We start from the raw sequence: 72089 nt of genomic DNA, 5'->3' as shown, positions 1-72089 counted from the left end.
AATAGTTTCCTGCCGAGGGGAACCATAAATTTGCTATTTCCCGAGTTTCCATTCCATAACTGTTTTATTATACCGAAACAATCATAGACGATTCAATTTTTCCACCAGACATTCCGACATTTAAAAAAAAACAATGTAGAGGCAAAATCACAAATACATGCGGTTTAACACATTGTTATAAGTAATGCATCGTGTCCTAAAACAATTAAATGATTTTTAAAAAGTATTTTCACTGACATTTCGAAGAATTAGCGTTGCCTTCATTTCGCTAGAATCCAAGTATGATTTTGACATCGCATGTCGAAATGTTTTGACGTCATAGTTACATTGCTAATAACATGACGTCACAGACTCGAGATTTCTTAAACGCTCCGCCCACTGAACACTTTGATTGGTTAAAATTACTAATAAATATTCATGAGGGAGTAGTCCCAGGGAGTAGCTCTGATTTTCCAGGGAGTAGTCCTCAGATGAGGGAAATAGTCTCTTCTCGTGGAAATAGACAGTTTTATGGTATTAATTTTATATAGAGTAATTACAGTAGAGGTATAATAATAAGTCATAAAAACCGTATTTTTCTAATACATTAGAATGTATTGTGAATCCTTTAGAAAAAAATGTCTTAATTAAACAAAGAACTAACAGAGTTGTAATTTTAGTCGTAAGATTCTTGTGAAAAGGGCTACAGTTCTATATACAAAGCTAGCTGATTTTTTTTCCAAATTATCTATTAGGCGTATTTAGCCGCTGAATTCTATGAGAAATTTATCGATTGGTTGATTGTATGTCCTTTAACGTCCCTTTCGAACATTTTTCACTCAGATAGAAACGTCACCGTATGCCGATGAAGCGCTTCAAATTTAGACCCATACTCAGCACTCGGGGCCATTGAGCAGTGAGGGTTCTTCATCGTGCCAACACCTACCGTGACACGGGGCTTGTGTTTTTAAGGTCTCATCCAAAAGGCCAGTGACTTTCACTTCTCATGCCGGGCGCTTTGCGAAGGAACAGCCACTACCTATATTTATGTCTTAAATTTGACGTGGCGAGGACGAGAATCGAACCTAGGCCTCCCGATCACGAAGCGAACACCATAGAAATTTATCGAAAAGAGGAGTGAGAATGTGTCAAATCTAGAAAGAAATTGACTTTAATATCCAACATTTACGAAAGGGGCTTTATCCCCTGGTAGATATGAACTGGAGGTGGATGCAAGTCGACCCCCGAATTCCCTGCCGTTGGAACACCGGCTATGTCTATGGCATATAGTTAGGAGTATTCTTTACTCGTGTGTTTTATTTTACCTGTCGTGATATTTACATGTACCTTATGAACATAATTTCTTCATCTTGTAAAGCCTTTAAATTAATAGGGCCAAAACTATTCACAATTGTCTTTTATTATAAAGATTATTTAGATTTATTATAAAGATTATTTAGATTTGAATTTCTTTTAAAATTGTTTTCATATTGTAAAATTTGTTACACATGATTCTTATATTTTGATTAGTACAAATTTATATTTTTAAAACCTTTTACTCCACTACAGATAATATTGGTTTTAAAAGTATTAAAAACCTAATTTCAGTCCAAGTTGAATTTTTTTTAGTCTGGTGTTTCATATTGTAATAGTATATTATCTAATTGTAATGAAAAATAAGTTATCTGGGACATCATAATAAAATCAAAAGTTAACTGAGAGGTTATCTCGTACAAGTTTATATGCATTTAAAAATCGGCTGTCAGATCCATATACAGTATATATATATATATATATATATATATATATATATATATATATATATATATATATATATATATATATATATATATGTATATATATATATATATATATATATATATATATATATATATATATATATATATATATATATATATATATATATATATATATATATATATATATTACATTTTCAACAGTGAAATACTGTGATTTATTTATTGAATAAAAGTGATATTCCCTCACAGTGTGAAAGGATACCAAAATGATATTCTCTCACAGTGTGAAAGGATATCAAAGTAAGTAAAATATAATTTCTGGAGTGTCATTAGATAGAGATAGTAACTAACCATCTTGATAGAGCTAAAACTGCAAATTTCTTCCCAAATATGTTGCAAAAAGCCATGCTATGTAATGTTACCAGTCTCACCACTGCTAAGCTATGATGTCTCAACCGCTCAACTATGACGTCAAACCTATGACACTATGTTAAGGTGTAAAGAAAAGACAGAGGCAAAGGGAAAATCAAAGAAAATGTAATAAACAGAAAATTCAATGTTTTGTAGATGAATATGGAATTTATTTCACTCGTGAGACAGGATTTTTTGATATTTTCACTCGTGCTTCGCACTCGTGAAAATATCAAAAATCCTGTCCCACTCGTGAAATAAATTCCATATTCATCTACAAAACATTGAATATCCTCTCTCTCTCTCTCTCTATATATATATATATAACCATAACTCTATAGTTCTGCAGCTATCCTTACTTGTGCTATTCATATAATTATGTGAATTACTATTCGTGCTACTATGTTTATCTCAGTTTTTTTTCTATGTTTGTGCTGTACTGTGCTTACTTCTTAGCCTTTAAATGTTTATTTTATGGTTTAATTTCATGTTTCTTTTACAATGTATATTTTTACCAACTTTTATTCATTGTGTAAAGGAGATGGGCGAAGAAGGCACGCAGAATGCCTAAATATCTTCAGATAAATAAAAATCATAATCAGTTTGTGAATTTAGTATTTAGAGTTCTCATCATTGAAATTTATGAAATTATGATAAACAAGACTTTTCTAAGGAAAATTATCTTGGCAAAAATATTCTGTTATTTAAAAAAAATAATGTGGTATTCGTGGGGTTCGAACCCTAGCAATAAAAATCCTGAGCAACATTTTTCCTATGAGACTAACGCTCTAACCACTACGCTACAGCTTCTGATGAATATTGGTATTTAAATCATGTTTGTGACATGACCCTTAACTAGATGGACTTCCAAATATTTTTTCTCGGAAAGATGCGAATGTTTTGTCATAAAAGTGTATTTCCAAGGAAAAGTGGGTCTTTGCTCCATGTTTTTGTCAATCAAAAAATGTATATTTTAACGCAAACTTTGAGGATAAACTTTCAAAAAGAAAGAAAAAAAAGCGAAGACCCATTCATATCGAAAAATTGTATAGCATGAGAAAATGGTCCTTTTAGCCTTCTTTAGTATGTGCATGCTATTTCAAAGGCAAATAATATCAATCTTTGTGAGATTTTTGCAAATTTTTGAGATTTTCAATAAAGTACACTTTAATGTTAGATGAAATATTAAAGGAAAATTTCTTATAGTTGAGATTTAATTTTTTCACCTTCACGTTTGTAGCACTATAGGCATTTCGCTCCCTTGTTCGCCCATCTTCTTTGTATATACTTGCCGACTAGAAATAAAATTTACTTGACTTGATTTGAAAGAAAGGAATGTATTCTGAATTTTAAAATGAGAAAATTTTTCTTAATAAGGTTTGCAGTTTGGGACTCTAGGATTGTCTGATTCTGCTCTACATGATGGAATTACCCAACAAAACAAGGGTCAATTTGTGGAAAATTAAACAATGTGAAAAACAGATGTCGACGAAGTAATTCCATATGTGAAAATAAAGAAATTCACGATGCTGACACCTTACCACTACACTCAAAGTCACTGTTAAATTGAGTGTTTTCCTCACTTTTTTACGGTAATATGATGCAAGAAAGAGTATTCCTTTTTTTACTATAACTGGATGGTGCCAAATCATAGAGATTTCCTGTGATAATAAATTGGCATCCTCCAGTTATAAAAGGCTTGATAATGAACCACGCATTTTATGGGGAACAAGTTCTACCGTGGCACCAGAGCCCGGGTCTGGTGTTGCATAATAGTGTCTTCTAATATCCAAATCATATCTTTTAAAAAAATAACACTATTTACACCGAAATATCGAATTTAAAACGAGGTGATGTTTTATTGCACCAAAGGGGTGATTCCAACTCTACAAGCAGACGATATTTCAACCTCAACAGCAGACGATATGATCATCTCCCAGCATCCTTTGGGACTCCGTCAATCCAAGGAGTTGTTTGTGGTATTTTAACGACTCGTATTTCAATCTTAATTTTCTTTTAATCCAGAATTTATTCTTTGTTGAAATAGCCATTTTCGACAGATAAACTCCCCATGAATTATTTACTCTCTGAAAACAGTGATTCATTAATAGTATAGTGTTTTTTGTATATTCATACAAAACACGACACCCAAATATAATAGAGAATGGTGTCAATCCATATTAATTCCACCGTAATTCACAAATTAACACATATCCCATTGTCAAAATCCTCGGATTTGTTTATAAAGCAATACTTGCGTTTCCAAGGATAATATCCAAAAAGGATTGAAATCAATCATTTTAATGAGTTTCGCCAATTACTATAATCGTTTGGGTTGGTGTTTTTATGTTGGTGAATAATAGTCTCAGATTATATTTCGCTGGACAAAGTCTCTGTATTAGTGCCGTAACGTAGCTTAAAATATATAAACGCTTACTTAGAAAATTCTTTTCGAAGATGGGAGGGTCCCTGCATTTCCGCAAATTTTTTTTAAAGATATGTCTACATTTCTGCTTATTTTTAATAAAGTTGATAACATTACATTCAAAAGATTTTATTATGATTTACCTAAATCTAAACACTTTTAACATCAAATCAACATATACTTAGCAAATTTTTGTGTTCTGTACTTCTTTATTTATTGTTTTATTTTTTTCCCTTTGAAGATCGGTCATTATTCTTGAAATAAAAATATGAATTAGAATTTACTTCTCGGTCTGAATTGAATTCTAGTATTAAATGGACATTCTAAAAATGACTTAAGTATTTTTTTGTTTTGATTTAATTCATGCCTTTTCAAGAAAATAAAAAGGTAGTCTTTTTTAACCTTTCAAGTTTATTGACTCCTTTCATTTATTTATTTATATTTTGGTAGATAATCACATATCAAATTATGTCAATCAAATATGAAATATGCATTTTTTTTAAAAAAAATAAAATCCCTGACTAATGTGAATTCGAGTGACCTACCTTGAAATACCCATACCTAAATGATCTGCAGCGGTTACTTACTGACTGCAAATATGACTAACCTTGTTGATTTCCACATCTAAAAATTCGTTACTTTTTGTATCATTTGTCGAATTACAGCAATATTTATTCGATATTGAAATTGACAAGGAAAAAATATAATATTCGATGCATAATTTATAATTGAACGAGAGAATTAATTTTGACCAATGGATGGCATATTGAATGAACCTCCAAGTGCATAAAGTATGCTTAAAGTGCATACTTTTAATTTTTTCAAAAAGTATTTTCGGTTTCTCAAACCAGAGAAACGATACCAATTTAGGTCTTAATTATCATTGCCCGTTATGAAACCTGAAGCGTTAATGGCATAACTATATAATATATATTCAGGGGCGTAGCTTCCATTGTGGCAATGAGGCAACTGCCTCACTAGATTTTTCACCACCACCACCCCTTCCCATAATCAAAAATACATTGCAGATAATAAGTAAAATTAATGGCAATTCTTTTAACATTTTAAGCAGTTCTATAATGTTGAATTGAAGTTTTAAAGAAATGAAAGCAAAGTTTAATAAGATGAGCTTTCACCTTTAAATGTTTCAGAACTTTTAATAAACATATTTATTAACACTTTTACATTCTTTTACAATATGTAGAATCATGCTGAAGTCTTAAAGAAACCAGTACAGTAAATGAAATTTCATTGCATTTTAAAACCCTCAACTCCATTTTCTGTCGGAGTACCCCCCCCCCCCATGACACCACCCGGAACCTGCTGGGGGCTTAAGGCGGCCCCAGACCTCTTGCTGCTACATGTATGGTTTTGCCTCACTAGAATTTAAAGTCAAGCTACGCCCCTGATATTCAAGATAAGCTATCAGTGTGAAATATTTGGAATAATAGCAACCAAACTCGTTTTCGGAGAATGGAAGTTTTACCGTGCAAGTTTAATATTTTTATTCTCCCCGTCTTTTGGGAGCAAAAAATAATATTATTTACATTAGTATTGCCAGTTAAAAAAATAATTCTGACAAAATTGCATTATGATACTAGTTCCAACAGTAAATATTCACTAGATAGCAATGTTCAGATACTCATCCATGCAGGGTAATTAAAAATTAGATTATAAATATTTTTGTTACTGTAATAAAAGTGAGAGACATGCGCGATATTTGAAAAGACTTCTTTCTTTTATTACATTTTGATATAGGATAAAAGAAATAGGATATAGGAAAATTTGGCTGACATTAAATTCTATTTATTTATTGGTACATGTGTACTAAGAGTGCTCTTAATTTTCACAATTTTAGAGAATTAAGTTGTCTGCATAGATCACAGTAAACAATTTAAAAAAAAAACTTCATATGCAAAAGTATTCAATTTTTAATTCCTAATTAAGAAGAAAAAAAACTGTATATGAGCTACAAAAATGTATATAATATATCAAGGAATGGTACAGTATATGTAAGTCTAGTGTTTCAGTAAAAATGTACATGTTCTTTTGCATAATACATTTAATATTACTTTTATTTAATAATGCGCATATATATATATATATATATATATATATATATATATATATATATATATATATATATATATATATATATATATATATATATATATATATATATATATATTCTGAAAGACGGGGGACTAGCAAATAAGAAGTGAAAAATTTAATCTCATTCATAAAAAAAATTTTCTTTCAAATTTCAGTTAACATTAATGTATACTTATTTAAAATCTTAACAATTTTCTTCACTCTCACTAGTATTGATATTATTGGTCTATGAAATAGCCTGTACACACCAAAGAGGGCAAAAATGATCATATTTTTATACTATAACACAATTTTTCCATATGAGTGGGTTATCGCTACATTTTTTAAAGTACATCTTCAAAGTATGGTAAACATTTTTGGATAACAAATACATGGAGCAATTTTAAGGAATGGAGCGCTACTCGTACATTAACCCTTAAATAACGTTTATGGACCAACCTTTGTATCTTTCTTAGACATATCTGGACCTCAGTTTTTCAAAGGTCATATCACAAACAAGATTTAAATGACACTACCAGTTATGAGTTGTGTGGTTCTAATGGTTAACGTGTCATTTTCGAAGAAAAACTGATACTCAGGATTTTTATTACATGTGATTGGGTTCAAAACCTAAGAAACTGCAAGTTCTTTTACCATAGAATCATACTTGCTGAAAGAATTTCCGCGGAAAAGTTTTGTTTGTCATTATTTCATGCCTTTCAATAATCAATAATTTGCTCTGTAGCTATATGCTTAGTTCACAAACTAAATTTGATTTTTATACACTTGAAGGCAGCTATAGGTATTTCCTATGCTCTGTTCGCCGTTGTTCTATATTTACAATGTACATAACACCATCATCCCGTTTCAATTTCGAATGAGTTTCAAATTGGTACAGCTAAATTTTTGTCAATGCCATCCTCGGTGCCACTTACATTGGAATTACATGAGGAAGTGAAAGTCTTAGGTCTTTAAAACAAAGACATCGTGTCATGGTAGGTGTTCATACCTAAGTACACTCATAAAAATCCTCACAAACAGAAAAACATTGTTGCAGACCCAGTAAATGATCTACCAAGCCTCACAAAATATTAACTGCCGTGAAGGATGAACTTTAGACGTACTATGGATATATTCAAGAAGTGGTGTAAATCAAATGTGGATTCTCAAATTTCAAAGACCTTTTAGAAGATTTGAAATCAAAAAAGTTTTTCAAAATCAATGGCATCAAAATGGAAGATTCTTCAACGCTTTATTCAACCATTACTCTGGATAAATAAAGGACCAGAAATTTTTGTACTATAGACAACTGCTTCTATAACTAAACAAGAGGCCCATGGGCCACATCGCTCACCTGAGCACAATGGCTAGGAAAAAGCACAAATCAATTCAGTACTGAAAAGTTTACGTGGGGGGGGGGGGGGGGGGACTTGAATTTCAAACTACCTGAGGATGCTTCCATATTATTATAACAAATGGCTTTGCTGTTCTTGAGCAGATTTTTAAAGATTTTTCCCTATATATTCCTTTGTAAAAAATTTGATACCCCATTGTGGCCCCTCCCTACCCCCAGGGGTAATCATTTGAACAAACTTTAATCTACACTACCCAAGGATGCTTACATATCAATATGACTAAACATGGCTTTGCTGTTCTTGAGACAAAGATTTTTTCCTATATATTCTATGTAAAACTTTGATCCCCCATTTTGACCCTACCCTACCCCCGGGGTTCATGATTATTTGAACAAACTTGAATCAACAATACCTGACAATGCTTCCATATCAATATGACTAAACATGGTTTTGTTGTTCTTGAGAAGAAGATTTTTAAAGTTTTTTTCCTATGTAAAACCTTGATCCCCCCTTGTAGCCCCACCCTACCCCCAGGGGTCATGATTTGAGCAAATCTGAATCTATACTACCTGGGGATGCTTACATATCAATATGACAAATCATGGCTTTGCTGTTCTTGAGAAGAAGTTTTTTTAAAAGATTTTTTCCTATATATTTCTATGTAAGACTTTGATCCACCATTGTGACCCCACCCTACCCCCAGGGGTCATGATTTGAACAAATTTGAATGTACAATAACTGAGGATGCTTACATATCAATTTGACTAAACAAGGCTTTGCTGTTCTTGAGAAGAAGATTTTTAAAGATTTTTTTCCTTTATACTACTATGTAAAACTTTGATCCCCCATTGTGGCCCCACCCTAACCCCAGGGGTCATGATTTGAACAAATCTGAATCCACACTATATAACAAAGGTTTCCTATAAGTTTGAACTTTTTTGGACCATTGGTTCTTGAGAAGTTTTTTAAAATATGCCACCAAATTTTCACTATTTTTGAATTATCTCCCCTTGAATGAGGGTGTGGCCCTTCATTTGAACAAACTTGAATCCCCTTTACCCAAGAATGCTTTGTGGCAAGTTTGGTTGAAATTGGCCCAGTGGTTCTGGAGAAGTCAAAAATGTGAAAAGTTTACAAACGGACGGACGGACAGACAGACGGACTACAGACAAAATGTGATCAGAAAAGCTCACTTGAGCTTTCAGCTCAGGTGAGATAAAAAAGAACTCAGAGTTTTCATAGCTTGAGATTGGTCATCAACAAAATTACTTAGTAATAAATTCTGATCTACACACAAGTACTACACAAAAGATGCTGAGTTCCTCATTGATAATATTTATCAACTATGTATCCTTAGAGACCCTAACTGGAGGTCTTCAGCAATCTGTTGGATTTCAATTTGAACAAAGTGTGCCCTTTTATAAACCGACCTGTTTTTATATTGGTATGAAGCAGAATGTATATTAAAAAAAACCAACCTCTTGATGTTGTCTTCTTTTAAATATTTCGCTTCGTGATCGGAAGGCCCGAGTTCGATTCTCGTTCGCCGCGCCGCGTCAAACCTAAGACGTAAATATAGGTAGTGACTGTTCCTTCGCCACGCGCCTAGCACTAGAAGTGAAAGTCACGGGTCTTTTGGAGGAGACCTTAAAAACCGAGGTCCCGTGTCACGGTAGGCGTTGGCACGATAAAGAACCCTCACTGCTCAAGGGCATTGAGTGCCGAGTATAGGTCTAACATACAACCAACTTTTCAATATTTACTTTATTTAGCTATATCGATCATTTTCATTCATTTGTTAACTCGATGTATTTCAATTAACTCCAAATAAAAGACACCACAAAGTATGCAACATCAGTTTCATATTTGAATGTTTTACTCACTAAAGACGTTAATGTTTAACTATATGACAAACGGGATGACATCTGCTTTTCCATCGTCATTTTTTTTAATTTATGTACTAATACTCTGCTATCACCTGCATGTGTTTAAGTCTTCCAACTCAGTGGTTAGAGCGTTTGCTCTAGAGTCGCAGAGTAAAGAGTTGATCCTTACGTCCCGGGTTCGAATCCCACTGTGTGACGTGGAGACCGGTCCTTCGGATGAGACCGTATAAACCGAGGTACCGTGACGCAGTAGGTGCTGGCACGAAAAAGATCCCTCGCTGCTCAATGACCCTGAGTGCCGAGTATACGTCTAAATTTGAAGCTCTTCACCGGCAAGTGGTGGCGTCTCCATATGAGTGAAAAATTCTCGAGAGGGACGTTTAAACAACAATAAACAAACAAACAAACAAACAAAGTCCTCCAACTGAATTGGAACACAAGGGCATGTTATGAGTAAGAGCAATTTAACCAGAGGCAGGATTCTGACAAAGAAGATGATGTTACAGGGCTTTTAACGAAAGGTCTTGTCTAAAATCAGGTTCGCAAATTCTATGGTCGGTACATTAACCTTTTTTGCATATACAGCCTATCGCTGGGTTGAATGTTGACTGACATGTGTGTGTTTCATACCAATTGTTAGGCCATTTTATTTATACTAATGTGTCTATTGATTACTCATTTTATCTGATCAGTACCGAGGGCTCCAGATGTGACCGGTCAACACTTCTCCTATAGTCACCTGATCCATCTATGGTGTTTTCCAGGGTCCGTATTAGTACTGTATAAGCAAAAGTTATAAGATTGATCGCTTTTTTGTAATCTTCCCTTTTTTCAATACTTGACTGAAGTCCATACTACATGTATCAACACCTAGAACAGATGTCTAAATAGCATTGAAATTTACTCGATCTGAGTGGGACGTACATGTTAAACTAAATGCATTCACTATGATCTGAATAGGAAGGCAACAAGGATAGCACTCATTCACAGATTTTCAAACGTTCAAAGAGCAGATATTTACAACATTTAATTTCTGGATATTAATTGAAAAGGTACCCAAATCGATTCCTTATTAAACGTAAGATATAATTATTAGAAAATTTCAGTATTTTTTATGATTTACATTGTATACATAGGTCGTGATCAGGGGCGGATTCAGGAATTTCAGTTGAGGGGGGGGGGGAATGCTTTTAGGGGCCGTGGGTCTGGGACTCGCCTTCTGGCTTAGAAGGTCCAGGGTAAAGCCCTGGTGAGGTTCCAGGGAGGGGGGGGGGGCCCGGAAGCTCCGAAATTTTTGGAGATTTTATGAGTAAAATATAACCTTAAAATCGGCCTCCATAGCAAATAATTTCAGCTAATTTTAGCAGAAAAAAATTACATGTACAAAAGATTATCGAGTCTGAAATACTTTGTTGTGCAAATGTAGACGATACACAATTAAAATGCGCAGTTTTGACTAAGTCTCATTTCTCTAATTTCCTTAAACAGCCTTTCAAAGTATTCTATCCCCCCCCCCCAAAAAAAAAACAATACAAAACAAACAAACAAACAAACAAAAACATTTTACTTCTTAATTGCCTTCATCAGCCTCGGAGCCTTCAGTGTATAAATTTAAAATCTTGACGCTCGACTCTCGACTATCGCCATTTCTAACCTGTAAGTATCAAAAATTTAAAAAAAAATAGTATCGAGTAGCCGTTGGAAGGTTTGTATTGTGGCAATCGCCAATAAAAGATACCATTTCTCCCGTGATAGCCGTCACGGTAGCTCAGTCGGTAGAGCGCTCGCTCCGTGATCGGGAGGTCGTGAGTTCGAATCACTGCCGCGACTGACCCAAGTCGATAAAAAATGGGTAGCAACTCTTCCTTCGCCATGCGCTCGGCACTTTGAAGTGAAAGTTGCGGGTCCTTCGGATGAGACCTTAAAAACCGAGGCCCCGTGTCACGGCAGGCGTTGGCACGATAAAGATCCCTCACTGCTCAATGGCCCTGAGTGCCGAGTAAAGGTCAAAATTTGAAGCCCCTCACCGGTATATGGTGACGTCTCTATATGAGTGAAAAATTCTCGAATGGGACGTAAAACAACATACAATCAATCCAAAAGCTAGGGTGACAAGGCTCCCTATTATTTGAAAATCTAAGAAATGAACATAGTTTTATATATATAAAAATATAAAAGATTGTAGAAAACTTTAAATAAAAGAGATAAAAACAGATGAAATGCTTCAAAAACAAATGCAACATACTGTAAATTAGTGATTTTCGACTCTTTTGTGCACTTTGTTTATACTGTCAGCTGTGAATCCAACATTCATTTTGAATCAGGGATAATTTTCATTGACGACTATTGCATTAATTGTTTTAAGAAACATACCCTCCTCACAAATGAAAAAAGAACACTGAAATTAAATACCTCCTGCTTTTGTACTTATTAAAATTGCCGTCATTTTCCTTCTGTTTGCATTTCAGATAGGTATCAAAATGAATATGTCCATTGCTATAAAAAAAAAAAGAAAAAAAAAAGAGAATAAAACATAAGGATATAATATTCAATTCTTTTCAACCCATGATCCATGAGAATATATAAAATAGATATTTTTAGGCAATAGAGTTTGTAAGATAAGGTTTCAATATATTCAACAATTAGTATCGGTGAAATCAGTTGTTTTAATGTAAAATTTTGTCAAAACCTATATTCTTAACGGCTCAACTTTCAAAAATTGTTTCATTAAACTACAAACAGGGTGGACCACAAAATTCAATATAGTTAAGAGATTGTGGTTTACTTCATATTCAAAAAAGACAAAATTGTATTGACTGTTACAGATAATGTAAACCTAAGGTCGGGTTACTGTACTGATTGGAACAAAACGAGAAGAAATTAATTAGAACTTCTTTTTCTGAACATCGGGAAAGACGATGGGATTGCAAATGTTCGGTAATTTTACTGTTTATATAGGTCTTTCTCTCCGCGACAATTAGCTATTTGGAGAGCCTCCGGCATTCCCTTACAAAGGTAAAAACAGCCAGGATTGGGTTCGACTTACTGCAAACACGAGACGTATTTTTCTCAACGGTGTTATTAAGGTAGTATAGGAAGAAAAAACAAATTATACGGAAATAATGTTCGTCCGAGTGTTTATGTGGCTAATTTGTCTTAACAATAAAAGATATCAGCGAGTATCCTACAGCATCCTCGACTTATTGTTCAGGGCTCCTATTTCTAATTGCCAACTCGATGCCTTGTGCACAAGCAATTTTTCCTACTCTTGGTAAAACGATGCTTCCAAGGTATTATTTACGTAATAAGCAAAAGAAGAAACGAATGGTTTGCAAATGTCTTTTTTTTTCTTCTACTGAAAATGCAAGCACTTTAAGATTGGGTACATGCCGGAGATTAATTTCTTTTATCGTTTCTTGAGGGAAATCATTTTTGGCAATTTAAAGCACAATTATTCTTGGGTGTCTTTGTAAATATAAATACACATGCACATGCATGTATACGTAAAGAATTCTTACAGTGGATTTGCAACTCAAATGCCCGTCAGTTAATCTTGTGTTTCTTCTTTCTACAGTACAATGAATAAGTGTATACATACAGTTTTACTTTATTACCTGGGCGAAAATGTCAAATATTAAGCAAAACAGATCTGAGATCTTAGCAAGACTCATACTGCTAATCAGAATAGTCAGTTAAGAGTAAGCTACTGACTGTATATTCTCTAGAATACTGTGAAATAAATACATTGTAACCGTAGCGATTTGTGGATTCAAATCATGAGTGGCATCCAACAATTCCTAAAAGTATGAAATACATTTTCATGTCGTAGAAAAGAAAAAATTAACAAATTCTGTAAGCTGGAACATCCCATCAACTACTAGTCATAGCAGAGACAGTCTATCTTTATACTTCATCAATTAAGAAATTGATTCAATCAATATATCTTCATAATAATGTTTACTGTCAATGAAAAGGATCTAAAAAGAATTGTGTAACATATGTGATAACATTAAAGGAAAATACCTGTACATGTATGTTAAAAAACAACGTATAGCGTACCACAGAAAAAGACTCTGTGCTTGGTCCATTAAAATAGGCTAAATATTGTAAAATGTTAAAGAACCTGATAAAAAATAAATTTTTGATTTACATTTTGTAAAATGTAGTATTCCATGAAACAATCCTTAAAGAAGAGGTGTCATAGATATGAATATAAAACCAGCCATGTCATCAAAATTCTGCTGTACCTTGTACCTGTGGAGAGGGCATATATAGGCTATGCCTGCTGCCCAATCTATTTATGTTTCTACATAATAAAATACATGTATGTTCAAATCAAAATTCTGCTGTTGTAAAGAAAATTTAGTGCAACAAATCTTTTAACCTGAAATGAAAAAAAAAATATGTTCAACTACATAGCTATTTTAACACTAAATGTTGAGCTGCGTACGTTCATTGGTGTTCATTATACATGTATACAAAGTTTGAATGATTAAAAATTCTAGATTTGATAATTTTTTTCTTGTAAGCTGAATTAGATGTAAGCATATCCTTCTTTATTTCTTTGATTCTTCTGCAGAAGTTAACTTCAGCAAAAAGAAACACATTGAACGGTGTATTAATCTCAAGAACATTGGGGAACAAGGCGTGCAAAATGCCTATAGCTCAAATGTATAAAGTCATATTCAGTTTGTGAATTTCGTATTTAAAGTAAAGTTCTTTTCATTGAAAGGTATGAAATTATGACAAACAAAACATTTTCTGCGGAAAATTCTTCCGGTAAAAATCATTCTATGATTTTTTTTTTAATAAAAAGTGGTTCGAACCCAAGCAATAAAAATCCTGAGTGTCAATTTTCCCTTCGAAACTAACATGCAAACCACTACGCTTTACCTCTTATATATGATATGACCCTTGACTAAATGGACTTCAAATATTTCTCGGACAGATACGAAAGTTGTGCCATAAAAGTGTACCTTTGTGTCTTTGTTCCATGTTTTTGTATAATCTTTCAAAAAAAAAAAAAAAAAAAAAAAAAAAAAAAAAAAAATTGGAGCGAAGACCCACTCGTATGGAAAAATTGTGTTTTAGTATGAAGAATTGATCATTTTTGCCCTCTTTGGTGTATGTATGCTATTTCAAAAATGAATAATTTCAATCTTTGTGAGATTATTGCGATTTGTGGAGATTTTACATAAAGTACATGTATATGCAAATGTTAAATAGAATATCAAAGAAAATTTGTCATAATTGAGATTTAATTTTTTACTTTTTTATTTGCTCGCCTTGTTCGCCCATCTTCTTTCTTTATTTCAGTAACAAATTCTTTAGTATAATTCAGCAACTATATTTGGTGTTTGAAATTCGTCAAGGAAGCTTGTCGCTCTTTAAGATAAAATTAATTGCGATGTTCAGCATTGTAATGAAATAAACGCATTCAGGAAGAACTGATGATATGTGCTTTTCTTATGTTAATATGAATGATCCGAGTTCGGAACAAAAAAGATGGAAACATCTGTGACACACTTCATAGATAAAATCTATTTTTATGTAGAAATTACAAAACAATATTTTCCCGCTTGGGTCATCCTTTCCCGTAATCAGATAACCTTTGAAACAGATACATCCTGCTTCCTTGGAGTGTAATTTACAATGTATACAAAAAAATTAACATTATAGGGAAATTTCATTTAATTTCTCATTAAAGTTTGATGCTTTCTTATATAACTTGTTGTGTTGTGTTATCGTATTAGAAAACGATTCGTGTCCCTCTGTAGTGTACGTCTGCTTTCTGTGCTTAACGTCTGCTGTTCATCGTGTTATTTAAGAAGATAATTATAAGTTATTGTGTTTTCTTTCCGAGTTTGTCTTTTACTTTCAAAGATGTCTTTTGAAAGTTTCAAAAAATAAATACAGTTGTGGTATTCACCTGTTTGTTTTATTATTAATGACTTTTGACTAACCAAGAAAAACATAATTACACATCGGAGAATGTGCTTTTTTCCGTACTTTTCTAACATCAAGTAACAATTAAATCTTTCAGAAATTACTTTCTTACCGATAGGTTATACATGAAAGATTGTTTATTTTATTTTTGTTTGCATCTTTTATCGTCTTTAGCTTTTTTAGGGGTTGGGTTGGGGGTTATATCATAACGATTGAACACGCCTACAATCTGATTTGTCTTATTTACATTCGAAAAACAGTACCCTCCTCTACTGAAAAAATGATTATGACACTTTAATTTAAAACAGTTTAAGAAACTGTGTTTAAAAAAAAAATAGTAATACGATTTTGTCAAGTTATGTTGAATTTTAATTCAAGATTTCTTCAAACTAGCATGAATGCATTTGGGCCTATATGTTGACAACCTTAGTACACATGTATAAGTACATGTAGTATTCAACTCATGCAAACTAATAAAACAGGAGACATCCAACCTACTGTTTTACTGTTCAGGTAATTGTTTTCTCTCTCTCTCTCTCTCTCTCTCTCTTAATATCAAAAGTTTTCATCAAATATAATTCTAATTAATTCAACAATTATAAAGATTTTCTTTAAAGGAGTTTTTTTGGTGGCGTGGGTTGTAGGCCTATTTAAGACAGATATAATACACGGAAAATTAAAATCTATTTCACTTAATCTTCAAGCTGTCAACACCTGGAAATTTATGAATTGTTGTCAGAATTGTGAAAAAATACTTCAATACATTATATTGCATTGAATTTTTATCTGCTGAATCATGATGACATATTCTTTTTATCTATATGGCTTTTAAAAATATTGAAATTTACATTAATATAGTGGTCAATAAAATGTTATTAAAAGTCGAAAAACTATCAATCACGATTTTAATTATTTCCAGCTTTAATTAAGGATAAGTAACACATTGTGGCTCCGTGACCTACTGCTTGTTCAAATTTCAAAGAGTTTTGTGGGCTTTATGTAGTATACGGGACAATTAATATGATAAATGAATAAGAAGTAACTGGTACAATTTATAGTGTACGTGTATATTTAAAGGGTTTGTTCTTAAAATTGATTTGAGGAGGCCGTTTCTTTGATCTTGTTTGTTTGTTTTTTACTACACAGGACCCTGGTTTATACGGTCTTATCCGAACGGCCAGTCTCCATGTCCCGCAGTGCATTCGAACACGCGATCATTTTCTTTTATATCAAGAACTATCCGATGGGTAAGGAATCTTACAAGATACATGTAAGGAGATCATTAAAGTTAAAGAAAATATCATGAGGTGGGGGGGGGGGGCATAACAATCGGGTGAACAAATGACGTTTTGAAACACAGTAAATACAGGACACACCATTGGGATGTCATTGTCTTAGCAGTACGCTAAGGGTGATTATATTTATATTACTAGTATATCATAATTAAAAATGTGTATAATTTATTAATGAACAAAGGAAATGAGCTCAATCTAAGAGTTCATATAATCTTGTCTTTCATTTTTTCAGTTGGGAAGGGGGAGGGCGACTACCAAGCAAAAATTCCTTGACAAGCAAAAACAAAAGGGTGGCATCAGACGTAATTATTGAAGGGGCACATTCATCAAGTACTAAGTAGCTTTTTTCTATAATTTACTATATATCAGCAAAACTATTGGGGGCACGGCCCCCGGTTCCTACGGCCATGAATCCTTTTTAATGTAGTGGATACTAAAAGAACTTGAATTCTTGCAACTTAGCTGTGGACCATCTCATCATATCACACATTGAGCTAGTTTCAATGAGCTCCCCTCAAGAACAAAATCTTCGTCGACTTTATGGTTTGTTATCAATTATCAACGTGGTAGTCATGGAATTCTAGGAATTTAAACACAACAATTTTCTTTGGAAAATGTGCAAATTTCAGTTTGGATTTCTTTGCCCTTACTCCTTACATGTTAAGTCATAAATATAGACATTGCCAAGCGAGCAGCGCTCGCTATTGGGATTTTGCATTGCCTAACGTGTACAGGAATGTAAGAAATTCGAACTGAAAATTATACATTTTGTCAAGCAAAAATTATTTTTCAAGTTCCCAGAATTCCACATACTGCTTGCAAACGTCGATAATGGCGGATTTACGTCGATAATGGCGGATTTAATATTTAGGCAGTCAAGATTTAGTTCTTGCCGAGAGCTCAGATGAAGAAGATAATTTCATATTCTATTTAAGACATACACTGTACATATGACTATCATAAGAAACGCAACACAAAATAAGTCATTTTCTTGCATACAATTTTACCCCCCCCCTCCAAATATCTATTCACTTGAAATATCTTTAGTATCCACAAAGTTGGAACATATATATATATATATATATATATATATATATATATATATATATATATATATATATATATATATATATATATATATATATATATATAATAAGAAGTTTAAAAGGTAGGATTTTGAAAGTTACAAAGCTACAGAAACGGTTGATGTTCAAAAACAGACTACTTGTTTGTGCGATCTGATATAAGGTGCAATAACTTTCTTCACTACGGATTTCTGAAATTCTAAAAGGAAAATCAGAAAACATCCGGAGAACTGTTTCACGCAGCTTAAAATTGTAACCTCCGGACCATGAACAGGGATACCAGTGAGATTTGTTGCAGACTCATTTTATTGCCACCACCTCACCATGTGCGTTCCAGACAATTAACGATTTTTTAACCACAAACAGCATTTGATCATCGTAGACCGGGTGTAGGAGGAGTAGCCTTTTAAAACAATTTTACAGAAATTTGGATTTAAGTAACCATGGCGACATCATTCAACAAAAACAAAAGAACTTAAAAAGACAATTATGTATCTCAGTTTAGTCTACTTGTATGCCAAGTTATACTGAATTCAGACAAAAAGTGTAGGAGTAGTGTTTTGAAAGTATTTCACAGAAATTTCTATTTTTAATAACCATGGCAACACTGTTCATCGAAATCCAAAACAACTAGTAAAGAGAATTATGTATCTAAGTGTAGTCTACTTATGTGCCAAGTTATACTGAAATAAGACAAAAGCTGTAAGAGGAGTAGCATTTTGAATGTATTTCCAAGAAATCTCTATTTTTTGTAACCATGGCAACATCGTTCATCGAAATCAAAAACCGATATAAAGAATTATGTATCTTATTATAGTCTACTTGTATGCCAAGTTATACTGAAATCGAACCAAAGCTGTAGGAGGAGTAGCGTTTTGAAAGTATTTCACAGAATTTCTATATTTAGTAACCATGGTAACACCGTCCATTGAAATCAAAAACCAATATACAGAATTATGCATCTTAGTGTAGTCTACTTATGTGCAAAGTTATATTGAAATCAGATCAAAACTGTAGGAAGAGTAGCGTTTTGAAAGTTTTTCAGAGAAATTTCTATTTTTAGTAACCATGGCAACACCGTTCATTCAAATCAAAAACCGATTTATATCCAGTGATCAGAATGATGTATCTTACATGTAATATAGTCTACTTGTGTGCCAAGATATCTTGAAATCAGACCAAAACTGTAGGAGGAGTAACATTTTGAAAGTATTTCCCAGATTTCTCTTTTTTGTAACCATGGCAACACCGTTCATTGAAATCAAAATCCGACAAACAGAATTATGTATCTTAGTGTAGTCTACTTATGTGCTAAGTTATATTGAAATCAGACCAAAACTGTAGGAGTAGCGTTTTGAAAAATTGTTTACAGACAGACAGACGGATGGACGACGGACACCTTACTATCGCATAAGCTCTTCTGGTCTCCGACCAGTAGAGCTAAAAATTTTACAGACGGACAGACAGAAGGACGAAAGGACGAACAACGGACATTTCACTATTGCATACGTTTTTTTTCTGCATGGTCTCTGACCAGTAGAGCTAAAAACTAGGTTTTATGCTATCATAGACACTTCAAAAACACTTATGCATCTATTTGATTGAATAAGATGAAAAAGTTGGAATCGAATTTAACGCACCATTATTCAATAAATCAAACACTGGGCACTTTGATATCACAGACACTTCATTAAAAACGGAACTTGAAAATTTTCATATCTTGTGATTGGTCATCTCCAAAATTACTTTCTTAAATCACTCTGAAGTTGATATTAACAGGATGCTGGAGTTCCTCATTGACAACATCTTTGTAGTCTTTGGAGACCAGGTCTTCCAACAAACTGTTGGAATTTCGATGGGAACTAATTGTACTCATTTATTAACCGACCTGTTTTCATAATCCCATGAAGATGAATTTATTCAAAAACTTCTATATGAGGAGGAGAAAACACCTACTGTGGCCTTAAACTCGACATTCAGATATATAATTACTTTCATTCATATATCGACTCGATTTATCCCCAGTGAACTCGATATAAAAGACACCATGTAGAGTCTGTCAAATTTGTTTCATATTTGGATGTTTTAATGACTATAGACGATAAGGGCCAACTAACAACTAAACTATATGACAAACGAGATGACTTTAGCTTTTACATCGTCTACTTTCCTTGTTTATGTAGCAATATTCCGCTATCACTTGCATATGGGTTACGTTTACTTAATCGATACCCGAGAACATGCTCTGAGCACGATCAATTTTAAATTGAAATTTGCTGTAAAAATTTGAATTTATCAATCCTCCAATCCGGAATATATGAATTGCTATAATTTTAATACATTTTTCATTTTTAGACCGATTTAACAGATATAATTGAAATCTGATGTATTTTTCCTTTCTTCTTAAAGCGCGCAAATATATTTTCAAAGCTAAAAATATCGATTTACTGTTTCTTTGATAATCTAAAAATAATTGTCAGATAATTAACTACAAAATCTATTGTAATCCTATTTTTCATCTGTATCGGGTAACCCCCTCTCCAAAATTGATAAATTACTTTGCTTTACCTCCGAGAATGTTGCTAACACCTTGCTTTTGTGTTCAGTAAACAGTTTGACACATATTTTATAAGTTGATTCTGTCCTCCCTGATTATACAGTGATAGGACCGGGTTCTTCAGTAACACACCCGCTCAGCTGACATTTTAAAAGACAATTGTCGGGATCGGATTTCAGTTATATCTGTTAAACCGGTCTCAAAATGAAAAATGTATTAAAATTATGGCAATATATCCCGGATTGGAGGATTGATAAATTGAAATTTTTACAGCAAATTTCAATACCCGATCGTATCAGGTTTCCTTATCACGAAATATCACAGCTTTAGCCGGCCATTTTGTTTTTATTATTCTGTGAATTATGGTCGATACTCAAGCGACAAATTATTTTTCAAATTTGAAATTGTTTTTCCTCGATGAAAACTTGGAATTTTATGAGAGAATTAATGACACAGGTACACAATATTAGAATGAATTTTGTCGCCTCAGATGAGATTTATAGTGATAAAGTAAGGGGCATCCATCATATATGCAAATGAGTATGAGACACAACAAATATTGTTCTCCTCTAAAATTTGACCAGATGTAATTTTGATGTAGACAATACAAATAGATAAGACTATACCAATGCTTTTTTTTTAAAGAAAAAACAAATGGGTGCATATGGTTTATATTTTCAGGGATGTAATACGTGTTACAATATCTATTTATTTATTTTCATCTTTTTATTCCACTCTGTACATGAATTAAAATAACTAGTATATAATAAAAAAAAGTATAATACAAGTTCTACATGTATCGTCAAGATACGATCTGGGACAGTCGACTCTCCTTCTAAAGACGCCCTTTTCTTGTGAGCGATTCCTGCCTATGGCATACGGTACTTTGAAACATCTTCAAATATTTTCTTAATAAATATTGTTTTAAAAGGAATAAAAAAAACCTATAACGGAAAACTTTGTTAATTTCATTTAAGCATTGCACCTACACAGTCTTCCTAACAGTTTGACACAATTATTTATGCATACGATGTCAACATTAAGTCGAATCCCTAGGGTAAAATTCGGGAAAGTAAGAAAGACAGATGGGAACAAATCTTAATGAGTACCCCAAACAAAGAAGACATACTGGTATTTATTTATATAGCACAAATTAAGATATATCTAGTTTCATTACAAGCAGTTATAATTCATGAAATGATCAATGTTCTCTGTGTGTTTAACTGCAATTAATTCATGCAATAGTTTGAATCTTCTACTCTACAATTAAATATTTATTATATTTATTACATACGTACATGAAACTGCAGAACAGAAACTATACATTTTGGAACATTGGTCTTTACTAGTTGGAAATGATTACATGACAATATATTTTCTCTTAGTCATTTCCAACTTTAAATTGGAAATTTGTATAAAGACATATTTTTCTGCAAGTCGAAGGTCCACAGCTACATTACTTAAAAAGAGGCACAACTTTTCTTATCGCCTATTAGTTACGCTAATTTGGTGAATGTTGGAAATTTCTGAATGTAATTTTGTTTCAGATTTATCAATAATTATATAAAAATTGCTTGAATTTGAATTCACTAGAAATACTGACAGAGATGGAAATTCTGTTATAGCATCGTCCTACTGGAGTTTGTGTAACAGAGATCATGATAAAAATCTTGCGGCGAGTGCAGACGACATTTGGCAAACCGCGTCTTCTACGCTGAAGGTCATCTTTTTCAATGCGCAGAGGTCGGTCCATCTGCCTTTAGTCGTCATAATGACGCAATGAATATTTTATCACCTCAGACCGTGTATGATTACAAGATTAAGGATGTCTAACGACGAGTGCCAAAGCCAAAAAACCCCGACATCAATAAGGGTAATTGCCAAGGATAGCTAATCATACAAAAATGAATATGATTATTTTTTTCTTTCTAGGAATTGATAGGGGGAAAAAAAGAAGAATTTTGAGTAGTTTTAATGTTTTGCTCAGTTATAAATCTTCAAACACGAAATGGCTATTAGTAAGTATTTAAGTATAGAAAACTGGGGTGCAATATTGTGTAAAATTTAAACCTTACACATGGGAACTCGGTTAAAAGTTTCAAATACCATCGGATATTTTTTAAAGATCTAGTAATTAAAATAAAAGATTATTCATCCCTAGATAAAAATAGATGGGCGAACATAGCGTGCGAGAGCCTATACAGCTTCAGATATACAAAAAACTATGCTCAATTTGTGAATTTAGTATTTGGAGTGAAGTTCTCATTATTGAAATTTATGAAATTATGATAAACAAAACTTTTTGAAGAAAACTTTCTCAGCAAAAATTAGTATTTTATTGAAAAATAATTTGGTATTAGTGGGGTTCGAACCCTAGCGATAAAAAATACTAAGTATTTTTTTTTTGAGACTAGCACGCTAACCACTAGACTAACAAGTCCTGATGAATAATGACTTTTAAATCATGTTTGTGATATGACCCTTGACCTTATGGACTTCAAGTATTTCTCGAAAAGATGCGAATGTTATGTCATAAAAGTATATTTATAAGGTATAGTGGGTCTTTGCTCCATATTTTTGTTAACCAGAAAATGTATATTTATATGCAAACTTTGAGGATTAACTTTCTAAAAAAAATGGAGCGAAGACCCACTCATATCAAAAAATAGTGTTATAGTATGAGAAAGTGACCCTTTTTGCTTTCTTTAGTGTGTGTATAATATTACATAGGCAACTAATTTAAATCTTTGTGAGATATTTTTGCAAATTGTAGAGATTTTACATAAGTATATTTTAATGTTAGATGAAAAATATCAAGGAAAATTTTTATATAATTAAGATTTAATTTTTCACCTTTATATTTGTCGCACTATAGGCTTTTCGTTTGTCATGTTCACCCATCTTCTTTATAACTATTGAAATGAGAGTGTCCCTAAACAAAAGTCCGAGTTATACACTTTAGAAACGAAAATATCTGCATGTAGACAAAAATTGAGATATTTCTTTTGAAATCCGGTGTTCATTGACAATACAGTATATTTTAAATAACTTTGGATACAATTACAGAGATAATAGTTTCTGTAATAACTTTAGAAACGAGGATGTCCCTAGATACAAGTTTTGAGTTTTAAATCTGATTACGAGTGGTCTCTAAATGAAAGTCTGTGCTATAACTTTAGATACAAGGTTGTCCCTAAGCAAAATTTAATTTGGCGTTATAACTTTGGTCCCTAGACAAAAGTTCGAGATGTAATTTCAGAAACGAAGGCAAACAAATGTGGACAAAAGTTTAAATTATAACTTTTGGCATAGACCTAAAGCATATTTGCTTCAGGTCTATGCTTTTAGGTACTATATGGTGTCCACGAAAAGACAAATGTGAGGGTTACAATTTTGGATACTACGGGGTCTCTTGATATGCTTGTTTTTACTTTGGATACGAGGGGCCTCTAGAGAAAAATTTGTGTTATAATTTTGGATTCAAGCATCAACTTTACCCAATGTTACTGTGTTTACTTTTAATTCATTGCAGTTTATTTAGGAGTTTTCAGACAATATTATTGAGGGGTGCAAGCATAAATAGCATTATTCATGAACTGCCATTAATTAAATAATTTATACGTTATTTTTTGAAAAAAAAAAGGTACCAGTAAATCTATAAATAGAGTACGTTGTTCAATTTTTATTTGGACAGTAACAACGTGTTTACTTTTTTACATACGCAATTATATTCATTTTTTGAGTTGCCTCTTTGCACGAGGATTTTTCTTCGCAAAACACACAGAGACGTCACGTCTTTGAAGTGCTATTGTGACATAATTACGTTTATGTCACGAAGTTCCCTTTTCTCTTGACGCAACTCATTTCTAACACGAAGCAGGCTACTGACAAATACGTTGAGGATACAAGGATATCAACAATTTCGATAAAAGTCAACATTTCGCAAATTCTATAGTCGATACAAAGACCTTGTTTGCAAATACAATCTATCGTTAGGTCGAATATTGGCTAACGTCTTTCACACAAATTTTTAGGCCATTATTTTCACATATTTGTCTATGGATTATTCTGTTTACCCGAACATGACATGGGGCACATGGAGGTGTAAGTGGTCAACAGGGATGCCCACTCCTCTATGCCACCCTATCCCACCTCTGTTTTCAGAGGTCCATGTTTGCTCTGCTCATAATTTGTATTGTTTAATTGGACTTTTGAGCATGAATACTGTTCGTTATCTTCATATTTCACTCATTTCCTGTATCACTGTCAGCCATTCTCAGAATCCTACTAACAAGCAAGCAAGCTTAAAGTGCTGCCCTACCGCATGGCCCTACTATTTACACCCTATAGTCACTTGACTTTTACAAAAGATCTATTCCAACACACCATGTACGATGTGTACACACTACTATGCTGCACATGATTCTTATCAACAACCTAATAAAAATAAATTATTTATTTGATTTATTTTGGAAAAACCAAAAAACAGCAAACATCATTCCAACTGGTTTGTTAATACTTTCATCCATTACAAAGGTCATGACCTCTGATTTAGGAATTTCAATAACGTCAATCATCTCTCCTTCTTCTACTACACCACCACCCTTTCCAGTTCGCATTTCCTCGGTTACTTCAGCATAAAAGAAATACTGCTTAGATCCTGTGGTCCCCACACCACTCCTGAAGAAGAATTTAGAAAATATGTTTCAATGCCTCGACCACTATGAAGATTAGGTAAAACAAATATATACATACAAGAAATTTCATTTAAAAAAAGGCAAACACAAGCCTACAACCAATCAGCAGATAACATTAATTGAGAAAAAGGGAAAGTCCCTGGCTCAATGAAAAAGATGACTTCTATAAGGAAGACAACTTTCTGTGATCAGAGAGTGGCGATAAACAAATGAAATTCAACCCAGTTTGATACACCATACAGGTCAAAATTCAAGACAGATCTATGACAATGTAGTCTAATATCTTACAACAGTCTTTTTTCAAATAAGACAAAGTCCTATTTCCCCCTCTTTTGACATTAAAATAAAAACACATAAAAAATATTGTGACACTTACAGTGCTTGCATATAAAAAATTCTTACTTATTTTGTTCATTGAATTCTTTTCTATCAAACATAAAAGCTTGTTTGTACCACATACAATACAAGAGGCCCAAGGGCCTTAACAGTCACCTGAGTATAAAACAACAATCCATAGAGGATCCATAGAGTATAAATTGAAAGCTGCAAAAACAAACCCAGGTTATACAATATATATTAATTTTTTCATCCAATCAAATAATGCATTACAACCAAAATTAACTTATATTAAAATGACTTATCATGGTTTTGTTGTTTTTGAGAAGATTTTTAATTGATCTTTCCTATATATTCCTAACTAAAACTTTGATCACCTGTTGTGCCACCTCCCTACCCCAGGGGGTCAAGATTTGAACAAATATGAATTAACATTACCCAAAGATGCTTCCATATAAATAAGACAAATCATGGCTTTGCTATTCTTGAGAAGAAGATTGTAAAAGATTTTTCATATGTATTCATGTGTAAATCTTTCATTGAATACAAAAAAAAAAAAAAAAAAAAAAAAAAAAGATTTCAAATATCGAGTAAGTACTAAATAAGAAAAATAATAAAATTTTCATTTTTTTTTTCAATAAAAAAAATTTAAATGTGCAAATTGTGGGGTTAATCTTTATGGCAGTTTTCTAGCTAGTACATGCAGTATCAATTTTCTGAAACTTTTGAGACCCTGAATGCAGCAATTTCCCTTTTTTATTGCAGCAACTTTTTGATATAATACTGGAGCTGGACTTATTGCAGCTGCTGGCACAGTACCAGACTTATCCTCCAATGGATCTTCACTATAAAAGGATTTAGTGTTCTCATTTACAAAAAGTAAACTTCAATCAAATGTGCAAATTCCAATTCTATAAACTCAGATTTTTCTTGATATATTGATATGAACCCATCTTCTCCATTTCCCTCAAAATTTTCTTCTCCTCCCCTTCATAATTTTTTTCATATGTACCGGTAACTCCTGTTTTTCTTTGCTATTACAACTGTTGATGAAATGCATTGTACTTCTTTGTTTAGAATTAATTTAAAGACTTTTTATGTTCATTCTTTGAGACCTTGTATATAGTTAGCATGGAAAGAGATGATATTGCCCTCTGCTGAATCATTTCATACCTACTATTATGTTACTGGTATATTAATCAGGGGTTAAAATACTGATGACATATGATTTATGTAAAATAAAGATAGATTGTAGGCTTATCCTCTATGCACATCTTTATATAATCTGAAAAATTAAAGACTGCTCATTATAAAAAATTCAATCTGCTTGTCATTTTGGAATTTTTATCTTAATTTTTGGGAAAAAGAGTCAATTTTCAAGGACAGAGCCCTTTTACCATACCTCCATGCCCAAATTATTATAAATGTATTATAGCATACAATATTTGGTGGAAATTCATTTTTGAACAAATTTGCTTAGATTTGATTTGGAGCATTTCTTAATAATCTTATTTATGTACAGTATATGTGCAAGACGTTTAGCATTGTACTTGAATTAGCTGAAATTGCTTTTTGCCAAAGGCTCTAATAAAAAATACAGCCAAATGTAATATGTTTACAGTAAATTGATCAACTGAAAATGTGCTAAATTGCAGTGAATTTCAATACTGCTTTGTATTAGACAACTGCAGATTAAACTCACAAAAGGAACTGATGAAGATTATTATTTCTGTCAACATATTTGTAACTGTTTATAAACTGGAAAGGAAACAACAAGTATGTACTACATGAAAAAAAGTTAGCATTTAACATTTCCTACATGTAATAGGGCTATAAAAGTAGCAAACCTGCTGCTGTATGCACTCTTATGTAAAAAGGAGCATTGTATGAGGAATGGCTGGAGCTAGTATTTCATTTCTGGAATCCATTTGTTATCTATAGAAACACCTACTATGAGACAGTTTTATAACATTTAAATATTTACTGTCAACAGACTTTCTATTTTTTTTCTTTTTGAGTAAAACTGTTGTAAAGAAATTAATTTGGAATGAAATTTTAGGAAATGTGAAGCATCAACTGCATTCAAACTCACTAAATATCAATTTTCAAAATGTATTGTCAAATGTTTAAATATAATCCTGAGAATTAAGGAAAAGTTTTATTCACATAAAGGAATTAAATAAGTGCCAAGAAATGATAGCATTTGTAAAAATGCAAAAAACAGCACAGAGAACCACAAATTTCATTTAATTTATTCAACCAAATTATTAATATAAATAACACCTCAATTTCAGACATACGTCTGTGAATGTGTTCATACAAAACTGTAAGGGTACTTAACCTTTGTAAACTTTTAATTATTTAGGTAGCATAATTTCATGCTCAACAAAATATTACTGCCTGCATATAAATATGCAGTAAGAAATTAACATTTTATCATTTGAAATCTAGATCCTGCAGGTCTATTAAAAATGTCCTGAAGCTGACGTTTAATTTATCTATGTCACCTTTTTCCCACAATTCATTTACATCTTGAGAACCTAGGATTGCATAGTTCGATCTGTCAAATGATTGTCTAATAAGAGTTGAGTCTGTATAGTCTCTTTTAACATAAATGACCTACACAATGTGTTTCATCATTTTCCTGCAAATCCTGCTAGATCGAGTTATATTTATTGTTAAAACCTGATATTCTACACTTCTTTAGTGTTCAACACAAATGGACATGGATATTAATTCTAGACATATTGTGTTTGATGCACAATGTTCTCTTCTTTATTATTGTAATGTACCCTCAGAACATGCATTTTAAATCCTATTTTATGTTAATGAATTGTATATTCAACAATTTCTCTTTGTAACACATGCATTTTCATTCAGACGCTGACACAAGAAACTGCAAGATCTTAACAATGCATAACACATAATTCATGAACTGAATTCATCGGTAGTTAGAAACAGAATACATGTATTGTCATCTGCTTTTGGATCCTGTATGTTTGGATTTAAGCAAGTGCATCTTCAGACAATGTCTATTATATAATCTCTTTAAAAATAATTTCTCTGTAATCATGGTAATGTACGAAGCTGGAAAGAGAGAGAGAGAGAGAGAGAGAGAGAGAGAGAGAGAGAGAGAAAGGCAGAGTTGAATATACCTATATATATTCATGAATTTTGGGTGTCTCGGATATCTAACACACTAATAATAAACACTTGTTTATTATTTAGCTTAAAACTGTCATTTTTCGTTGCACCTATTCAGTTACCAAAACGTCTCATTTACATCATCAACTAGCACAGCTTTCCATTCTCTCAAAACCTTTGAGAAATTTTACCAATTGTATTGAACAGATTAAAAAAACCTGTCCTCTCCCTCCTTTGACATTTTTGTGGTTTATCCTTCAGTCAGCTTACCTGTAGGAAGTCACATGTTCTATTGATTCTAAAGGGACATCAAATCCACATTCTTCTAGGATCTCCATTTTGGCAATTTCTGCTGGACTGACATCTTTGTCTATCAAACCTGCACAGAGTTCATAAGTTATCCCAAGTGAACCTGGAAATTTGTCTGAATCGATTGATACTTTGTTGTTTTTCTGTTCCGTTTCACAGTTATTCAAGTAAATAGCTGAAAAAAAGATAAATGGTTTGTAAATGGAAATATTCTGAGATTTTCATTTCTATTTGATTAGCTTCATTGTATGCAAAACTGGAATTTGTACGAAAAAAAATTAAATCCTAAAAAGTGTTTTTCTTACCTGGTCTAAATTGTTTAACAAAGATAAAGGAGTCATTAGATTTGTTGTACAAGAGAACAGCAATGCTGAAAATAAAATATAAGCTCTAAACAATGCACATTGAAGATGTTAAAGACATTCTATACATTAGTGATAATTAAATAATTTTTGGAAATTAAGAAAATTTTATTGCATAAATGTGAAAAGATTGAGTTTATCTATTTCATTTTAAACATAGGGACCTGCCATTTATCCCCAGGAAAATGTTAAAAGACAACAGATATTGATGAACAGAAATCACTGTTGCTTAATCAAAAGGGGAAAATACATGCAAATTAACTGTTCAATTAATGTATCTTGGTCTAATAAAATGTTAAGAATGTCTGAATTGATTGCAAATTGAATCAATTTATTTCATTTTAGATCTAGGGGCAGATAACTCTTTCTGCAAAAAATGCCATGGAATTGGATCTCTTCATTGTGCAGTGCTAGAGGGTCCTTAATGCCAAGGTAGTTTTATGCAGTTAGTGTTCTGCTCTTTGGTGTAAAATGGAATAAATGGAGAATTACAGTAAATGACACAATAAAAAATAAATTAAAGTATTCTTATCATTATATTACACCAAGATAAAGTAATTGAAACCATTATTTGCATGTACATTCCCAATATAAGTAAACAACAGTGATTTCTGATTATTAACACTTCATTTTCTTTGAACAACATTTTTTTTTCCTGGAGAAATATGGTAAGTACCCTATGTTGAAAATGAACTAGATATAAATTTCAATATGTACAACTTTATATGATACAATTTTCTCAAAGTCAAAAAAACATTTTAAAATTTCATAATAGTGTTTATAGACTTCAGAGCTTCCTTAAGAAATGCAACTATTCAATAAAAAGAGAATCTGAAACAATACTAGAATTAATAAATTGCAAAACTTATTTTTCTTCAAAAACATTCCATGTCCTAAGTCAAATATCATGCAATCAACCAACTGTTAACTAGAGCATAGAGCACCCTAACATTTAATACCCTTCTCTTGAAGTTGGTATACGTACTTGAGTTATCTCTCTTTGTTCATATAGTTTTCTCCAAAATGCAGATAGATATATAGAAGAAAAAATTCAGAGAATTTCCAGCATTTGGATCTTTTACTGGATTTAAATCAAAATCTCATTGATTATACCTTCTCCTAAGTATACACTGTCACAATTATCATTGAAATTTATAAACTTGTTCACAATATTTGTGGAATTTGCTAACAATTAAACACCAGCTAATATAAACTTGATCTCCTTCCAATGTAACTTCATTTGCATACTAGGAACTATTAGGTGTACACATTGTGCCTATCCCAAGACTTAAACTGATAAATCACAGACTAGAGAAAGTACTGTGAGACCATTTAAATTCAAATAAAAATATTTACTCAAACTTTTTTCTTGATCATATATAAATATACAAAGTGATTAACAGATGTTCTGAATAAAGTTTGCCATTTTCACAGATGTTTATATAATTTTCTTAACAAGAAAAAAATAAACCCCTATCTAGTAAATAACAAATGATTTTTTAGGTGGGGATTCCTATTTTTTGTTATAAGAAAAATATTTAACAACAAGCACCTGTGGCCATTTGTGGCAGTTTGAATGATTTACTTGAAAAAAAAAAAAAAACAAGTCAAAGAAAGACAATTCAAGGGAGAGTTGAGCATGTGAGAAATTTTGATAAAATTAATAAGATACATAGAAGTTTATAATGTATAAGATTATCATTTTTGGTATAAAAAAGGTCAATTTTCTGACATCTTTAATTATCTGAAAACTTCAGGATCAGACTAGTTTGTAATATATTTCTGAGTTAACATACCTATTATGAACTTGCATTGCATCCCAAATTTTGTCTGATCCATTCTGAAGAAAACAATAAAGTTCCTGAATCAATTAGTTTGTTGTACATGTGTGTTTAATTAAATTGATATACATGTAGCAATGATATGATTACTTTACCTATTTACATCAAACCAAATTTCAAATGTAACATTTTTGATACCCACCAGACATATAACTCCGTGAGGTGGGGGTTGAGGTAGGGTCAATGTCTTGTTCAGTACAATATTTTTTAGGAATGACTCTAATTCTTGGCCAAATTATTCGAGTATAACCTGGTTTGGGTCAGTTTATGCTTTATAATCTGCGAAGCGGATTATAAAACAGCGTAAACTGACCCAAACCAGGTTATACTCGAATAATTTGGCCAAGAATTAGAGTCATTCCTTATAATTTAATCTTAAAATCATTAAATAAGTAAGGGCATAAAATTTCGTTGCTTTTTATTAGTTCAAATTTGCCGCTCAATAATACAACCGTAGTAACGGAAGTAACGGAAGTAATGGGAAGCGAGGGGAGGTAAAAACTGATGCATAGGCCTAGCGGCAGCCTTGTTGTTTGTTTACATGTGGTAAGATCGAATTATTGTTAAGTTAAAGGTACCTTTATTAAATCTGAAATTTTCCATGAATCCCGAGGACTGGAAATGAGAGGATTGTATGGATACAGATGATTCAGCTGGTTGTCAGGGGGGTGTGTCCCCATACCAAACCAGGTTATACAGAAATAATTTGTGTTCCTTTTTGGATATTAACCAATCAGAGGATAGAATACAAACAAAATTAAATTATTTAACAATAAGCCATTTTAAATGTTTTTTATGCCCCTGTAATCGAAGATTCTGGAGCATATAGTTTTGCCCTGTCCACCTGTCTGTCTATAAAAATTTTAACCTTGCCCACAACATTTGACTGGTTGGAGCTATGGCTTTCATATTTCATGTGTGTATTTCTTGTGACAAAACCTTTGTCTGGGTACCTTCATATTTGACCTCTTGACTTTGGCATTGGAGTTTGACCCACTTTGCAAAATTTCACCAAACTTTAACCTTGGTCATAATTTTTAAACTATTCTGACATACTAGGACTTTCATACTACACATGTGTATCCCTTGAGAGAAGTTTCCTTGGGTACAAATATTTTTGACCCACTTTTAAAAAACTTTAACCTTGGCCTGAGTTTTATTTGCATTTAAGAAACTTTCACTTTCTCCATGAGGTGCCATATGGGGGCATCAGTGTTTCACAAACACATCTTGTTATAATAAAATGAGGTCTAGAGGCTTTTGCTTAAAGTGTTTAAAATAATTTAAAGCATTTAAAACAAACTCAATGATTTTTTTTACATTTGGAAATACACAATTGATCATCCTATCTACCATTAATACAATAAGATGAAAGTTGCAAATTTGAGTCATGCTAAAAAATAATAAACATACTGTAACCATAGTAACAGTACCAATACAAGCACATGAAAATGAATGGAAAACTTCACAAGAGGAATAATTTAAAACATTTGGGAAATTGCAATTTGCACAGTGTGATTTCTTTTTCACCAAACAGAGAGATTGGTGGACCCAAATGCGAGTCACCCTAGCTTTCACAGATTTTCTATCCTCTTTAACTTTATTCACCCTTCTTAGCATTGTTGCTTTAATTGTCTCCATACACTTTATCTAATTTTGTATCTGTTGTAAAGCAAACAAATTACTGAAAATTTTGTGAAGAACAAAATCCCCATAATCAATCACTGTCATACTCAGTATACCAACAGTACACCAGGATAATTTTAGCAGTCATATAAAGTATCTCATAAAAAAATGATGTCACAATCCATTCTTAATTTTGCAGGACGTTTCATATGTCCCTATAGTAGTATTCAGGGAACTTACTCATCATGTTCTTTTATGAGGTCCCAACATTTATCTTCTCTATTCTAAAGAAAAAATAAAACTTCAGATGTAGTTTTCACAGTCATACATTGATGTAATAAAGGTAGAATTACTGTTATCTATGTAATAAAATAAGGTTCTCTATTTGCCAACTCTCATGAGCTTATGGGGGCTTCATCCCCCTCCGGCTCCCCATCAAAAACTCCTTTACCCTGGAGACCTCACCATCTAATAGTGCCCCTCTAATGCAAAATCTTAGTCCCATGCCTGATTAATATAAGGATTGAAGCTTGGACTAAATAATTATTTCTCTAACTCTTCATCATACCACACACAAAATAATCACTTGCATTTGTAATATTTTCTTTTTCTTTCAATGTGAGGAAGTAAAATAACTTGAGACCTTCCATCATATTTTTATCAATGGAGAAGTATATAATGTTATGTGTGGATTTAAGGGGAAGAAGGACCTTTAGCTGAAAAAATACTTGTCATTCAATTTTTTTCATATTTTGTATATTTCTAATTAAGTATGTCCCACATATCTTAAAGCAGTTATATCATTAGGTTTCTGACCTTATTTTAGAGATATTGATTGACAAATATGATGCCCTACAGTATCTTAGTGGAGTTTTAATTCTCCATGTTTCCAGGCTCATTACTCTGTCCATAATTGTATTTTTAAAGCATATATAAAAAATATGTAAGTGAACATGTATCTTTTAAAATATTTCAGAGTATGAATTGGGTTTAAAATTCGAAAAGGCAAGTTCATCTATCACACTGCATCTGGATAGGGAAAATTACGAACTTTTTAAGACAACTTAAACAACAAAAAACGTAATTTACAAAAAATCCTATCATTCAATATTTTTAAATTTACGTTCAAATGCAAGTCCTTCAAATTATTGATTAACTGTAAAAATTTCGAATGGTGAAGCTGACCTTAATATTGCACAGGACATCGTTAAAGACGACATAAGCAGGACAAACACTTGTCATGTTTACATTTCTCGAGTACGGGAAAAACCAACTATGACGTCACACGTAAGCTAAATAAGCCAATTAAGATATACCTACATAAGATTTCCGTCATCAGCCATGCAAAAATAATTTTTGTGTTCCCCGTTTCTCAAAATACTTCATTCTATACTGATTATGACCTGTTTTTACATAATAACACCGCCCTTGTATTCACCGAGTATGATCTTGCTGTACTAGCAGATCGTGTATGACGTCACCGACTTGTGGGACGCGCAGTGTAAAGAAACAGAGGAGTGGATCAATCTTTTTTCATAATTTGTTAATGTTTACAAGAATGTTAAACTTTTTATTTTTTTAATATAAGATGGTAATTAAAGAAAAAAAAATTGTCAAAAATTTATACAAGAACTGGTGCTTTACACGTTTTGCACTTATATAAATGGAGACTATGACGTAGTTTAACAAAGTCATGTGACCATGTGTCCTTCATCCCCTTAAGATGTCAACTAACTCCTTTCTGCTTACATTGTCTGTCTACTTCAATTTGATTGATGCTTCTCAATGAGAGAAGCAAGCCTGAAAAAAAAAACGAATGAAATTCGTCAGGGGTCCCACTACCGATGCATGATTTTATCGGTACATGTACATGATGTATATCGGGATTTTAGATTATGCAATATGTATATAGTGATATGGAGACTAAAATACCTGTATAAAGTATATAATAATAAATGCTGGAATAATTAATTTTCTTGTTTAAACTTTTGCATTACAATTACCAGAAGTGTAAAACAGATGTTGTTAAATAGTAAAACAACGGCATCCTAGCATTCAAATGTAATGGGAGAGGAGAAAAAATGCACCAGGATTTGAACCTGGGCCCCCTGAATTTCCAGTCAGGTGCTCTACCGACTGAGCCATCTGGACACTGATGATCAAATCTGTCTGACCGCCATATTCCTCCCTCCTTAAAGTTCTCGGCCCCCCAAAAACACCAACCCAGGCTCTTCCCAGGCAGGTCTTTCACCTTTCACTTCCAGGTCATGGCATGTACGGCACTAAATGTAACAGCTAGGAGAGGAGAAAAATGCGACGTACCAGACAAAGATTCAAACCCCGGGCCTCCTGAATCTCCAGTCAGGTGCTCTACCAACTGAGCTACCTGGACACCAGCAATCCAACCTGTCTGACCGCCCACAAACATACCATAACAATTTACAAATACAGAAAGGTGAAGTTATGTTTTCACACCTTATTTATGAGAAGAATTGTACAAATTCATTTAAAATCATAGTAAAAATTGCATTCAAACATATCATGATATCACTGTGATATTTCTGAAAAAAAATTGTGATATATATTGTGATACAAAAATTTTTGGCGATACCCATCCCTAGGTCCCACGGCAATCATAGTTGACACAGAACCCCTGACATTAAGAGAATGACTTTGATGGTGCGATAGTGAACTACATGGCTCTATCCTGTGTGGCAGTATGGCAGGTTCAATCGGGGGTGGTCAGATACATCAGTTGGTAAAACAACTGACTAGTGATTCAGGGCTAGGGATGCGAATCCTGGTCTAGCCGATTGCATTTTTCTCCTCGCTGGTTACACCTGATCCCATAGAGATTTGATTTTTCTTTAAAAACTTATGTAGTTTTTTCATAATTTTATTAGGACAGTGATAATTTTTTCACAAAGAGTTTTTTTTTGGGTAAAATATAGCTTCATATCATACTTTACAGAGTCTGCATTGCTGGACCTAATAAAAAGAACAATAATCATAAAAATTGGATATTACTTTACCTGTTTGTACCTTAAACGCAGTGGCTTTATATATCGGGATTTTGTACATTCTTCAACGTAGACGTCAGTAACTTTTTCCATGGCTTTATAGTTACCATCAACCAAATCATAAAGTTGTTTCCGTTTCGTTTCTATTGTATTTTTGTGGTCGGGTTCGATGTGCAATATGGTCAGGGGATTTGAAACGCTTGTAAACAAAGAGCGTTACGTTGCGGAAAAGAAGGTGATACGCATATTTGGTAAAATAACCAAAATTATGGAAAATGGCTATGAGAAATGTATTTTCGACGCCTGAGTATAGACAAGACAGATTGTTGGAGGTATAGTTTTAGCTCCATACTTCTGCAATTTTGGAAAGGAGTTTTGACATATTTATTTTCATCGCATTCACCTAGATGTTTGTGTAATAATCGTCGATCTCAAATTGCGACATAGTAACACGATCAAATTAAATTATTTTATTGTTATTTAATGATTAAAATATGGTTTACTTCCAACCAAAAAAATACATGGCCAGGAAACTACTCAGTTTCCACAAATAAATAGCTACTCTTGAAACTTTTGCTTTACAGCTGTTATATAAACAGTTAAAGATGCACTAAAAAGTAATGAAGTATTTAGTGATGCTAATGATATTTCTGCTTTTATCAAGCAAATTATGGTAGAGCAACATACAGTAAAAAATATTTTTGTATTATAAGGGTAAGTTATCAGCAACAGATAGCAGGTTTGTGATTTTGATCAGTTGATGTTCCAGAATGTTTGAAAGAAAAAAAGGTCTCGTGTTTGTCATCACCTTTGAAGAAAACAAAGTGCAAAATATCATGAAATTTCATGAACTATGTAATTCGTGCAGTGCATGGTTCAACACTGTTCATCAGATATAATGCCAAGATGATTATGAAAATTTAATGGTTAAACATATTTTAATTTAAAATAAACTTAAAAAACATTAAATAGATCACCAACACATCATGAGAATGCGAGTGTGACTAAAATGGGTAGTAAAACCCAGGCCGGGCTGGGAATTTGGAAACTGAAAACAGGGTTTTTGCTAATAACTGAACAAATACTTAATTATTTGTCATGAAACCTACAGATATAATTAAATACAACACAATATGCCTTCGCTGAGAGTTTCAACTCCAAATATTATTTTTTTCAATGATTATCGACGATTGTCATTTTCCCGGTGACTAAAATGGGTAGTAAACCCGGTTAACATATTTTGGTGTTTTGTACTTAATATTATTGAAATAATTGCAGTTGTTTGTATTGGATAGATCGAAATTACCTTAAACTGCCAAAAAAATATTACCGTTTTATAAATTTTTACCGATTGAAGAAAATGCATTTTTTGAATAACCGGGACCGACCAAAACTGGACACGTTTACCCGGGACGAACCTTAAATTTCCGAGATAATGATGAGAGTAGTAAATATTCCTGAAGCAAGCCAACTGCGTAGATTTTATTTAATTTACTGGCAATATCTTCATGATCTTAATTTAACATGTTCCAAGCAAGGAAGCTAGCTCTGCAAACCTATACATGTAATTTCAGGGAAATGATTAACTGAATACGAATCTAGCTGTAGCCTACAGTCTTTCTCTTGTCAAATCATTAAGATACATAACTCCATTAGTATTTTTTTGTCTATATTTCATATATTTTCTCCATTTGTTGATTTATTTTATTATGGGGGGGGGGGGGAGGTTACTTTTTAAATAAATTCTACGTTATTCTCTGCACCCGGTTATCTGATGGCAATTTTTCGGAATATTCCAGTTTGTCCCGGGCAAATGCGTCCGGTTTTGGACTGTCCTGGGTATCAAAAATCCGCGATTAGTTTAATTATCCACATTAATTTTTGCAATTGTCGTATTATTTAAGTTCTTAAAGTTAATAAACAACGATAAAACACAAAGAAATCCCATTTTTTGAGTGTAAGTAGCTTTGAATCATCAAAATAAATAAACCGGGCTTACTACCCATTTTAGTCACCGGGAAAATGACAATCGTTAATAATAATTGAAAAACATAATATTTGGTGTTAAAACTCTCAGCGAAGACACATTTTGTTGTATTTAATTACATCTGTAACTTTCATGATGAAGAATTCAGTATTTTTTCAGTAATTAGCGAAAACCCGGTTTTCAGTTTCAAAATTCCCTGCCCAGCCCAGGTTTTACTACCCATTTTAGTCACACTCTGAGAATGCACAGGTAGATTTATGTTTGTTAACTGGTTTGGACTAGGGATGGTCTGTATGTATAGTATATCTTTCCCTTTATTCAACATATGATTTTCATGACTTCTGTAGATTTGAGAGGGATAAACAGAGCTTTTAAGGATGAATGAATTATTATATAGGTTTAAGTTGTGGTGCAATTATATAGGCCTTTCAACTGCCGCTAGGGTTGGATGAAAAGAACTTGTTTAGAGCGGGTCCGAGGAAGCTAATTGTTTTTAAGGATGTCAAGTTTTAGCATTTCCCAAGTGTTCCTTCACTGACAGGGAAATCCAGTAGTTTTAAAATTTAGTTCAAATGTTCAACTCAATTATCATGTAGTTATAGACACTGTACAATAATATATAAGTGAAATTTTTAATAAAAATATAAAGTGAAATCCATCCCTCTTCTTAATTTTGATCTGATTAAATTTTTATACTTGATCGTTCTTCTTCGTGCTTAGTGAAAAGAATAAGATAATTTATTGTTGCATTTAATTGTAGAAATATTTATCTTTATAGATGAAGCACAACAATGCACAAACAAAAAACATAGCATTATATTTTCTTCTTCATAACAACTGTTAGGGAGAGTTAAAAATCTTTAATATAGTCCGTTCCCCATTCATTGATCCCGTTATTCCAGGTATATAGTGAAGGCATTCTCCTTGTTTTGGTCAACCCTTTTGTGTACCAAAGAATATAAGGAACCCTTTTGTGTACATAACATTACCAATTGAAGCAGCCTATATGTCATTCCTATAAACGATAACTCAAAAATCGGCACTTTGTTGGTCATGTTTTACATTTGAGTTACCTGTCCTTAAAACACCACATCGTACAAATCAAATATTAATAATTAATTTTTTTTATGATTTAATCAAAGGTATGTATAGGTTATAATCTTTTTTAAGAATTTCATGTACCTACAAATATATCTATCAATTGTTTTTTACCATATGTATAACTTGAAAAATTAGTTGAAAGGCCTAAATTATATCAGACTCATGTTTATTTTTTAAAGGAATGGTTGACTAGCTGTAAACAGGGAAACCTTCTATCTGCTTTGAAGAAACATTGGAAAACATTTGTTCTCTGTGTCTATGGTAACAGCCATGATGCAGCTAAAGAAGAACGCCTGGGGAAAAAGTTCTTGTTTCGACCAATGGAATATTTTCTTTGTCAAAAAGATCCAGAGGTTGTATTTGAGGAACTCCAGGCCAAGAATATGCCATCACAGCTCTGTGGAAAGGTCTTTAAAACAGGAGAACCAACCTATTCATGCAGGTATTCATTGCTGAGATTATCAAGAAAGAAAGGTTTAATAACATGAAAGGAACACAGTGTTTCATCAACATTTTTCCTAAATATGTTAGATAAAAAAAATTGTAATTCACATGTAAACTATTTAATATCATTTTTTCAGAGACTGTGCAAATGATCCCACATGTGTTCTCTGTATAGACTGCTTCCAGAATGGTGCACACAAAAACCACAGATACAAGGTAAACATGATTTCAATAAATGAATGACATTTTGTTCAATGATCTTCAAGATCAGTGAAACAAAATAAGGTTAATTATGAACATTTGATTCTCAGTTATTAGAATTTAATGGTTTCTTTTCATATTGAATAGGAGTGATTTTGTTTAGTCATTACACTGATTTTATTTGTAGATGAATACCTCTGGGGGTGGTGGGTACTGTGATTGTGGGGATCAAGAAGCCTGGACTTCACACCCCTTCTGTGACCTACATTCTCCAAAGGAGGCCAGCCAAGATGAGAGGAATGCTATAGAGACACTTCCTGTGGACCTGACGGACAGGGCCAGTGCTCTGTTCATGGCCACCCTGAGGTACATTGTGGAGTTGCTGACGTGGAGCCAGTGTGATAATCTGCCATCTGATCTACAGCCAGAAGGAGAACTCAGTGATACCTACATCACTATGTTGTTCAATGATGAGGTTCACACATACGATCAGGTAGGTATTGTATACAATAATAGTAAAATGGCATTGTATAACTATATTGCACAAACTACTGGTAAATTGTTTCCAAAGAAATGTACCAGTACAGTCTGCATACAATTCAGAATTCCACGAAAATTTAGAATTTTAAATTTGAGAGGGATCAGACAAGTGTAAAATTACTAAATTTGGTTCTCACAAATATTCAGATCTGATAGATTCCCACTCCCCCATGTATTATAAGAATATAAATTTTCAGCACAGTAATAATCACATGAATTAACTGGAAAGACCTAAAACCTGAGACATGCAGATTATTTCCATGAAGCTTACAAGTAAATACTAAAGTACATGTATATAATAAGAAAACTGTAACTTACTTCAACACTGTGAAATTATTCTTGCATTGTTAAGTAGCTTCCATGTATGGATTAAACCAGCATTGTCACATTTCAATACATGTATCTAGAATTTGGTAGGACTATTGTAGAAAACTTTGAATTATGCAAGGGTTTGAAATACTGAAGGTTTTATCATGTTCATGATAATGTATGTTTAACTGTTAATTGAAGTGACATATCCCTGGTGTTTTAGATATGGAAGGTCAAATATATTTTAGTTTCATTATTTTATATGGTGTTTTATTATGTATACATGTACATCTAGATGTGGTTCTGTAAGTTTAAAAATAGTTCTCAATTGAAATTTTTTTGTTTAGGTAATAAAAACACTACAAAGAGCTGTCAAAAACTGTACTGCACAACAGGCTCGGGAGTTTGCTACACTTGTTGATAGAGAGGTAAACAGGAGAAATTTCAAATGATACTGACTGTTAGATCTGATGTTTTGAAAATGATTCAGAAATGCATATACCTGTAATTCTGAATACTGCTCCAGGTTTCTTTGTATTTACTCTCTTTTTTCTTGTCCTTCAGGGCCGAGCCACTGTGTATTCTGGATGTTTTGCCTCCTGTGAACAGTGTAGAACTATAATAGATGTAAGTGCCATAAAAGTGTGCTTAGTAGTATTCAGAGTGTTTCATCCATCATCAAATTGTTCCTCAATAAGATTTATACAAGTTCATTGTAAAACTAACATTCTCAAAAACAACAAGGCAACACTTTTGCCAAATTATGCAGTCATCCTTACATAGTATTGAGTCAAGTTTTTCCAAACAAAGTTGTTTAGTTTTGGCAGTTTGGGTCCGAAAAGGAGCTGTCAGAACATATTACAAAAGAGTTACAGTTTGTCATATATAGATATGCAATATGATAGGCATACAAAGGAAATTTAGCTTTTAAACAAGATATCTCCAGGACAATATTACACTAAGAATCGTGATGTCAAGTGATTGATGTATGTTGCCTTTCATTTTTGGAATTCATGGCTAAGTATGCATTAAACACAGAATGATTTCATGCCCTTGAATTTATTAAATGTACATTGTTTAGAAGTTGATCACTTTTTATGCTTTGTTATCAACTGACTGAGGAACACAGGAGAACAGAAATTCCACACATCATGGATGGATTTACTTGACCCTATCTCTGAACACTCTGTACACAAGAGCATGTATCATCAAAAATGCTTCCCATTTCTTCTGTAAAGGATTTCTTGTAAAGCTGACTGATTTCATTTAGAAAACCAAGGCAGTAATTCAAACAAAATGAGGCTTAATTTTTCTGTTTTGCAGCAAAGCACCTCCAGGCATGGAAGCAAACCTTTGAAGGTCCAAGTGATGCACACAGTTGTAGTGGCACACCAGACTTTCTGCCTTAAACTCATGGTGTGGCTCCAGAAAATGATTGAAAAATCAGGTATGATATCAAGCTTTAAACCATGAAATGATCAGAGTACATTATATTGTGTAGAGAAATTTAACTTGACTGTTAGCCTTTTTTGAACAGACTATGTTTTTTATTCACAATAGTAAGATTACACCATCCCTAGAAGTTGGAGATAATTTTCATACTGTAACTGCCATTGTTTTGTAGATGGACTACGTAGATTGTTTTGTCTCCTGAGTATGAAGCCCCAGGAGGATGGCCAGTCTTTGATGGAGAAACTGCTGCTCCATGACACACAACTATGGAAAGGTATTTAAGGCACACACAAAGCTGTCAAACTACCGGTACATATGTACCGGTAACTTCCCAATTTAAGGGAAAGGGTTACAAGACAAGACAAAGTGTTTTTGTAAAGAGATGTTCATTTTCCCTAGAAAACATTTACTTTTCCATCTTAATAAAAAATAATCTCTCAAATGGCAAATACAAAACAGCAATGATTTTTTTTCCTGAAAGTAAAGGAACTCTTATTTATATATTTTTCAGTGGCAAGAATATTGAGTCACCAGCTTCTGATGGCTGGGTAAGTGTTATTGTACAGTTGTAAATATTTATTACTGACACAATAAATCTTTCGATAATTGATGTAAGAATGTTGCCTTTTTTTTCAAAGACATGAAAATTTTTCATGAAATGGACATTCATAACTTTCTATTTTCCTCATGATTTTCAGAGTTTTAATGGATCAAGAATGCAAGAAACAGTTTGCTGTTATTTTCACAAAGGTAGGGTTGAATACAAGAATTTTACCTACTTGATAAGTAGCAATCCAACTAGTATAAACATTTTTTTTTTTCACTAGGAAGGAAAAAAACTTGAAATTTTGATTGCAAATTCTGATTTGTTTGATTATAATTTCTACATTTTAACAGGTTGATCATGTGATTAGAACCATGTAAATATTAGTAAAATTGACATACAGTATAATTTTAAAAATCATGAAATTTATATAAGCTTTATCAAATTTTTATCTATTCTTGTATATTGCTTTAAAGCTCAAATTAAAAATAAGATTAAAGGGTACCAGCAGTTTAATTCTGAAAAGATGTTCACCTGAAATGGAAATCAAACAACATGGTCAGAAGATGAACTTCAAGGACTGAGTAATATGATTTGTAATTATCGTTAACAGTGGTATCCAAACGTGATGCATGACTTTGCTCGTGATGACCACGATCACGACGTGTGTGTTGCCTCTCTCTCTGTACAAATTTACACGGTTCCTAGTCTGGTACGTTTATTGCTCGGATCTCTCAGCATTTCTACTCTTTGCTTATAACACTGTCTGACTGTAGAGATACTTCATCCCTGAGGAAACTTTTAGCTGAATGAATCTTTATATTGCAAAATTAAGCATGCACAACTGTTGAATGATGCAGATTTTGCAATATTTTAGAAACAACTGTAACACCTCTAGATTCAGTGTAGTGTCTTCTGACATGGCTCCTACAAACAGCAGTGTTAAAGGAAAAAAGTAGAAGTGCTCAGGGAAGGAAGGGGAGAGGTGTGGTGTTGGGGAGTGTAGGACACCCTACAAATCCACACATCCCCCCTCTCCTACGATAACTCTATTTCTATGTTTGATGGTATGTTTTGTTCTTGTAGCATTATTCCATGCTAATGTCGGAGTTTTTGCTGGACACCCATTATCGCCCAGTCTCGATTACCTCTCTCTCTGTTCAAATTTTTGCCGTAGGAACAGTGGTAGGTCTCAGAAGTTTGTACCCCAGCTCTGTATGACCTTCATATGTCTTCTCTGGAGAACAATCTCTAAGTCAAAATTTGTTACTGTTATTAATGAATTGAGAGAAAAGTTTAGATGGTTTAGAGGTTGTGACTCAAGCTGTATCTATGTGGAGTTCTCACTTTTTTTCCTCTTAAGGATATTTCAAAACTCTGTTAGTTTCCCTAACTCATGATTTACATGTAGAACTAAATCCTCCCAATAATTGTTAACTCAGTTCTACTTTATTTAGCAGACACAGTCAGTGGAGATATTTGCACTTTAGCAGGTTGCACATACTAGAGAAAGTAGACATCATTGCTTTTTTTAGTACAAACATTTATGAACATTTTTAGTTTCATGTGAACATTTTTATTTTCAAAAACATTTTTGCACATTTTTATTTTCATATACACATTTATGAACATTTTTATTTTCAAATACAGTATGAAAAGCATGCTATCAAGTCATAGACCTTTTTGAAATGCATATGTGCATGTACATAAAAATATTTTATTTTCCTTTTTGTAACTCAGCATTTCATTGAATGCAGTATGAAGTTTACATGTTCATTAATTCATTTAAAAAATGCATTTGCTTTACTTTGTAATTTTCATGAGGGCTCCACATATTTACATTCATTCAATACATATGCATCAGTCATGCTGCTGCATAATCATTGCGAATGGGTACAGGGTAGTGCAAAAAAAAGCTGCTATACAAATAATCGCAAAATTATTTTAATCAGTGAAGACAGTAGTAACATATTTAATAATATTTAGTAACAAAGGCAGGGTTGATTGGATTTGTACATGCATAGCTGCATTTTCAATATGCCTCCACTTACATGTATATTGTCCTGACATTTTTCTGTTTATCCCCTAGTTCTGGTTTTAATGTTGTACACAAAGATGAGATATACTGTAAATGACTGGGAGATCCAGCAGAATAAATGTTGTTTAGTAAATAGATAAATTCTACATTTTAGCATATTCTGTAAATGATATCTGTAAGAAGATTGTCAGAAACCCAATATGAAATAATGTTTCTGATGTATTGAGAGATTTTTTAATGCTGTCCTTGGCAAGTTATGCTGATGTGTACATGTATATCCCTGATATGTAGAAGAAAATTCAACTTTCACACATTGTTTTCAAACTCACTATTGTGACAATATGGTAAAGAATTTGTAGTAAAAACTGTCCTGTTGTGTACATTAACATGAAAATTTATATTTCTTTAAAGCTACATGTATGTGTATGTCATTTTGCTAGTTACCCTGTAAACAGTATACACATATTTCGTACTTTTTAAACATGTTTAACCAGAAGTGCTTATGTGCAAGGTGTGTAACTCATGTAAACATACAACCTTGTCATCTGTCTTTAAATATGAAGAACTTATAAAGTAATTTATTTCCATTGTCCAGGCTCGGATGCTGGTAACAGATCACGATTTGTTGAATGTTATTCTTGTCCCATTCCTGGAGGCATGCCAGGAAAAGAGAAATGGTAAGATTTGATTTCTTTTTCTTTTCTTTTTTTGAATTTTGAGTCTTTGAAGAGGTCATTTTCACTGTCCACTCACCCTTACATGGCCTCCATAGCTTTAGGTTAACATTTGATGATAGATTATTTATTTGGAGGGATCTTAGCTTAATAATCATATTTAAACTTAGATACTTATTCTGAATGCTTATTAGTGGAAAGTCTGGGAAAATTTATTGAAATTGATGAAAACAAAAATTTTTTTGTTTTTGGAAATATGAACATTCAGATTAAGTTTGAAGGCAAAAAAAAAAGCATGTTTATGCATTTTGCATGTTTATCTGAAGTGAAATTGCTTTTGCATGCTATAAAAAAAATATAGCAGTACATGTAATGGTTTATTGAATGTTATATTTCAGCTCATGGTGTCCTGTCCTTGAATAAAGCTGAACGGAACCCTTCATTCAAACGAGCTTGCTTTATGTTGTACGATCTCAAGTAAGTATTGAAAACTATCAATTTATTGAGATATGTAATGTAAATCTTGACAACATATACAGTAAAATGATGATGGTACCTTGGATTGAATGCACAACTTTGAACTGGTTAGGAATCATTGATGCTTAATTTCACAGTAAGGAAATTCAAATTCATGTACATGTATCTTGGCATAAAAGGCACCTTCAGAATTGTATTGTGCCAAGTAATTGACCATATACTGATTTTTGAAAAAAGAAATACCTTCAAAAAGCTGGGACCCAAGTTCTTTTAGGGATTGAAGGCAAATCAGAAAGAAAAAAAACTATTGATATGTACATTTTTATGGGGTTAATCTTTTACAAAAAGTTCAAGTATATGAATAGTGTAATTGGATATATATTGGTGGTAAAAGCACTAATAGTAAGGAATTCTATTGCATGGTTGATGAATACACGTATACTATTTAAATGATAGTTTTTCTTGTAGATTTTCCCTGATCAATAAATAATCTAATAGTTGTTTGTTTTGTTATGTAGGTATGCCCTGATCTGTAAACCTGGGCCAGATGAGTGGAATGACAAACTAAGGGACAGTTTTCTCAGGGGACATGAGTCTTTTCTAAGACTTCTGAAAATTATGCAGGCAAGTTATTCTAACACTTAAACAAAAAGAACAAACACCAACTAGTATGCTAATATAAAAAAATATACATGTACCTGATATGAAGAACAAACTCCATCTAGGATGCTAGAATAAAACATACCTGATACAAAGAACAAACACCAATTAGGATGCTAGAATAAAAAAAAATGTTTTGAAAATCAGAGAAAGAATACTGATTTGCACTTTATCAAAGAACATGTATGAAACATGTGATATTTCTGTGATGATTATAAAATTGTAATATCTGTGAACAGGGTATGGATGAAGTCAAGCGGCAGACAGGAATGCACCTGGAGTATGAACCAGAGTGGGAGGGAGCCTTTAACCTTCAGATGAGGGTTGATGATGTCATTGCCTCATTTACAGAATGGTGCAGCACTGATGTAAGGGACATCAATAATTAAAATTACTTCTAAATCTTTGTGTCTCTTGATCACACTTTGTAAAGTGGTTGTGCACACTCAGTTTTATTGCTGAAAAAATTCCAGTCATCTGCCTGTGTTTTGTAATAGATGTTTTGCTATTACAATATTATATCAAAAGATCAGGACATCCAGGCTAGCAATATTCTGGTCAAAGTCTTCCTGTTTGTTCTAAACACAAAATTGGCTCAATCTGCATACATTTATTTTGTAAGCAATCTTTTCATTGGCCTTAAGTAAAAATCCCTATAGTTATCTTTTCATTGGCCTAATGTAAAAATCCCAATAGTCATTCACTTGGTCCCTTAAGCAGTATATAGAAAACTTTAAATTAATTAAATGTAATGCAAGCAGAAAAGAAGATCAATGCAAAACTTTAGTAGAAACTTTCAAAAGATAAACGATTGAAATTATTTTTCAGAGGACTGTATTTATTGAAGCATACAAGAAAGCTGCCCAGATGTTATTAGAGTGTAGAGACACGACTCAGAAATCAGAGCAACAGACAGGTATGTGGAGAACTGATTGTAAAAGGTTAAAGGTTTTCCATTAATTTAGCTGTATTGGTGATAAAAATTGTCAAAACAATTAACACTGTCATCAGAAAGTTTTAACTAAAGATCATTATTTAGCTGATCTTCTCCTATATGCAGTAGTTAGAAAAGGAAAGGGGGAGATTTTATATATATATATATATATATATATATATATATATATATATATATATATATATATATATATATATATATATAAAAGATTTTAATGACTCCATTGCAGTTTGCGGACACACTGTGAAGTGTATAAAGTATGACGTTCAAAGTCAGCCTGTATCGATTCATCTCCCTCTCACTCGGTATCTTGCAGGTAACCCTTCATGTTTAAGTCTCTTTTTCTCACTCCCTTGTGGTTATCTTAAATGTTCAATTGTTTGTTTGAAGAGAAATTATAAATTAATTCTGTCAAATGTGTTGGTATGTGTACTGGAGTAGTTGTGAAGTGATTTTTCATTTATTTTTATGAAGAATAAATGAAGAAAATTACGAATTTCATTATTTACAGGTCTTCTTGTGAATATGGGAAAGTTCGACCTACAGTTTGGATGTCCAGAACTGAGTGTCAAGGTAGAGAAAGTTTTAAGTGAAATCTATAGAGACACTCCTTATAAACAATTCTGTTTAACCCCAAGGATTCAGTAAGATTAGTGTAGACGATGGAGAAGAGTTCATTATAACTAAATGTCTTTATTTTTCAGAATCTGGACCCTGTAAGGATGATTGAGCCCCCGTTGAGAGTACAAGTCATGATTGCTCAGAGCCAAGCTGGACTTTGGAGGAGAAATGGATATGCACTTCTTAACCAGGTCAAATAGAAATGTTCCTTGCAATTCTGCTTAGCAAAATTCTCATGGATCCTTTTCTTACAGTTTTAATTTGTTGAATCTTGCCATCAAATTTGAGTTTAGAAGATTTTGAATAATTTTTTTTTTGTCCCCTGTGTTTTCAGATTTATTTTTACCATAATGTAAAGTGTAGACAGGAGATGTATGACAAGGACATTATGATGCTTCAGGTGAGTTGTCTCCCTTTTGAGATTCATTTTAAATTTTTTATAAACTGACTTAGAGCACAATAGGGGGTAAAGTTTAAGACTGACTACTGACTACAGGGAAATTTTTGCCTCCACTTTATTTTTGCCCCTTTCATCTTAGTCTTTAGTGGGTGAATTCAAAACTATGTGAAATCAAAAAAAGACAGTAATTTCTGTTAAAACAGAGCTGTGTCCATAAATTTATAAGGAGTGAAATTGTTTGCAAGATTAACTTAGGCAAAAGTAACCCTGTAAACAATATATAAATTTTCTCAAGAACATCAGGTCATATATGTTCTTGACTAGCATATAGTAGCCAGTCTTACAAAGCTTTTTTTTTTTTCAAAAATCAACTATCTACAAATATAGATTGTCATAGTTGTATGCAAACATCCGGATGTTTATGTGAAGATTCCGATTGATTCAAAACATGGAACTGGTACAGGAATAGGGCTTCTGAAGTTAAATTAAAAATTTGGATGACATGGTACTGTACCATAATATGAAAGGGGGTATCAGTGTATCATGTAGAGGAAAAATGCATTTATCTACATGACTGTACAAGTATGTCAGATGATTGTAAATTTGTCCAAAATGTTTGTTATTGTATTTTTACTTCCTTATTCTCTATTTCAGATTGGAGCTTCAGTTCTCGAGAGTAATGAGTTCCTGATTCATTTACTGAACAGATATGGACTACTCGTTTGGATAAAGTAAGCTGTTATATCCATATCTTCTCATTATGTATCTGCAGATCTTAGTATCCCCCCTTCAATGAAGCTACAGTACAAAGATATTGATTTGAAATTATTCCCCTGGAGGAGTATCAGGCTCATCTGGACAAATGTATTTAAAAATTTAACCCCCCCCCCCCCCCCCTTCAGCAAAGGTACAGTGCAAACTTCTTATGAGCATCTGCAGCTCCTTTTACTCTGTGGTGTTTGAAATGCACCATTTTGGGATTTGCCCCCTTAAAGAGTATCAGGCCAATCTGGACAACTGTATTCGAAAATTTAATTTACCACTTCGATTAAATTGATGAGAAAGTATTTGACTATTAATTTGCATTTGAAAATTAAGTCTTGATTTGAATTGTGTCACAGCTATTTTACCACATGAATTTTTTTATGTTGAAGACCTGAGTACGATGTGCCCACGGGACAAGATGACAATGTACGCCAGACTATCATGTTAGCTGAGGAATTTCTAAACCTAGTGCTTATTATATTAGGTATGTGTATTTGCCAGTTAGATATCGTTATTCAAATGTATATAGAACTTCCAACTATCTAGTAACAAACAGGCAATGCCTCTGTAATTGAATTGTGTAATTTTGATTACTTTGTCAGTTAAATGTAGATGTTACATTGATGTATTGTGCAAAACTTTTCAGTCATGAACCTTATATATTTATTTTTTTATTTATTTTTTGTCTAAAGGTGAGAGATATGTACCTGGACTAGGGCAGGTGACCAGGGAGGATACTCTCAAAAGGGAGATAATCCATCTCTTGTGCATTTCTCCTATGTCAAACAGTGAGCTGTCCAAACATTTACCAGATAATGTAAGTACATGTACATGTGTACTTCTGTACTTGTATTAAAAAAAAACAGAACAGTAAATGTAGGTATACAAAACAAATTGATGTTCTACAAACATTCACCTGACAATGAAAATAGGTGTTTCTATTAAAATAAAATTTATTTGATCATTGAATTAATTGTATGGCAGTAATTAGTTTGTATTGTTGTAAGGGCTCAATTTCATAATAAATGCATGGATTTCTTGTTTATGTGTATCTCATTAAATATCATTATCAGAAAAATTAATTAATGGAAATATGCAATGCCCACTGGAATAATTACTGTTTGTTACAATCACCAAAAATGACAATAGCAAAAAAAAAAAAAAAAAAAAACTACACCGAAATCAGTGCAGTATTTACAGAGTTATTCCACTTGAAAAATGTCTATTTTTACCTGTAGTTGCATGGTGTTTGTTTTTACTTTCCAAACATTATATCAATTTAGAAAATTATTCTCCTGCAGATAAATTAATCCTGCACAGTATTCGTTTGTAGGAAATATTATTCTAGTCTTTGGTAATACAATCAATTAATCATTTTGATTTACAAAAATATTTTGAATTATGTTTTGGCTGTATACACTTCCAGTTGTGATATTTTGTATAAAATATTGACAGATATTACATAAAGATACTGTACTCTACTGTACACTTACAAAACTACATAAAGTTTTATTCAAAAATACCTAAATATTATGTACATGTAATACAGAACTAATGCTAAAATATATACAAGTAACATGATAAATTGCTTTTTTTTTGGTAAATGAATTTGTGACTTTGTTTAATATCAGACCAACATGGAGGCAGGCATAGAGGATGCTATTCATGCAGTTGCAAACTTTCGGTATGTAGAATACTAGTATTTCAGGAATAAAATTGGCAAGCATTATACTTATAGTTAAATTTCATATTTTATGGTAAAGGCAAAATTCTCTTTTTACACATATATTTTTGCTTTTTTTATAGAAAACCAGCCTCCACTATAGGAACAGCAGGATCTGGAAAGTTTGAACTGAAGAAAGAATGTTACAAAGAATTCAACCCCTATTTTTACCATTTCTGTCGGACTGACCAATCACAGGTGAGATTATACAGAGTTTTTACTGATATTCATTTAGCTGTGCCTCAGTTATTCTTTTCTATAACATTTGAAAAACAGAAACTGTAACTTGTTTTAAACTGATATACCATCTGATAAATTTATTTCTTTTGGAATGTTGTGAGGATAATATCTATCTAATTGTTGCCTTTAAGATTGAGATAAATCTGCATGGCATTGCACATACATGTATATACATCTATTTTGATTAAAAGCCAGTTTGATTATATACAATACATAATTAATATACATGTAATATTTTTTCACTCTACAAAAACCTTTCCCACACTCTTTTAGGCAGAAGAGACACAAATTAAAAGAAAGAAAGAAGAAAAGTCTGAAAGTCATGGTACGGTCTATAGATCTGAATTTGATTGTGAGTCATCTTGAAAGTTTTGAAAAATTAACTAAAATTTGTCATCCTGTGATTTGGATGTGAAAGGAGAGTCTGCTGTTATGCATTTGGATTCTGGCTTCTCTTTTTGAGCTATTGAAGATTTCATCTAATAAACATACAAGTGTTTCATGTGTAAGCATATGAAGAAGACACTTTGATTTATTTATCATAAAAATTTACTCACAGCCCTCCCTCCTCCCGTTCCTCCACGTTTCACCTCCCAGTTTGAGAGGATCTCAAACCTCCTCCAGTGTGATGTCATGGTGCACATCCTCAGCCTTATTCTACAGAGAAGTGTGGCGACACGATCACGATCGTGGTCCGAGACTCAACTGGATAGGGTATGACGACAAAGAAAATATACTAATTTCAGACTGTACTTAACTGAAGATATACAACCTTATAAGACACATTTTAACTTAATTTATGAAAATAAGACAATAAATCATTGTATAGGATGAATAAAAAGATTAAAGAAAGACATTTTCATAGAATATTTAAATGTTTTTAGATTTTGCATTTGATTGGATTAGCACTTCATGAACAAAGACGAAATATTCAAGATGGGCATCATGGCTTTGATTTCATTGGCAAGGCTATGAGAGGTACACTTTCTCCTGAAAATGATTGATACACAATATAAATATTGTATTGACAAAGTTTAGTCATAGCTACACAAATCAGTATCACTGCTCAAAAATTTTTGGTAAAATTTTAATGTTGTAGGTGAACCAAATTTGATGCAGTTACTGGAGTCATTAGTGGCCGATCCTAAGAATATTTCCCATGATTCAACCAAGGATTTGTTGTCTTGGATCCTTAAGGTACATACACACATTATAATTTAAATTATAAAATGGCATCATTTCCCTTCAAACATCTCTGAATGCATCTGTTTGTTTTACCATTATCAGTTTAATTATTAAAAATTTCCAGCACAGCAGAAAAATGCAATATATGTTACTCATTTTAGTGTCCAGCAACTAAAAATGTAGGTGCCTTCTGGTTAACAGATTGTCCATCCAAACCCCTACCTCTTAAGGTTATTTACATGTACACATTTATCAACCAGTGCTTAAAATGACAGGTTAACTTAAGATCTTGTTAAATTTTGTCTTTATATTAGGGATGTCAAAATATTTATTTTCCTTAGTCGATCATTCGATTGCATTATTCGAACGATAGTCGAATATTCGGAACATTTTCTGAAAAAAAAATATTTTCAAACTTCACTGCTACATGACGTATTTATAACTCAAAAACCCTTTTACTTAAATATATTTAAAAAGTACCATCAAAAGTAATACAACGTAACGCGTGGATAGCATGATTATATGAAATAAATTTAGAAACCTTATTCTCCAAAATGTATGATTTCAGCAGAAATCAGTAATCGGTCTGTACAGTCATGCAGTCAGTTTTTATTTTAGTACACATTAAAAAGTTGACAGCCGATATTTTTTAAAGCTTATTTTGAAATAAATGGGGGGGGGGGGGGGTTAACCTCACACTTTTTACACGTCAGGTGCCTATGAAATTGTTAAACAGTTAGATACTGCTTATTCAATTATTCATTGCTCTGGTTATCAAAATGTCCTTAAACAGTTTAAAATGTTCCTTGCATTTGAGCAATCTTAAGATAACAAAAGATAATTGGTACATGGTATACGTCCATTTAATATTCTTACAAACAAAGCCCAGTATATTAGTAATTTATTACAAAAACAACACAGGCCGTTACTGGCAAATACTTCTCAAATACTTCTCGCATTAGTGAAGCACTTATAAGTAAATAACAGTATTTCTATACGTACAGGGAAAATCAACTGCTTTTTGTTTAGAAAAATTATCTTATCGCCTGTCTCTGAGGAAAGACATTTTCTCAGTTTTGTGATGAGAATTCCATCTTGTTATTACTCATTTATTGCATTTATTGCTAGCGCTCGAGAGCGCTAGCAACTACGTTAGTCTATATTTCTGAAATACGCATGCTCGACTTCACGGGCATTCTGGGAAAACTACTGTAGATAGACTGTACGATAACAATTTCGTTTTGTCATACAAAAATAGAAATGATCCGAATTTACACTGGCCTTTCCTGTCTGATATGCGCGATATACATTTCGTAGGTTAGAGACAGTCAATACCAGTCTAGATCCGGATTCTCAATTTTTTTTTTAAATTTATTGTCTAACCTACACATAAAAGTACAAGAAAAAATTTGGCCATAAAATGCCAAGATTCTAGACATCTAGCTTTCCTTACAGTTTTACCATCTTAGTGGATAATTCCGGCAAGCTCGGAAAAAACAACAACAAAAACAAAAATCTTTTTCAGAGTATGTCGGAAAGACATGGCAATTTAGTGTTTATCATCTGAAAATACATATTATGATCTGAAGTTTTGTGTTCTGTTGTCTAACCTGCACGTGAATGAACAAAAAGTATAACTCGGGTCTTATAAAACCAAGACTGTTATTTCTAAAGTTGTAATGAATATATAGCTTTTCTAATCTACCTTCATAGATCTTTCCAACAAGCTCGAAAAACCGCGGCAACCTCGGATATGTTTTCCAAGCTTGCCGGAAAGGCCAGAAGGTGCTCATTGGTTCTACTGACCTTTTATTTTTCACATCGAAATTGAAATTGCAGTAAAATACAGAATGCTTAAAGCACAGTTAGGAGTTGTGCCATTGCCGACGTGAAGCACACTCTTAGATCCACCATTCTGAATTGTGACACCCCCCCCCCCCCCCCCCCCCCCACAAACTCAACCACCAATCTGCCTTCCTATTAATAATTAATCGATTCAGCAAATTTAACAAATGGTTGGGATATCTTCTTCTGTATTTTATTATGCTACAGTGCTAGCTCACCAATCTTTTTAAAAGATAAGCTTGTTTAATTATAATAATATTCGAATGTCTTTTCATTATTCGATCATCAGTCCGTTCGACTGATGGTCGAATAGTCGACTATTCGTTGACATCCCTACTTTATATTCACATTTCACCAAAATATGGCTGAAAGATTGCTGACTCGGCGTTAAACAATATTTAATCAATCAATTTAATCTTCGTATTCACTACACATGTAGAGGAATTAATCCATGTAGGAGGAAACTTTAAAGATTTTGAGTCACTTTATCAAATTTAAAGATACAGTGTATAAAAATCACTCCTATATGTCTGTAAATACCTTTACTTGATCCAGTAACTTAAGGTCTTTTCACTCCTGTGACCTCATGACAAAGGTAGAGGATGGTTTAAAAAGGACAGGCACAGATTTTGGGTTCACTCAGGTAGATGTGGAAAGGTATGAGCATATGTACATGTATAAATATTTATAGTATTCTAGTCAGAGTTTTGTAGGTAATTGCTTTTTTTCCGACAGAAATTCGTTGAGGTGAGGCAGATGACAAGTTCAGCCGAGGCTCAGAGTCCTTTTGAACAGGTCAGCTCCTTTAGCAAGGAAGAGAATGAGGCAGCCAAGAAAAGAAAAGCCAGGCTGGCAGCCAAAAGAAAAGAGAAAATTATTGCCAAAATTTCCCAAATGCAGCAGAACTTTATCCGAGACAATGCTGATTTGTTTGAATCAACCGATGCTGATACCTCTCTTACCCGTGGTACTTCTGAAATGGACATCAGGTGACCTATTCATTTTTTTTGTTTTCTGATTTGGTTATCTAATGATTTTTCTAAACCTGTTTTCTTATTAATTAAGTGTATAAAGTGTATTTATAGTGACTTACGTATGTATCAATATTTGTGATGGATTAGCAATAAGTCATCAGTGGTGAGGCTTTATATCTTACTTTAATTTTAGTTTAGCAGAATATGAATACCAGTGAATCATTCTTAACAAGTTCAATTTGGACTGTGGAGTTTTGGCAAGATGCTTTAAATCTATAATATGCTGTACGTCATGGAAAGTGTGTGTATATAGGTTTAAGCAATTTCTTTGCTGTGGTGGTCAGAGAAATTAAATGTACATGTATATTAATACATGCATATACATATAATTCACAATTCATAATTCTTTCTTCCCAGTGAGAGTGCACATCATGAAACACCAGTGGCTCTGGGCAAGTACAGAAGTACTCCATGTAGCATAGGCATTACCAAGGCAACCTGCATTCTGTGTCAAGAAGAACAGGAAATCTCACACAATTCAAGGGCCATGGTGCTGGCTGGATTTGTGCAGAGGTAAAATATTTATACAATTTACATGTGAATTTATCTGCAATACACATTGCTTTTATTATGAATCTGTATAAACATGTAGATGATGAAACCATTCAGAGTATTTACATGTATTTCTCTGTTTCAGATCAACCGTGATGTCCCAATGTAAAAGCAAAGAGTTTCCAGATGGTGAAAACTTTGATCCTCTCTTCACAAGTTCAGATCTCTTTGTAGGAACTTTTACTAACTCCTGTGGTCACACAATGCATGCTGACTGCTGGCAGAGGTAGGATGTACCAGTCAGTTAGACATCTAATAGAATAAATCATTTCTTACAAATTTTTAGCATTCAAACTTAGGGGCCTCAGAATTTGTATTTCTCATGTTTTAACGCTATAGCACTCTCATGCTTTTTTCATATATATATATATATATATATATATATATATGTATATATATATATATATATATATATATATATATATATATATATATATATATATATATATATATATATATATATATATATGTTTTTGTTTGATGTACATGTGAACTACACAATTCACAGATATACATAATCCTGTGATTATTTCACTTTTAAAGCTTCGTGGATCTGAAAAAGATTAGCTAAGTTTTAGAAAAACTATTTTAAAAGCTAATTGATTGGTTCACTACTTTCTGCCTCTTCTGATTTGGCACTATTTTGTTCTCTTTAAGTTTCTTCCAAGCCATTCTAGTCAAGGAGAGACGTCGCCTGTCGCGGATCCCCCACTCCCTGAGTTATAACATTGTACAGTTAGAGTATCTGTGTCCTCTCTGTGAGAGCCTAAGCAATACTGTGATACCCCTGATACCTGCTCTACATAGCCTTGTCTCTGACAGGTAGACAATCGTAACATATTACTGTGGAATTATCATTGTTCATGGGGGTACCAATGTTTATGGAATTAGTGGGTCACCCTTACTCAGGAATCTACATTTACAAAAATGATAACTTTGTCAAAGAAATGATTCTTTGAATCATATGTATACATACATGTATAAGTTACTTAAGAAATTACATCCCCTTCAACCAGTGAAAGGTTGCCCAGAAACACTGACCCCCAAAATTAATATGATTCCGCAGTATTCTATTGATGAGTATATTAAGGACATACAAGATATTCCTTATAAATTCTGTGCTTGATTTTTTTTTATTTCAGTGATATAAGCAGTGTAGATTTGGGTTTTGGAGACTGGTTAGATGGGTTGCAAAAAACAGTAGAGAAGTCAACTAAACAAGACAAAATTGCCAGTAAAGGTTTGCTTGTAATTTGCTACTGCACAGAAAACTAAGCATGATTCCTAGTAATATGGCTTATGCATGTAACGCCATTTAAAACTCATTGTTATAGTGAATGAGCATTACCAGACAAAATCTTGCATTTATTAACGTAAATTTAAAGATAAAGGCAACTTTTTTTGTTAAGCTATTTCCAGATACATGTACATTAAAAGTGAGCTTTTTAAAACATTATGCCACTTAAGTGAGCTTTTTTAAACATTATGCCACTAAAGTGGGCTTTTTGTAAACATTATACCACGTATTTCATGACTTCTTTCTCAGATGACCCCTTTCCACTTCTGCCTTGTCCTCTGAGCAGTATTACCAAACTGATGGCAGATAGTGTGGCCAGCAATTTCCAATTACTGTGGCATTATGTCAGCAACACATCAGGGTAATAACAATAAGGTCATATAAAAAAACCTGAAAATATGGTTCTCAGGCCTGTGTGTGTATCCATTTCTAGGTGACCACATTGCAAAGTTTATCATATTTTCAATAGAATAAAAATTTTATCGTGTGGAGAGCAGTGTAGAAAAAAAAAATTCTGCTTGCATTTCACTTGATTTCTCTTCAGAAATCCGAAGCAATAATATTTACAAGATGCTAAATTCTAACAATATCAAAAGAAGCCTTAGTCAAACTTAATGTTGAAAATGAAAGTAGGGGCAAATGCATTTAATGCAAATGAATAACCAAATTTCCATGTATACATGTATATTGAACATGATTTGCAATAATATCTTTGCTGCTTCCATTAATTTTCTCCTCTTCATTGGGTTGGTTATCAATTATTTATCAGAAGTTAAAAGATTTACATACTGTGTGCTTCACACCTGTAGTTATACCTGTTTGTGACGCTTCTGAGAGGACAAAAAAAAAAATTCATATTGGAACTCAAAATTTTGTACTCTTTTAAACTAAGAATGAAGGCTGTATAATGGAGAAAAAAATGTAAGTTGAAATATTAAAAGTATTTTAAAACAAATACAGTATTGGTAGTGTACCTGAAAATGTTTCCATGTCCCTTTAAGATGCGATGAATATCATCATTGAATATTTTGAAATGTGTGTAGTTTCAATAGTATTTTTTTTGTAGAGTAATCACAGTTTTGAATTGGGCATTCTTTATTAAATAAGATCAGTTGCATCAACAATACTTACCTACATGTACATGTATATACAGTAATGTTGTTAGATGTTAAAAAATCTTAAAGTTGTTTGCAGTATATTTATGACAATTTTTTTATTGTTACTTGGTAGCATTAGGGAATAAAAAATGATTCCCTCTTTTATTTACATGTACATGTACATGTATTACCAATAAAAAAGGGGGAAAACCTCTCACCCTCATCTGTTTTCGAGAAAATTGGCCTGGGAACTAGAAAATTCTTTGTACATGTATGTCACCAAGATCAAGATCATTAAATTTTGTAAATGTGCTAGTAACAAATTATTTTCATTGCAGGTACTTGTCTGAACTAGTATGTAAATGTACTTTTTCAAATTAATGATTTTTTTTACAGTGGTCGATTCAGTGAAAGTTTGGAGGAAATGATGAAAAAGTTTGCAAAAGATGTATACTCAGTAAGTAGATTATAATGACAAGTAAATGTAAATACAGCTATTTTTCCTTCACTGATTGATTAGGTCTTTAACTGTATTTTTTAAAAGTTTTTATACCCCCCAAGTTTGGGGAGGTATATAGGAATCACCTTGTCTGTCTGTCCGCCCGTCCGTCTGTTTGTGCAATCTTGTTCAGGCCATAACTTTGTACTGAAGAATCACTGGAAGCTCATTCCTGGTACAGGGATTGCTTATGACCCAGTGGTGTGTTGTGACCTTGACTCAAGGTCATTCAAGCAAGTTCAAGGTCACTGGTAGAAAAAATCTTGTGCGGCCTATGACTAAGTAATGGAGAATCACTGGAAGCTCATACTTGGAACATAGATTGTGTTTGACACAAGGGTAAGTCATTAATTCAAGGTCATTTCAGCAAGTTCTATGTCACTGGCAGAAAAAATTATAAAATTCTTGTCCAGGCTTTAACTTTGTAATGGAGAATCACTGGAAGCTCATACTTGGTACAAATATTGCTTATGACCAGAGGATGTGTAATTTTTTTTAACCAAGGTCTTTTTGGCAAGTTCAAGGTCACATTTACAAAAATTGAATTGGCACTTTAATAAAATTGTGGTGGGGGGTATTTTTTTTGTAAGTTCAATCACAGTACCTCTAGTTTTGTTTATTGCCCTTACACACTTCTCATGTAAATGCAAAGATTCAGCTTTTACTTCATAACTGGAATCCAAACTCAACTAAATCATTTGTTTCTCATTTCTGAGTATACATTAATATGAATTAAGAAAATGAATTGAATCTGAGGCTTCTCTTTTCAGTTTGGTTTGAGTGTAGATCCAGACGACATTAACTCCAGGATCCCTATCATGGCCTGGAATACATGTGCATACACGATTATCAACCTTGGTAAGCAACAATATCATAAATACATACTCTTTTATATAATTAATCATTGGAGAAATTATTCTATGTGAACATCCATGATAGTATAAAAGAGTTAAAAGAGAGATGAAAAATTTACTTCATATCTTGTGTGTGTGTATTCTAATGGCAGATAATCAATCATTTTAAATAATTTTGTACAGTACAAATTACATGTACTCTGTATCTTTGGTACCAGGCACTCTCCTTGTTTGATAAAAAAGTGCTTTGTTTTTTATATGCCCCTAGGTTAAAAAGAAATTGTTCGATAGTCCATCGGTCCAAAGATACAACCTTGATCCTTACATTTAAAGAATAGTGTATATGAGATTGAGATTTCAGATAACTGTTAGTATCTACTGAATGCATTTTGCATATTTCCAGTATGTCAGTTCAAAGACAAACAAGAAAATATTGTCACAAGGAGGTTGATATTCTTCATTTATAATTTACTTAAATTTGTGTCACTGTACTCCTGCACATTGTATTTATTATGCTTAAAACTTTTATTTTCTTGACTCTTAAAACTAAAGATGAATGCAAAGATTTCCATAATCCATGTCACTTTTTGCTGATTACAGAGCAGTACCTGAGAGACGAGATGAAGCCATTGTTTGGTACCTCTCCCTCCAGAAATGTAGACTGTATCAACGCTCTGGTCAAATTTGCTGCCGTGTGTGGTCAGGTCATGCCCCAGGAAGTCATTAAGAAGCATTGCCTGAGGCTACTTTCAGGTAAAGTCATTTACCTTAACTTTGTTCACAATACTTGCAATATATAAAACTCTTTATATTGCTTGAAGTTATCAAAGTTCTTTGGAATAGTTGAAGCTTAAAGTATGTCTTTAAAAATTGCTATTTTTTCCCCTTTCCTGTCAGTTTTACTGAATGTGTGCAGCATTGATGAAAACAGTGTTAATTTTTTCCCTTTTCATATTTACATTACAGGATTACTGACTGGTGGTCTAGAGAAGAGCAAAGATCCCCAGTGTATACTGGATATTGACCTCTTCCACTACCTCACTGCAGTCACGATGGCATTACCCAGCCTCTACACAGAGGGAGCCACATCCAGCAGTCTCCCACTGAACAGCCTGAATAACCAGTATATACTGCAGCTGGTCCTGACAGCACACGTAGTACAGGCCATGCTTCTGTATGATAAACCAACCGAGAGTGAAGATCAAGGTATGAAGGTCTTCTGTAGCTGAACTAGGTGGATCAAGCACATACTACAGAACTTCTGGATTGCATCATTTTACTACAGTTTTACCATGTGTAGCAGTAATCAATCTACATTAGTAGAGATATGCTCTGTAAAGCTGACTAGTGTTTCACATCTATCATTGTTCTTATCCTCATTCATTGATATGAGATTATTGCATATGAAAACACTTTAGTACTTTTCCATAATATGGATAGCTACAAGACAAACATTGAGATAGCTGATTTTGGTACATTAGTTTACAGACAAATTATAAAGTTTTTACTGAAAACAATGCATTGTTAAATTTCAGCTGACATGGAAATGGAAAGTGATGTGGAGTCTATTGCCCTCATGTCTATTTATACAGAAATCAGGAGAAAAGCAGGGTATGATTCCCTCTCCATGATACAGTTTGTTTGGCAAATACTTATGTACTCAAAGATTTAATATGCATATCATATCTATACAGCTGTACTTTGTGACAAATTTTGTGTTTCATCAAAGGTTTAATATTCATAAAATATTCATGGGTATAATTTTTTTGAACTAGTAGAAGTACAGTCTCTTCAGAGTTTGTTGTTTATTATATATTCAGCGGATATACAGTTTTGCAGTTGGGTAAAAAATTCAGCTATCGGAGCTATTTTCATGTTTTTATCAATGTTAGTTTTTTTTAAACTGAAGATGTCTACCACCCAGTAATTCAGACCCATTACCTTGGCAACTGTCAAGACATATAAATGATGCTGTCCTGCCATTTCTGAGATGTGCCACTGTACTGTATCACAATCTGACTGGGGTACCTATTCCAGCCAGGCTTCAAGGTAAGTCCTTTATAAAAAATTAGTAGAAAGACAAAATTCATGAGTAGACAGAAGATTTTTTTGAATGGACTTTAGTCTCCTTTTTACTTGTTTATGCAGATGGTGATTTAAGGCCACAATACTTTAGAATAAATGACTGTTCTTGAACAGCTCAATGAATTCCCGTAAAGGGGAAAAGGGGTGAATTTTCTGGAACAGATCAGTAAAAGCTTACACTGAGGTGAAATCTCTGTATCCTAAATGATGATTGAGGTTAATTTTATCTGAATTTTAATTACAGACTGGACAGAGGAGATGGAGCCTTTCTGTTCCTACCTCTCACTGCCAAGTAATTTCTCAGAACTATTCCTCAACCAAGGGGACCTTCTAGATGGATTACTCAATCAGTAAGTGTCATCTAAAGATTCAGAAAAAGAAGTCAGTTTGTCTAATCTGGTGATTGTGATGTGTATATACATGTGTACATGAGCATTTGCAGGAAGTTCATGTACAGTAACATATGATTATAGTGAATACGGTAATTTATAACTGTTTTTCTGTTCTTTGTTTGCAGATGGTGCATTAGTGACATCCTGAGGTCAAGGTTATCTTCTGCTACATCTCAGTCCCTGGTGTCTTATCCTCTACCTGTCAATCATCTTATTGATCTACCAAATGACTACAGCCAACTGATCAATCAAATCTCCTCATTCACGTAAGTTGCTCCGCCCCCTTTTTTTTAATTATCTTAAATATAATTTATATAAGATAAAATTATTTTTTTTTATCACTACCCCAAAACAAGTTTAACCAGTGGTCAAAAGTTAAGCCCTTGATAAAGGATTTAATCATTGGTCAGCTTTAACCAGTGTTTAACACAATGCAATCCTGGTTATATATCATGTTAAATTAATGTTGATAAGATTGTTTTATTTTGTCATTTAACTGTATTTTTAGATGTCCCAGTTCTAATGGCAATGACAGCCAGCTGCCCACCATGTGTTTAGTGTGTGGGGTTGTTGTTTGCTCTCAGAGCTACTGTTGTCAGACAGAGGTTAAAGACACCAAAGTAGGTGCGGCCACTGAGCACACACTCAGGTGTGGAGCCGGCGTGGGGATCCTGCTCAGGTAACAGTTAGCTTCCTCTATTAAACTTGTGGTTTTCATTTACCAATTACAAAAATAAATTATCTTGTCAAATACTTTTATTATCCTTGCAACTATTTAAGTTTGAATTTGTTTCAGGGTTCGAGAGTGTCAGATAGTTCTCTTAGCTGGAACGAAAGGTTGCTTCATCCCAGCTCCTTATGTTGATAGCTATGGAGAGACAGATCAGGGCTTAAGGTTAGAATGAGATTACAGTATACAATCACTTCATTAAATCACGGTTTTGTTATTTGGATACATGTACATACAATACACGTACATTTATGAACTGTGTCGTCTCTGATTTGGGTCTTATGAAATTAACATTTTTGCAGACGAGGCAACCCCCTTCATTTGTGTAAAGACAGTTACAAAAACTTACAGAAGATGTGGTTCACACATTGCATCCCCGAGACAGTGGCCCACAACATAGAATCTCATATGAACTTGATGAGCATCCACTGGCAGCATCTTTGATGATACTGCCCTTATAGGTATTAGCCAGCAAGTCTTTGGTGTCATAGAGAATTGACAGGGAGAGGACATAAGTGGAAAGCAAAACCTTGAGTCATATGATAAACAAAATACAGAACGGTGTGCAAGGGGACAAAGTAAAAATACATGTAAATCAGTTATCTATTATCTACTTTATATTTGGTGTGTTGGCAATTTTTGTGCTATATCACTTGCTAAATTTTGTCTATTCTATTTTATTTTAAAACAATGTGGTTAAGATTATTGAGAGATTGCATGCAGATTTGTTTTCTTTTTTGGTAAAGGTAGTACCGGTATATATTTATGTGGGGATTACTGTATAAACCAAAAGTTTCCTATCCAAGATTTAAGTAAATATTCTTCTGTGTGAAGGACTAGGAGTGATTTTAGAATTTACAGACTTCTAAATTCATTACTTAGAGCTAATCTGTCCATTCAAAAAAGAGAAATTGAGGGCAATTACATGTACATGTAGACAGAGATATAGCATATATTTTATCAAGTTATAAAAACAGATGGAAATACAATGTAGTCCATTGATGCCTGCAATGTTACAATGTTTCATGCATTTATATGGAGTGCATTATGTTCAGAAATACATATCATAACGGGCTCAGGAGGTAGGAAAACCAGCATTTTGGGATTGTAGCTAATACATGTAGTTATGTTTTTTTTTAATTTTGGCTTTGACTGCAAGTTTTTCAAGTTTTAACCCTCAGTTGTGCTGTCAAACAAAAAGTACTATGATATTATAAAACACAAAAAAGATATTCAAGATATGATGAATGTTAAATGTATAATGAATTCCTTAAAGTGCTGAAAAATAATGTGCAATGTGTTTTTTGAAGATACCTGAACAATTTTTTTTGTAGATTTCTATTGTTTTTCTGTAATTGATGCAGTTCAGAGAGCATGACAAGTTAATTTGATCACTTTTTTTGTCATGACTAGCATAAGTAATTAATATTTCTTACTTGTTTAATGGAATGTTATTTTTTCTCATTAGTGCTTTTTTGTTGCCGATTTTCTTTGTTGGTGTATATATATATTACTCTATTTTAAACAAGTCAGTGTAAACATGGATATTTTTGTGGGTTGTTAATTACCATGGATCAGTAGAGTAACCATATGCATGAGGACTTTATTTCCATGATACCAGTGTAACTTATATTGTTTATGCAGAATACGACATGCCTGAAGGAACTGGAGTGTGTAGAGATATATTATCATGAAAGTTTTGTTTATTTTTTTTTTTTTTTGGCAGAGTAACATTTAATTAGACCCATGCATACATTTCTACATGTACAGTATCTCATGTCCTGATTCCTACACCTTATGACAGATAATATTCATCTTTTGACAAGCCTTTTTATATGATGTTTGATATTAAAGCTATTGAAGCTAAACGTCTATGTTATTTCAATATAACTTTGGTCATAATTTGTGTACATGTATATCGAAACATTAAGCTGTTGATGATTGATTTTTTTAAATGCAGATTATAAATACATGTAGCTTCTTAATGTTCAGATTAATGAGCAATATATACTTTATACAATTGTGTTGTTCATGGTTTATGGGGATGTTAAAATTTCAATAATTTACCCTGATGACACTATTTACTCTGTTTTTTTACTCTCAGTTTTATTTGCAAAAATTCCAGTCATGTGTGAAGAAATGTGTACAATGTTTTACAAAAAAAACCTCCAAAAATATGAGCAAGTCTTTCACTAGAAATTGATTTCAGTAACCACTAATGATTTAAATTACTAATGATATATTGTAGCATTACAGGGTGAAATTTTATCCATTAATATAATATAATTAATATAATATATCATTAGTGATATAATTGTATCATTAGTGATATAATTGTATCATTAGTGTTATAATTGTATCAGTGATATAATTGTATCATTAATGATATAATTGTATCATTAGTGATATAATTGTATCAATAATCACTACTGTGTTAACCACTTATGTTGTTTTTTAAAATAAATAAAAATTCATCCACTCATAATAAAAATGGAAGTCCTTTAATTTTGTTACAATATATCATTTATGGATTTGCATCATCAGTAGTTACTGTAATAGATTACAATGTACATGTTGGTGTATTTCTTGAAGAAAATGTTTTGCATTTGTACAGTATGGTAGCTTGGCTATTTTGTTGTTGCTTGATGCACGATTTAATAAGCTATCACTATGGAATTGTTTATTTTGCAATGTGAAGCAAATTATTGTATGCAGTAATTTTATGTTTCCTATTTGTCTTGACACTTGATTCATTATTTCAAAACAGCTGGCTTTGAAAGTGATAAATTTAAATTGGGCTTTCAGGAAGACAGATTCATGTAATGCAGGATAAACACAATTTTATGTGAAATATACTGATAGATAGTGATTAACAGATTAACCAGTACTGTGCTGATACAAAAACCGTCTCAATAATTTTAGAACAAAGTACATGTGCATGTAGTTAAAATGATCGATACACATTAAATTATATGAAAGTTCTTTTGTGTTGTAACTGCATATAAATATTACTGAATTTTGTAGACTGCAACTAATGCACTTACAGAAATGATTTGGATTTCTGTAAAATTCAAGTCACACAGAAAAACGCACATGATTTTATGATGACTAAAAGTCATTGGTCAAATCAAGATGGAGGGAGGCAAAAGGTGCATTTCTGTCATCTTCCTAGACCACATAACTGCAAAACCATATTTCAAAGTTCTACTTTTGACATTAAATGAGTGTGTTTTGAATGTAATCCAAGATCATTTGGACAAGATAAAGGTCACTTGGGGCACAAAAATGATCCATGCAAATTGATAAAAATTGAATCCAGAATGCACACAGTCAACAAATAATTTTTGTAAGGTTAGTGCATTTTGATCAGTAAATTGCATTGTTTTTTTTTTTTGTTTTCTTTTGTTTTGTTCTTTTTTTTTGGTGTCTTAATTAATCTAACATTCCTTAAAAAAAAAAAGAAATTGACAATCAAGAGAGCCTTAAATTAATTTTCACAAGTGTCAAGCATGTTCCGACGAGGAAAATGTTCCTGGAGATTCTATAACTCATATTCATTCTATCATTGAACTACTGGTAATAATTTTTGCTCTATAAGACAATTTCTGTGTTTCATTGTTTTCTACTTAATATTATGTTATTTTCTAATGAAGACACAACTTTTTCTTCAACTTGTTGAAAATACATCTTTTTACCAGTATTAAACAAATTTGGTTGAAACAATGTCTTGCATGCTATATATATCAAAGTAATTATAACATTTATTAGGATTTTTTTCTAAACCAATTAACATAGACATTGATGCTCTCTTTGGATCGTCCACTCCTAACTTTAAAAAATGAAGAAATAGTTTTAACCTAAAGTTGATTTGAACATCAATCTTGTCACTGCTCCTGCAAAACGAGCTTATTTTGTACCTCGTGAAATTTTAGCTACGAATATGTTATTGTTTTACTTGTTCATTATTTTTTTTAAGATAAGTTGTACTAGGATTAGATATATTGAATATTGGAATTTTTAGACATCTGACGGTAAGGATCAATATTTCTCAAATCTGTTGTTCATAAGAAAATTAAACTACATATTTCAATGTTTTGAGCCATAAAAAAAACTTTTGCCAAGAGTCTAATTTGACAAAATCACATCGAAGGTAAAACAAACTATAACTTTAGAGGAAATTCGCACAGTTTTCGAATGTGATAAGTACCTACACAGATGCTGAAATAGGCCCACATCTGCGTGGCATTGATATAATAATTAACCTTTGTAATTTTGTAGTGACAAGTGTTTGATTGAATGTGATGGAAATGGCAAGAGGACGCCGAAAGAAGACCCAAATGAGTAACAACTTCATTTGGACTGGAGGTGTCGTCCTGGAAATAGGAAAGGTTTAGGATAAATGATGATTTAATCCTTTTTCATGAGATTCTTAGCAGACATATCAACAGATAACGAAGTAAATATCAATAAAAAGAGCAGAAGTCTGATCCAAACATTTAACACTGGGAAAAGTTAAATCAGGAGAGACGTTATTTTCACGATGTCAGAACAAAAAAGCCTTAATCTTGAGGATTCTGATAAGGAAAAGGAATCATTAGGTCTTTTTGTCTGTGGTGTATGCTCAACATCTTTTCCAAATAAAAGGAAATTGACTTTTCACTTGAAAAAGAAACACAACCAGTCCTCTAAGATTCCGGACTGTGAGTTGATTTGTTATGTATGTTGCAAAAAATTTTCCCAGCCATATAACCTGCAGCGTCACCTCAGCAGGGTGCACATGAAAGACAAACCATTCTCATGTGATCGCTGTGGAAAAACTTTTTCTGACAAACGTACTATGTTACATCATAGGGAGTATCAGCATTCTGAATATCGTTGTGCACTTTGTGGACTTTCATTTGATGAAAACGAGAAGCTTGAAACTCATCAGTGCAGTGCAATCTTCATTGAAGGTTCAGAAAAGCCGTATGGGTGCAAGATATGTAAGAAATGGTTTGGAAATGGAAGTACACTACACTTGCATGTCAAAACGCATTCTTTTTTAGAGGAAGATTGTAAATTAGTTGCCCATTATACATGTGGTGTTTGCACAAAGGTATTTAAGACCAGAAAGGAATTTAATGATCACATGAAAATCCACAAAAAAGATCAACTTGCAGAAAGGAAAACAACTCCTGATATTGTATATCATGAACCAGAAAAAATAGTCATCAAAAAGATTGACTCAAAAAATGGCAAGGTTCTTGTGGAATGTGATGTATGTGGAAAGAACTTAAGTATAAACTCAATTCAGAAACATAGGAAAATTCACAATGGTGAGCTCATTATGTTAAACTGCTCTGTTTGTGAAAAAGTTTTTTCATCTTCGCATAATCTGCAAAGACACATGAATACTGTTCATATGAATAAGAGGTCTTTCTGCTGTGAATATTGTGGGAAGCAATTTGCAGAAAAGGCTACGATGCTTTATCACAAATATACTCGACATGCCAAAAATGCTTGTAAAAAGTGTGGAATTTCCTTTGAAAGTAAGTCAAGGCTTCATAAACACGAATGCTATGCTGTTCTGTATGATAATGGATCAAAGAAACCTCTGTATGGATGCAAAAGATGTAAGAAGTACTTCGTTCACAGGTGTAAACTCCATCGCCACATGAAGAATCACATTGACTCTGGCCCTAAACTACTTTCTGCCAGAAGTAAGCGTTTAATGGAAAAGTTTAAAAATGAAGAAACAGATGGAAATAATGAAATGGAGGATAAGAAAGACAGTTCTGATGAAAGAGGGAGAAGTAATGTGTCTTCAGACAATAATGACAGTGATAAATATATATGCTATTCCACAAAAGAACCAAATGATGACATGAAAATCCAACAGAAGAATTTAAATAAAGATAGTGAAATGCATCCTGACTTGTCCCTATTTCATGAACCCAACAACATTGCTGTAAAAAAGATTGACCCAGAGAATGGTTTGGTACTTGTGGAATGTGACATTTGTGGAAAGACACTAAGCATTAATTCTATACAGAATCACAAGAAACTTCACAGTGGTAGGCAGAGTAATTTTAAGTGCTCTTTTTGTGAAAAGGTCTTGTCGAATTCACATAATCTGAAACGACACATAAATGCTGTTCATATGAATGAGAGGTCTTTCTGTTGTGAATATTGTGGAAGGCTATTTAAAGAAAAGAGTTCTATGACATATCATGTGAATTTTCAGCATTCAGATATTTTCTGTAAAAGTTGTGGACTTTCTTTTGAAAATGAATTCAATCTTCAGGAACATGAATGTCTTGCGGTACTATATGATACTGGTAAAAAGAAAAATAATTTTGGATGCAAGAAATGTGAAAAATGTTTCAGTCAAAGATATAAACTTCATCGTCACATCTGGAAACATGTTCGTCCCAAAAAAATCTCCGCCAAAAGTAAGCGTTTGATAGAAAAGTTCCAAAATGAAGAAATGGAGGATGATGTTAGCAGTTCAGATGGGAGGGGGATTTCCTCAGACAATGAAATTAGCGACTCTGAGATGGGTAATGTAGAGAGTAAAGAAAGATCACCTGAAGCAAGAGAAACACTTTCTGTTGTTAGTAATTACACAAATCACAATGAAAATTCTGACAAGAGAGCTGCAGGTGTCCTATTTTGTGAGATATGCAAGGAAATGTTTGTGTGTGAGGATGATTTTGAACATCATCAAATGTGGCATGAAGAAGTGAGTCTTAATACAGAGTGACCTCTTGACCCTGGCAGTGATTGGTCCATGGAAACGGGACATACTTTGTAATATAACATTCCAATACCAAGTGATTCCAACAATTCAGTTTATAAAAGGAATGATAAGCATTAAAACTCCATATACAAAATTGTATGTGTTATCTATGATTTGGAAATGAAGGTTAATTTGGATCAATTTGGATTTGGATTGATCCCTACAGGGTCCAGTTTTAAATTTGTACTGTAAATGTCGAAAATCTTTCTGGAGGTAGATTTGCACTTTTTGTTCGCCAACCCTTTGCATGGGAATTTCTCCCCGCTGTGTAAGCATTTCTATGTTTACAGTATGTACTTTGTTGTAAAATTTTGATCAACAATCTTGAGGAAATTCAATTTTTGCAATTATGTTTCCTTAAATTAGTGGACTAACATTCATATTCTAAAGCAGTCAAATGTAAATTGCTTGTTTGTAGTATTTTGCTGAAGTATTTTTATGATGAGATTTGTTTGATGTTATTTTATTTATTCATTCCATCACTATTTTTATTGTGAGACCATATTATTCATATGGATGTTTATTATTTTGTTGTCTTAGTATGTTAACTTCAAACTCTTTGAATTTCAGTGTTTGCAAGATTAAAAACTTAAAATCAATCTCAAATGTTTGTATTGAATTATTGTCATTTTTATTTTTTGCTTTTTAAAAGATAGAGGTCATCATGTTAAATTTGCTAATTTTTAGCTCTTCTGAGCTAAAGGCTCAAAGAGCTATGCTATCGCCATTTGTGACATTTGCAGTTGCATAAACTTTTTTGGAAAATGGGCCATATCTCAAGAACCCCTTAGTCAATTTTTTTTTAATTTGTCACAGAATATCCTTGGCCCAAGGGATTTCATTTGTACTAAAACTAGGGATGTGTCCCTTAAACAAGGGTAGAAATTAGGGAAATAAAAACAAAAAGTAGTGGTTGCTAAAAAATCTCAAGAACCACTGGACAGATTATCACCAAACTTACAAGGATGAGGATATGTTAAAGATTAATTGTTCAAGGCATCACCCTAGGGTAAAGGATGTGGTCTTTAGGTCACTTCAAAGTTGACCAAAAATTATGTTTTGTTAACACTATGATATTTTGCCCACTATATGGCCTAGGATCATCAAATCTTGTCAGTTAATGCATCTTAGGACATCATATCATGTTGACTCAAAAGTAGGTCATGGTGACTATTTTTTGAATTTTGCATGTATTCATTTTCAGTTGATTTTGATGCATAACTTGGATACTTTGAAGCCTATGACCATCAAAATTTGTCATTTTATGCATGAGTGTGTCAATGAAAAAAGTAGGTCACTATGACCTACTTTCTGAATTTTATGGCTAATCATTTTCTAATCATTGAAGGTCATTATTTCAGACACTAAGAGGTCTAGAATCATCAAACCTTTTAAGTTGATGCACATTGGAGCCTTAAAACTTATTTGTCAAAAAGGAGGTTACAGTGACCTACTTTTTTAATTTTACAGGTATCATTTTCAAATTGTTTTAGAGGCATATTTTGGACACTTCGAAGCATAGGACCACCAAACTTTGTCAGTTGATGCATCCTGAGTCCTCACAGTGTATCAACCAAAAAGTAGGTCACCTTGACCTACTTTTGCAATTTCATGGCTTAATTTAAATATTACAGATACTAATTGGCTTAGAATCATCAAACTTTGTCAATTGATGCATCTTGGGTCCTCAAATTGTGTCAACCAAAAAGTAGTACATCGTGACCTACTTTTTGAATTTGATGGCTTTTTCAGTTACTAATTGGCTTAGACAAACTTTGTCAGTTGATGTACATTGAGTCCTTGAATAGTATCAACCAACATAACCTACTTTTGCAATTTTGTAGCTAAATTTAAAAATTTCAGATGCTAAATGGCTTGGAATTATCAAACTTTGTCAGTTCATGCATCTTGGGTCCCCGAAGTGTGTCAACTTAAAAGTAGATTTCTGTGACCTACTTTTAGAATTTGATTGCTTTTCAGAGTAATTAGCTTAGAACCATCAAACTTTGTAAGTTGATGCATCTTGGGTCCTCAAATTGTGTTAACCAAAAAGTAGGTCACCATGACCTACTTTTGGAATTTGATTGCTATTTCCAATACTAATTGGCTTTGAATTATCAAACTTTGTCAGTTGATGCATCTTGAGTCCTCAGGGTGTATCAACCAAAAAGTAGGTCACCATGAACTGCTTTTTGCAACTTTATGGCAAAATTTAAATATTTTCAGATACTAATTGGCTTGTAATTATCAAACTTTGTCAGTTGATGCATCTTTGATCCTCAAAGTGTGGCAACCTACTTTTGCAATTTCATGGCTAATTCAGATACATGTACTAATTGGCTTAGAATCATCAAACTTTGTCAGTTGATGCATTTTGGGTTCTCGAAGTCACCATGACCTACTTTTGGTATTTGATGGCTATTTTATATCGCAATTGGCTTAGAATAATCAAACTTGTCAGTTGATTCATCTTGGGTCATGTAAA

At 32.8% G+C, this 72089-nt stretch overlaps 3 protein-coding genes across 6 annotated transcripts; 2 read left to right on the top strand and 1 right to left on the bottom strand.

Moving 5' to 3' along the window:
- Positions 1-25237: 25237 nt before the first annotated feature.
- On the bottom strand, positions 25238-36261 carry LOC133183040 (uridine diphosphate glucose pyrophosphatase NUDT14-like). Of its 3 annotated transcripts, XM_061317964.1 has the most exons (6): positions 36138-36233; positions 33346-33389; positions 31435-31478; positions 29582-29646; positions 29238-29451; positions 25238-25470 (listed from the first exon to the last, which is right to left on the bottom strand). In XM_061317964.1, exons 3-6 carry the CDS (start codon positions 31449-31451, stop codon positions 25242-25244), a joined length of 525 nt encoding a protein of 174 aa, XP_061173948.1. In that variant the 5' UTR covers positions 31452-31478; positions 33346-33389; positions 36138-36233; the 3' UTR covers positions 25238-25241. The 3 variants fall into 3 exon arrangements, with proteins under 3 accessions (XP_061173948.1, XP_061173947.1, XP_061173946.1); XM_061317963.1 differs by lacking the exon at positions 31435-31478 and having other exon boundaries at positions 36138-36261; XM_061317962.1 differs by lacking the exon at positions 33346-33389 and having other exon boundaries at positions 36138-36261.
- A 38-nt stretch (positions 36262-36299) lies between these two features.
- Positions 36300-65808, top strand: LOC133183039 (E3 ubiquitin-protein ligase UBR2-like). 2 transcript variants are annotated; one of them, XM_061317961.1, is made up of 46 exons: positions 36300-36457; positions 39393-39655; positions 39795-39873; positions 40046-40351; positions 41055-41135; positions 41272-41334; positions 42031-42154; positions 42332-42433; positions 42671-42707; positions 42858-42909; positions 43790-43888; positions 45337-45418; positions 45814-45892; positions 46411-46516; positions 46792-46920; positions 47381-47468; positions 47737-47823; positions 48019-48080; positions 48212-48319; positions 48463-48528; positions 49183-49259; positions 49683-49777; positions 49986-50110; positions 50925-50977; positions 51100-51214; positions 51530-51581; positions 51816-51970; positions 52141-52234; positions 52356-52453; positions 55022-55275; positions 55678-55833; positions 55958-56098; positions 56530-56694; positions 57015-57112; positions 57419-57530; positions 58663-58723; positions 59536-59623; positions 60220-60372; positions 60586-60825; positions 61155-61230; positions 61529-61668; positions 61949-62054; positions 62222-62362; positions 62605-62775; positions 62893-62991; positions 63129-65808. In XM_061317961.1, exons 1-46 carry the CDS (start codon positions 36401-36403, stop codon positions 63268-63270), a joined length of 5277 nt encoding a protein of 1758 aa, XP_061173945.1. In that variant the 5' UTR covers positions 36300-36400; the 3' UTR covers positions 63271-65808. The 2 variants fall into 2 exon arrangements, with proteins under 2 accessions (XP_061173945.1, XP_061173944.1); XM_061317960.1 differs by lacking the exon at positions 43790-43888 and adding an exon at positions 43317-43415.
- Positions 65809-67109: 1301 nt separating this feature from the next.
- On the top strand, positions 67110-70044 carry LOC133183038 (zinc finger protein 91-like). Its single transcript, XM_061317959.1, has one exon. It carries the CDS (start codon positions 67367-67369, stop codon positions 69566-69568), a length of 2202 nt encoding a protein of 733 aa, XP_061173943.1. The 5' UTR covers positions 67110-67366; the 3' UTR covers positions 69569-70044.
- Positions 70045-72089: the final 2045 nt, after the last annotated feature.

The sequence above is a fragment of the Saccostrea echinata genome, unplaced genomic scaffold (genome assembly GCF_033153115.1).
Source record: "Saccostrea echinata isolate AGI-Se365-2 ecotype Australia unplaced genomic scaffold, CSIRO_AGI_Sech_v1 ptg000009l, whole genome shotgun sequence".
Lineage (NCBI taxonomy): Eukaryota > Metazoa > Mollusca > Bivalvia > Ostreida > Ostreidae > Saccostrea > Saccostrea echinata.
Note: the sequence above shows the minus strand (reverse complement) of the source record. Positions and strands in the feature narration are given on the sequence as shown.

Bases quoted from the DNA above. Each gene is read 5' to 3' on its own strand.
- LOC133183039 (XM_061317961.1), top strand. From the start codon at position 36,401: ATGGCTATGAGAAATGTATTTTCGACGCCTGAGTATAGACAAGACAGA. The intron at 43,889-45,336 runs GTAGGTCTCAGA...TCCATTGTCCAG, and splicing joins TTTTTGCCGTAGGAACAGTG to GCTCGGATGCTGGTAACAGA. The intron at 51,582-51,815 runs GTACGGTCTATA...ATTTACTCACAG, and splicing joins AGAAAAGTCTGAAAGTCATG to CCCTCCCTCCTCCCGTTCCT.
- LOC133183040 (XM_061317963.1), bottom strand. From the start codon at position 36,218: ATGGAAAAAGTTACTGACGTCTACGTTGAAGAATGTACAAAATCCCGA. The intron at 33,390-36,137 runs GTAAAGTAATAT...TTTTTTCTTTAG, and splicing joins TGCGTTTAAGGTACAAACAG to AATAGAGAAGATAAATGTTG. The intron at 25,471-29,237 runs GTAAGCTGACTG...ATTCTTCTTCAG, and splicing joins GAACATGTGACTTCCTACAG to GAGTGGTGTGGGGACCACAG.
- LOC133183038 (XM_061317959.1), top strand. From the start codon at position 67,367: ATGTCAGAACAAAAAAGCCTTAATCTTGAGGATTCTGATAAGGAAAAG.